The 72,089-nt window shown below is 35.0% G+C and overlaps 6 protein-coding genes across 12 annotated transcripts; 4 read left to right on the top strand and 2 right to left on the bottom strand.

Annotated features, from left to right (window-relative positions):
* Positions 1-47,057: 47,057 nt before the first annotated feature.
* On the top strand, positions 47,058-49,113 carry LOC139902050 (uncharacterized). Its single transcript, XM_071884708.1, has 4 exons — positions 47,058-47,177; positions 48,276-48,475; positions 48,562-48,745; positions 48,904-49,113. Exons 1-4 carry the CDS (start codon positions 47,058-47,060, stop codon positions 49,111-49,113), a joined length of 714 nt encoding a protein of 237 aa, XP_071740809.1.
* Positions 49,114-49,274: 161 nt separating this feature from the next.
* LOC139902049 (uncharacterized) lies at positions 49,275-50,669 on the top strand. Its single transcript, XM_071884707.1, has one exon. The coding sequence runs from the start codon at positions 49,275-49,277 to the stop codon at positions 50,667-50,669; it is 1,395 nt and encodes a 464-aa protein (XP_071740808.1).
* A 231-nt stretch (positions 50,670-50,900) lies between these two features.
* On the top strand, positions 50,901-51,686 carry LOC139902048 (inositol-tetrakisphosphate 1-kinase 1-like). Its single transcript, XM_071884706.1, has one exon. The coding sequence runs from the start codon at positions 50,901-50,903 to the stop codon at positions 51,684-51,686; it is 786 nt and encodes a 261-aa protein (XP_071740807.1).
* A 2,044-nt stretch (positions 51,687-53,730) lies between these two features.
* On the bottom strand, positions 53,731-56,331 carry LOC139898574 (uncharacterized). Its single transcript, XM_071881331.1, has 5 exons — positions 55,926-56,331; positions 55,387-55,525; positions 54,624-54,709; positions 54,365-54,511; positions 53,731-53,974 (listed from the first exon to the last, which is right to left on the bottom strand). The coding sequence occupies exons 1-4, from the start codon at positions 56,214-56,216 to the stop codon at positions 54,383-54,385; spliced, it is 645 nt and encodes a 214-aa protein (XP_071737432.1). The 5' UTR covers positions 56,217-56,331; the 3' UTR covers positions 53,731-53,974; positions 54,365-54,382.
* Positions 56,332-58,812: 2,481 nt separating this feature from the next.
* Positions 58,813-64,425, top strand: LOC139898573 (zinc finger CCCH domain-containing protein 56-like). 7 transcript variants are annotated; one of them, XM_071881325.1, is made up of 3 exons: positions 58,813-58,932; positions 59,768-61,022; positions 63,310-64,425. In XM_071881325.1, exons 2-3 carry the CDS (start codon positions 60,479-60,481, stop codon positions 63,528-63,530), a joined length of 765 nt encoding a protein of 254 aa, XP_071737426.1. In that variant the 5' UTR covers positions 58,813-58,932; positions 59,768-60,478; the 3' UTR covers positions 63,531-64,425. The 7 variants fall into 7 exon arrangements, 6 of the variants coding, with proteins under 6 accessions (XP_071737426.1, XP_071737427.1, XP_071737428.1 ...); XM_071881326.1 differs by having other exon boundaries at positions 58,828-58,932; positions 59,784-61,022; XR_011777061.1 differs by lacking the exons at positions 58,813-58,932; positions 63,310-64,425 and adding exons at positions 61,352-61,480; positions 61,621-61,784 and having other exon boundaries at positions 59,022-61,022.
* A 700-nt stretch (positions 64,426-65,125) lies between these two features.
* LOC139898572 (E3 ubiquitin-protein ligase Os04g0590900-like) lies at positions 65,126-66,137 on the bottom strand. The gene has a single exon (XM_071881324.1). The coding sequence runs from the start codon at positions 66,135-66,137 to the stop codon at positions 65,376-65,378; it is 762 nt and encodes a 253-aa protein (XP_071737425.1). The 3' UTR covers positions 65,126-65,375.
* Between the last annotated feature and the right edge of the window lie 5,952 nt (positions 66,138-72,089).

Raw genomic sequence — 72,089 nt, 5'->3', positions numbered from 1 at the left:
CCGGATAAAGCTAAGGAAATTATGGGTTATTGCCAAGGAGGTTATGGGTAATATTCATGGGTATTATTTGCAAGTCAAACCTAGTGTTATCATCTCCGTTACGTCTACGTACTTTCCTACAATATTAAATCTCAATATTGATACGTTGAAATCTACGGTTATTTGGTAATCCGTGTTTCGATCACATTTTGGTGAACGACTTTATATGCTGCTAAGGTGAGTTTCATAAGATCCCTTTTACTCTCTACATTTTTGGGCTGAGAATACATGCAAATGCTTTATTAACCGATATACAATATTTATATGTGTGAGTTTCATTACTCCCTTTTTAATTGCTTTTGCAATATATTTTTGGGCTGAGAATACATGCAATTTATTTTAAACGCAATGGATACAAGTACATACTTAATTCTACACTGAGTTTAAACCGAAAATCCCTTAGCTTTGGTAACTAGTAGCTGCCAGTACATAGGATATGGACTGGTGGGCGCGAATAACAGTATATGGATCCATAGGGCTTGACATCCCCGTCCGAGCTAGAGCGCTAGCCTTTTAACGGACGTGTGTTATTTGAGTTTAGGACACGTTGGTTTGCGTGTATTAAAACGAATGGGGTATTTATCATTATAACGTTAAAGCTTAGTTACCAGGGTGATCTGTTACGTAGAATCTATTGACAAACTTTAGATAAACGTTTCTGGATGAAACAACTGAAATCTTGTGATCCACTTTTATATACAGATTATGCGAAACACTAAAACTATGAACTCACCAACCTTTGTGTTGACACTTGTTAGCATGTTTATTCTCAGGTTTCCTAGAAGTCTTCCGCTGTTTACTTAGATGTTAGACAAGCTATGTGCATGAAGTCTTACATGACATATTTTTTCAAGGAGACGTTGCATTCACCAAATCATCACCATGTATCTTATTTTGACTGCATTGTCAACGGAAATACTGTTGTAAACTATTATTTATGGTGATTGTCTATATGTACAAATCATCAGATGTCGAAAACCTTTGATTTAAATATTCATTTATGGTGTGCCTTTTCAAAAGAATGCAATGTTTACAAAATGTATCATATAGAGGTCAAATACCTCGCAATGAAATCAATGAATGACGTGTTCATCCATATGGATTTGGAGCGATTGTCACATCTCAAAAGCAGATTCAATAATCAAAGAGAAATTTTACTTCCAGCTGCTATAGATCAATGGAGAACATTAAGGTTCCAAGACTTTAAGAAAGTAAATGAATACAGCTCAGCTCTGTATAATACAGTCTCACAACTTAAATTCTGTGGACATGAAATAAGTGATGCAGACATGTTGGAGAAAACTTTCTCCACAATGAATGCTGCCAACATTACAGTGCAAAGAAATTTGAGAATGCTAAAGTTCAACACATATCCTGAACTTAATTCATATCTCTTGGTTGCAGAGCAAAATGATGAGCTATTAATGAAAAATCAGCAATCTCGTCCTACTGGTACACTTGCAATCCCTGAAGCAAATACTGCAAATAATTATAAACAGGGACAAGGACGCGGGCAAGGTCGTGGTTATAATAACCATCGCCATCATCATGCCAAAAGCCATAACTATGGTAGAAACCATCCTTATGGTAATGGGAATGGGCGTGGACTGAAATGTCCCGTTCTTATTGATTAAAAACGTTCCATATTAATTGATTTCGTTGCGAGGTTTTGACCTCTATATGAGACGTTTTTCAAAGACTGCATTCATTTTTAAAACAAACCATAACCTTTATTTCATAAATAAAGGTTTAAAAAGCTTTACGTAGATTATCAAATAATGATAATCTAAAATATCCTGTTTACACACGACCATTACATAATGGTTTACAATACAAATATGTTACATCGAAATCAGTTTCTTGAATGCAGTTTTTACACAGTATCATACAAACATGGACTCCAAATCTTGTCCTTATTTTAGTATGCAACAGCGGAAGCTCTTAGTATTCACCTGAGAATAAACATGCTTTAAACGTCAACAAAAATGTTGGTGAGTTATAGGTTTAACCTATATATATCAAATCATAACAATAGACCACAAGATTTCATATTTCAATATACATCCCATACATAGAGATAAAAATTATTCATATGGTGAATACCTGGTAACCGACATTAACAAGATGCATATATAAGAATATCCCCATCATTCCGGGACACCCTTCGGATATGATATAAATTTCGAAGTACTAAAGCATCCGGTACTTTGGATGGGTTTGTTAGGCCCAATAGATCTATCTTTAGGATTCGCGTCTATTAGGGTGTCTGTTCCCTAATTCTTAGATTACCAGACTTAATAAAAAGGGGCATATTCGATTTCGATAATTCAACCATAGAATGTAGTTTCACGTACTTGTGTCTATTTTGTAAATCATTTATAAAACCTGCATGTATTCTCATCCCAAAAATATTAGATTTTAAAAGTGGGACTATAACTCACTTTCACAGATTTTTACTTCGTCGGGAAGTAAGACTTGGCCACTGGTTGATTCACGAACCTATAACAATATATACATATATATCAAAGTATGTTCAAAATATATTTACAACACTTTAATATATTTTGATGTTTTAAGTTTATTAAGTCAGCTGTCCTCGTTAGTAACCTACAACTAGTTGTCCACAGTTAGATGTACAGAAATAAATCGATAAATATTATCTTGAATCAATCCATGACCCAGTGTATACGTATCTTAGTATTGATCACAACTCAAACTATATATATTTTGGAATCAACCTCAACCTTGTATAGCTAACTCCAACATTCACATATAGAGTGTCTATGGTTGTTCCGAAATATATATAGATGTGTCGACATGATAGGTCGAAACATTGTATACGTGTCTATGGTATCTCAAGATTACATAATATACAATACAAGTTGATTAAGTTATGGTTGGAATAGATTAGTTATCAATTTTCACGTAGCTAAAATGAGAAAAATTATCCAATCTTGTTTTACCCATAACTTCTTCATTTTAAATCCGTTTTGAGTGAATAAAATTGCTATGGTTTCATATTGAACTCTATTTTATGAATCTAAACAGAAAAAGTATAGGTTTATAGTCGGAAAAATAAGTTACAAGTCGTTTTTGTAAAGGTAGTCATTTCAGTCGAAAGAACGACGTCTAGATGACCATTTTAGAAAACATACTTCCACTTTGAGTTTAACCATAATTTTTGGATATAGTTTCATGTTCATAATAAAAATAATTTTCTCAGAATAACAACTTTTAAATCAAAGTTTATCATAGTTTTTAATTAACTAACCCAAAACAGCCCGCGGTGTTACTACGACGGCGTAAATCCGGTTTTACGGTGTTTTTCGTGTTTCCAGGTTTTAAATCATTAAGTTAGCATATCATATAGATATAGAAAATGTGTTTAGTTGATTTTAAAAGTCGAGTTAGAAGGATTAACTTTTGTTTGCGAACAAGTTTAGAATTAACTAAACTATGTTCTAGTGATTACAAGTTTAAACCTTCGAGTAAGATAGCTTTATATGTATGAATCGAATGATGTTATGAACATCATTACTACCTTAAGTTCCTTGGATAAACCTACTGAAAAAGAGAAAAATGGATCTAGCTTCAACGGATCCTTGGATGGCTCGAAGTTCTTGAAGCAGAATCATGACACGAAAACAAGTTCAAGTAAGATCATCACTTGAAATAAGATTGTTATAGTTATAGAAATTGAACCAAAGTTTGAATATGATTATTACATTGTATTATAATGATAACCTACTGTAAGAAACAAAGATTTCTTGAGGTTGGATGATCACCTTACAAGATTGGAAGTGAGCTAGCAAACTTGAAAGTATTCTTGATTTTATGTAACTAGAACTTGTAGAATTTATGAAGAACACTTAGAAATTGAAGATAGAACTTGAGAGAGATCAATTAGATGAAGAAAATTGAAGAATGAAAGTGTTTGTAGGTGTTTTTGGTCGTTGCTGTATGGATTAGATATAAAGGATATGTAATTTTGTTTTCATGTAAATAAGTCATGAATGATTACTCATATTTTTGTAATTTTATGAGATATTTCATGCTAGTTGCCAAATGATGGTTCCCACATGTGTTAGGTGACTCACATGGGCTGATAAGAGCTGATCATTGGAGTGTATATACCAATAGTACATACATCTAAAAGCTGTGTATTGTACGAGTACGAATACGGGTGCATACGAGTAGAATTGTTGATGAAACTGAACGAGGATGTAATTGTAAGCATTTTTGTTAAGTAGAAGTATTTTGATAAGTGTATTGAAGTCTTTCAAAAGTGTATAAATACATATTAAAATACTACATGTATATACATTTTAACTGAGTCGTTAAGTCATCGTTAGTCGTTACATGTAAGTGTTGTTTTGAAACCTTTAGGTTAACGATCTTGTTAAATGTTGTTAACCCAATGTTTATAATATCAAATGAGATTTTAAATTATTATATTATCATGATATTATCATGTATGAATATCTCTTAATATGATATATATACATTAAATGTCTTTACAACGATAATCGTTACATATATGTCTCGTTTAAAAATCATTAAGTTAGTAGTCTTGTTTTTACATATGTAGTTCATTGTTAATATACTTAATTATATGTTTAATTATCATAGTATCATGTTAACTATATATATATATATATCCATATATATGTCATCATATAGTTTTTACAAGTTTTAACGTTCGTGAATCACCGGTCAACTTGGGTGGTCAATTGTCTATATGAAACATATTTCAATTAATCAAGTCTTAACAAGTTTGATTGCTTAACATGTTGGAAACATTTAATCATGTAAATATCAATCTCAATTAATATATATAAACATGGAAAAGTTCGGGTCACTACAGTACCTACCCGTTACATAAATTTCGTCCCGAAATTTTAAGCTGTTGAAGGTGTTGACGAATCTTCTGGAAATAGATGCGGGTATTTCTTCTTCATCTGATCTTCACGCTCCCAGGTGAACTCGGGTCCTCTACGAGCATTCCATCAAACCTTAACAATTGGTATCTTGTTTTGCTTAAGTCTTTTAACCTCACGATCCATTATTTCGACGGGTTCTTCGATGAATTGAAGCTTTTCGTTGATTTGGATTTCATCTAACGGAATAGTGAGATCTTCTTTAGCAAAACATTTTTTCAAATTCGAGACGTGGAAAGTGTTATGTACAGCCGCGAGTTGTTGAGGTAACTCAAGTCGGTAAGCTACTGGTCCGACACGATCAATAATCTTGAATGGTCCAATATACCTTGGATTTAATTTCCCTCGTTTACCAAATCGAACAACGCCTTTCCAAGGTGCAACTTTAAGCATGACCATCTCTCCAAATTTAAATTCTATATCTTTTCTTTTAATGTCAGCGTAGCTCTTTTGTCGACTTTGGGCGGTTTTCAACCGTTGTTGAATTTGGATGATCTTCTCGGTAGTTTCTTGTATAATCTCCGGACCCGTAATATGTCTATCCCCCACTTCACTCCAATAAATCGGAGACCTGCACTTTCTACCATAAAGTGCTTCAAACGGCGCCATCTCAATGCTTGAATGGTAGCTGTTGTTGTAGGAAAATTCTGCTAACGGTAGATGTCGATCCCAACTGTTTCCGAAATCAATAACACATGCTCGTAGCATGTCTTCAAGCGTTTGTATCGTCCTTTCGCTCTGCCCATCAGTTTGTGGATGATAGGCAGTAATCATGTCTAGACGATTTCCTAATGCTTGATGTAATGTCTGCCAGAATCTTGAAATAAATCTACCATCCCTATCAGAGATAATAGAGATTGGTATTCCATGTCTGGAGACGACTTCCTTCAAATACAGTCGTGCTAACTTCTCCATCTTGTCATCTTCTCTTATTGGCAGGAAGTGTGCTGATTTGGTGAGACGATCAACTATTACCCAAATAGTATCAAAACCACTTGCAGTCCTTGGCAATTTAGTGATGAAATCCATGGTAATGTTTTCCCATTTCCATTCCGGGATTTCGGGTTGTTGAAGTAGACCTGATGGTTTCGGATGCTCAGCTTTGACCTTAGAACACGTCAAACATTCTCCTACATATTTAGCAACATCGGCTTTCATACCCGGCCACCAAAAATGTTTCTTGAGATCCTTGTACATCTTCCCCGTTCCAGGATGTATTGAGTATCTGGTTTTATGAGCTTCTCTAAGTACCATTTCTCTCATATCTCCAAATTTTGGTACCCAAATCCTTTCAGCCCTATACCGGGTTCCGTCTTCCCGAATATTAAGATGCTTCTCCGATCCTTTGGGTATTTCATCCTTTAAATTTCCCTTTTTTTAAAACTCCTTGTTGCGCCTCCTTTATTTGAGTAGTAAGGTTATTATGAATCATTATATTCATAGATTTTACTCGAATGGGTTCTCTGTCCTTCCTGCTCAAGGCATCGGCTACCACATTTGCCTTCCCCGGGTGGTAACGAATCTCAAAGTCGTAATCATTCAATAATTCAATCCACCTACGCTGCCTCATATTCAGTTGTTTCTGATTAAATATGTGTTGAAGACTTTTGTGGTCGGTATATATAATACTTTTGACCCCATATAAGTAGTGCCTCCAAGTCTTTAATGTAAAAACAACCGCACCTAATTCCAAATCATGCGTCGTATAATTTTGTTCGTGAATCTTCAATTGTCTAGATGCATAAGCAATCACCTTCGTTCGTTGCATTAATACACAACCGAGACCTTGCTTTGATGCGTCACAATAAATCACAAAGTCATCATTCCCTTCAGGCAATGACAATATAGGTGCCGTAGTTAGCTTTTTCTTCAATAACTGAAACGCTTTCTCTTGTTCATCATTCCATTTAAATTTCTTCCCTTTATGCGTTAATGCAGTCAAGGGTTTTGCTATTCTGGAAAAGTCTTGGATGAACCTTCTGTAGTAACCAGCTAGTCCTAAAAACTGGCTTATGTGTTTCGGAGTTTTTGGGGTTTCCCACTTTTCAACAGTTTCTATCTTTGCCGGATCCACCTTAATACCTTCTTTGTTCACTAGGTGACCGAGGAATTGAACTTCTTCCAACCAAAATGCACACTTTGAAAACTTAGCGTACAATTCTTCCTTCCTCAATACTTCTAACACCTTTCTCAAATGTTCACCGTGTTCTTGGTCATTCTTTGAGTAAATAAGTATGTCATCAATGAAAACAATGACAAACTTGTCAAGGTATGGTCCACACACTCGGTTCATAAGGTCCATGAACACAGCTGGTGCATTAGTTAAACCAAACGGCATGACCATAAACTCGTAATGACCGTAACGTGTTCTGAAAGCAGTCTTTGGAATATCATCTTCTTTCACCCGCATTTGATGATACCCGGAACGTAAGTCAATCTTTGAATAAACAGACGAGCCTTGTAGTTGATCAAATAAGTCGTCGATTCTCGATAGTGGGTAGCAGTTCTTGATGGTAAGTTTGTTCAACTCTCGGTAGTAAATACACAACCTGAATGTACCATCTTTCTTCTTGACAAACAAAACAGGAGCTCCAGACGGTGATGTGCTTGGTCGAATGAAACCACGCTCTAAAAGTTCTTGTAATTGACTTTGCAGTTCTTTCATCTCGCTGGGTGCGAGTCTGTAAGGAGTACGAGCTATTGGTGCAGCTCCTGGTGCAAGATCTATTTGAAATTCAACGGATCGATGTGGGGGTAATCCCGATAATTCTTTCGGAAATACATCGGGAAATTCTTTTGCAATGGGAACATCATTGATGCTCTTTTCTTCATTTTGTACTTTCTTGACGTGTGCTAGAACAGCATAGCAACCTTTTCTTATTAGTTTTTGTGCCTTCAAATTACTAATAAGATGTAGCTTCGTGTTGCCCTTTTCTCCGTACACCATTAAGGGTTTTCCTTTTTCTCGTATAATGCGAATTGCATTTTTGTAACAAACGATCTCTGCTTTCACTTCTTTCAACCAGTCCATACCGATTATCACATCAAAACTCCCTAACTCTACTGGTATCAAATCAATCTTAAATGTTTTGCTAACCAGTTTAATTTCTCGATTCCGACATATATTATCTGCTGAAATTAATTTACCATTTGCTAATTCAAGTAAAAATTTACTATCCAAAGGTGTCAATGGACAACTTAATTTAGCACAAAAATCTCTACTCATATAGCTTCTATCCGCACCCGAATCAAATAAAACGTAAGCAGATTTATTGTCAATAAGAAACGTACCCGTAACAAGCTCCGGGTCTTCTTGTGCCTCTGCCGCATTAATATTGAAAACTCTTCCGCGGCCTTGTCCATTCGTGTTCTCCTGGTTCGGGCAATTTCTAATAATGTGGCCCAGTTTTCCACATTTTTAACAAACTACATTGGCATAACTTGCTCCGACACTACTTGCTCCGCCATTACTCGTTCCGACACCATTTATTCCTTTCGTTCTATTAACCCCTGGTCCGTAGACCTCACACTTCGTCGCGCTATGACCATTTCTTTTACACTTGTTGCAAAATTTGGTGCAGAACCCCGAGTGATACTTTTCACACCTTTGGCATAGCTGCTTCTGATTGTTGTTGTTATTGCGGTTATTATTGTTGTTGGGATGATTGTTGTAGTTGTTGTTGTTGTTGTTGTTGTTGTTGTTGTTGTTGTTGTTGTTGTTGTTGTTGTTGTTGTTGTTGTTGTTGTTGGGCCGTTTGTTGTAGTTGCGATTGATGTTGCGATTGTTGGGATAATTGTTGCGATTATTGTTGTAATTGCTGTTGTTGTTGTATTGGTGATTCTTATCACCGTTTTCCTCCCACTTTCTTTTGACTTGCTTCACATTGGCCTCTTCAGCAGTCTGTTCTTTAATTCTTTCTTCAATCTGGTTCACTTATTTGTGAGCCATTCTACATGCCTGTTGTATGGAGGCGGGCTCGTGTGAACTTATATCTTCTTGGATTCTTTCCGGTAATCCTTTCACAAACGCGTCGATCTTTTCTTCCTCATCTTCGAATGCTCCCGGACACAATAGGCACAATTCTGTGAATCGTCTTTCGTACGTGGTAATATCAAATCCTTGGGTTCGTAACCCTCTAAGTTCTGTCTTGAGCTTATTGACCTCGGTTCTGGGACGGTACTTCTCGTTCATCAAGTGCTTGAATTCTGACCACGGTAGTGCGTACGCATCGTCTTGTCCCACTTGCTCTAGATAGGTATTCCACCATGTTAATGCAGAACCTGTGAAGGTATGCGTAGCGTACTTCACTTTGTCCTCTTCAGTACACTTACTTATGGCAAACACCGATTCGACCTTCTCGGTCCACCGTTTCAATCCGATCAAATTTCAAAGGTTTGCAGGCAGTGAATTCTTTGTAGGTGCATCCTACACGATTTCCTGTACTGCTAGATCCAAGGTTATTGTTGGTATGTAGCGCAGCCTGTACTGCGGCTATGTTTGAAGCTAGAAAAGTACGGAATTCCTCTTCATTCATATTCACGGTGTGTCGAGTAGTAGGTGCCATTTCCTTCAAAATAGTCAAATGGAACAAGTTAATCATACAGAATATTAAGAGTAGTTAATAGTATTTCGTAGCATAATATGAACTCATTTATAAAAGCTTTTTCTTCATATTAGCATTTTATAAGTTTAAATTCGGGTAGTACCTACCCGTTAAGTTCATACTTAGTAGCTAAAATACAATTCAACTACTACAATTCTATATGAAAAACTGATTATAATAATATTTCGCGTTCAAACTTTTACACAATATTTTACAAACTTACAATACCGCTTATTTTACATATAGAATGAAATATAGCACACAATAAATTTGATACAAGATGGTTGTGAAGATAATTCTAGCTAGTACACAAGTCGTTCAGCAAAGGCAATAAAGACACGTAATTCATACGTCCAGAAACAAGTCATGCATTCTGGTTTTACTAGGATTACTTCCCATCCTTGGTCTTGTGGAACATAACCGTTATGGCCATTGATAAGACAGTGTGTTGTAACGTCGTCAAAGGGACGAGGGTTACGTAATGTCCAACAGTCCCGTAACAATCTAAAAACCTCATTTCTTACCCCAATTACGGACTCCGTCACTTGTGGGAACGTTTTGTTTAATAGTTGTAGCCCGATGTTCTTGTTCTCACTTTGGTGAGAAGCGAACATTACTAATCAGTAAGCATAACATGCTTCTTTATGTTGCATGTTAGCTACTTTTTCTAAATCATGAAGTCCAATATTCGGATATATTGAGTCAAAATAATTTCTTAACCCATTGCGTAAAATAGCATTTGGGTTCCCCGCAATATATGCGTCAAAGTAAACACATCGTAACTTATGGATTTCCCAATGTGATATCCCCCATCTTTCGAACGAAAGCCTTTTATAAACCAAGGCATTCTTGGAACGTTCTTCGAATGTCTTACAAACTGATCTCGCCTTAAATAGTTGTGCCGAAGAATTTTGACCGACTCTAGACAAGATTTCATCAATCATGTCTCCGGGTAGGTCTCTTAAAATATTGGGTTGTCTATCCATTTTGTGTTTTTATACTGTAAAATAGACAAGAGTTAGATTCATAAAAAAAATACTTATTAATACAAGCAATTTTTACATATATCATAAAGCATAAGCACACTATATTACATATATTACACCACACGAATACAACTATCTTATTCCGACTCGCTTGTTTCTTCTTCTTCGGTTTTGGTTCATTTTGCCAAGTTTCTAGGGATATATAATGTTCCCCTAATACGAGCCGTCGTTTTCCACATTGGTTTAGAAAAACCTGGTGGTTTAGAGGTTCCCGGGTCATTTTTACAACTTAAGGACTTCGGAGGTTGACGATACATATAAAGTTCATCGGGGTTGGAATTAGATTTCTCTATTTTTATGCCCTTTCCCTTATTATTTTCTTTTGCCTTTTTAAATTCAGTTGGGGTAATTTCTATAACATCATCGGAATTCTCGTCGGAATCCGATTCATCGGAGAATTGGTAATCCTCCCAATATTTTGCTTCCTTGGCGGAAACACCATTGACCATAATTAACCTTGGTCGGTTGGTTGAGGATTTTCTTTTACTTAACCGTTTTATTATTTCCCCCATCGGTTCTATTTCCTCCTCCGGTTCCTCCTCTTCCGGTTCTGATTCTTCTTCCGGTTCTGATTCTTCTTCCGGTTCTTCTTCGAGAACTTGTGAATCAGTCCAATATATATTCGACTCTTCGTTATTATTAGGTGAGTCAATGGGACTTGTTCTAGAGGTAGACATCTATCACATAATATCAAACGCGTTAAGAGATTAATATATCACATAATATTCACATGTTAAAAATATATAGTTTCCAACAAAATTTGTTAAGCAATCATTTTTCAAGTAAACACGGTCGAAGTCCAGACTCACTAATGCATCCTAACAAACTCGATAAGACACACTAATGCAAAATTCTGGTACTCTAAGACCAACGCTCGGATACCAACTGAAATACAGTTGGGGACAACCACCGTCCCACCCAGTGCCTTCCCAGCTAACCGCCTGGTGACCACTGAGTGTACCTCAGATACTGATTTTAGGGCCGGCCTCTCGGCAATTGCCAACCCTCGTAAGGGATCGCAAGGAGTAAGAGCCAATGCTTCGTCACAGGTAACACTGTGAGAACCTCCTTTACGACTAACCCGCCACACATGGACGGCGTTATACCAGCTCTGATACCAACTGAAATATCCCGTTCTTATTGATTAAAAATGTTCCATATTAATTGATTTCGTTGCGAGGTTTTGACCTCTATATGAGACGTTTTTCAAAGACTGCATTCATTTTTAAAACAAACCATAACCTTTATTTCATAAATAAAGGTTTAAAAAGCTTTACGTAGATTATCAAATAATGATAATCTAAAATATCATGTTTACACACGACCATTACATAATGGTTTACAATACAAATATGTTACATCGAAATCAGTTTCTTGAATGCAGTTTTTACACAGTATCATACAAACATGGACTCCAAATCTTGTCCTTATTTTAGTATGCAACAGCGGAAGCTCTTAGTATTCACCTGAGAATAAACATGCTTTAAACGTCAACAAAAATGTTGGTGAGTTATAGGTTTAACCTATATATATCAAATCATAACAATAGACCACAAGATTTTATATTTCAATATACATCCCATACATAGAGATAAAAATCATTCATATGGTGAACACCTGGTAACCGACATTAACAAGATGCATATATAAGAATATCCCCATCATTCCGGGACACCCTTCGGATATGATATAAATTTCGAAGTACTAAAGCATCTGGTACTTTGGATGGGGTTTGTTAGGCCCAATAGATCTATCTTTAGGATTCGCGTCAATTAGGGTGTCTGTTCCCTAATTCTTAGATTACCAGACTTAATAAAAAGGGGCATATTCGATTTCGATAATTCAACCATAGAATGTAGTTTCACGTACTTGTGTCTATTTTGTAAATCATTTATAAAACCTGCATGTATTCTCATCCCAAAAATATTAGATTTTAAAAGTGGGACTATAACTCACTTTCACAGATTTTTACTTCGTCGGGAAGTAAGACTTGGCCACTGGTTGATTCACGAACCTATAACAATATATACATATATATCAAAGTATGTTCAAAATATATTTACAACACTTTTAATATATTTTGATGTTTTAAGTTTATTAAGTCAGCTGTCCTCGTTAGTAACCTACAACTAGTTGTCCACAGTTAGATGTACAGAAATAAATCGATAAATATTATCTTGAATCAATCCATGACCCAGTGTATACGTATCTTAGTATTGATCACAACTCAAACTATATATATTTTGGAATCAACCTCAACCTTGTATAGCTAACTCCAACATTCACATATAGAGTGTCTATGGTTGTTCCGAAATATATATAGATGTGTCGACATGATAGGTCGAAATATTGTATACGTGTCTATGGTATCTCAAGATTACATAATATACAATACAAGTTGATTAAGTTATGGTTGGAAGAGATTTGTTACCAATTTTCACGTAGCTAAAATGAGAAAAATTATCCAATCTTGTTTTACCCATAACTTCTTCATTTTAAATCCGTTTTGAGTGAATCAAATTGCTATGGTTTCATATTGAACTCTATTTTATGAATCTAAACAGAAAAAGTATAGGTTTATAGTCGGAAAAATAAGTTACAAGACGTTTTTGTAAAGGTAGTCAATTCAGTCGAAAGAACGACGTCTAGATGACCATTTTAGAAAACATACTTCCACTTTGAGTTTAACCATAATTTTTGGATATAGTTTCATGTTCATAATAAAAATCATTTTCTCAGAATAACAACTTTTAAATCAAAGTTTATCATAGTTTTTAATTAACTAACCCAAAACAGCCCGCGGTGTTACTACGACGGCGTAAATCCGGTTTTACGGTGTTTTTCGTGTTTGTAGGTTTTAAATCATTAAGTTAGCATATCATATAGATATAGAACATGTGTTTAGTTGATTTTAAAAGTCAAGTTAGAAGGATTAACTTTTGTTTGCGAACAAGTTTAGAATTAACTAAACTATGTTCTAGTGATTACAAGTTTAAACCTTCGAATAAGATAGCTTTATATGTATGAATCGAATGATGTTATGAACATCATTACTACCTTAAGTTCCTTGGATAAACCTACTAAAAAAGAGAAAAATGGATCTAGCTTCAACGGATCCTTGGATGGCTCGAAGTTCTTGAAGCAGAATCATGACACGAAAACAAGTTCAAGTAAGATCATCACTTGAAATAAGATTGTTATAGTTATAGAAATTGAACCAAAGTTTGAATATGATTATTACCTTGTATTAGAATGATAACCTACTGTAAGAAACAAAGATTTCTTGAGGTTGGATGATCACCTTACAAGATTGGAAGTGAGCTAGCAAACTTGAAAGTATTCTTGATTTTATGTAACTAGAACTTGTAGAATTTATGAAGAACACTTAGAACTTGAAGATAGAACTTGAGAGAGATCAATTAGATGAAGAAAATTGAAGAATGAAAGTGTTTGTAGGTGTTTTTAGTCGTTAGTGTATGGATTAGATATAAAGGATATGTAATTTTGTTTTCATGTAAATAAGTCATGAATGATTACTCATATTTTTGTAATTTTATGAGATATTTCATGCTAGTTGCCAAATGATGGTTCCCACATGTGTTAGGTGACTCACACGGGCTACTAAGAGCTGATCATTGGAGTGTATATACCAATAGTACATACATCTAAAAGCTGTGTATTGTACGAGTACGAATACGGGTGCATACGAGTAGAATTGTTGATGAAACTGAACGAGGATGTAATTGTAAGCATTTTTGTTAAGTAGAATTATTTTGATAAGTGTATTGAAGTCTTTCAAAAGTGTATAAATACATATTAAAACACTACATGTATATACATTTTAACTGAGTCGTTAAGTCATCGTTAGTCGTTACATGTAAGTGTTGTTTTGAAACCTTTAGGTTAACGATCTTGTTAAATGTTGTTAACCCAATGTTTATAATATTAAATGAGATTTTAAATTATTATATTATCATGATATTATCATGTATGAATATCTCTTAATATGATATATATACATTAAATGTCTTTACAACGATAATCGTTACATATATGTCTCGTTTAAAAATCATTAAGTTAGTAGTCTTGTTTTTACATATGTAGTTCATTGTTAATATACTTAATTATATGTTTACTTATCATAGTATCATGTTAACTATATATATATATATATCCATATATATGTCATCATATAGTTTTTACAAGTTTTAACGTTCGTGAATCACCGGTCAACTTGGGTGGTCAATTGTCTATATGAAACATATTTCAATTAATCAAGTCTTAACAAGTTTGATTGCTTAACATGTTGGAAACATTTAATCATGTAAATATCAATCTCAATTAATATATATAAACATGGAAAAGTTCGGGTCACTACATGGACGTGGCCGTGGTCGTGGCCGTGGTGGTTAAAGAAATAATAATCCACGAAAATATATATATCAACCATAAAACAAGCCCACTAAACAAGATGTTGAAGAAAATTCTTCTAAAAATTCTGAAGAATCTTGTTACAGATGTGGTAGAATGGGCCACTGGGCTAATACTTGCCGAACATCTAAACATCTTGTTAAGATGTATCAGGATTCGCTGAAAGGTAAAGAAAAGGAAGTAAATTTTGTGGATAATATTGATCCAACAGTCACTGAGCAACCATCTGATTTATATGAAGATTTCTTGAATTAAATTAATATGTTTCTTTTATAAATAAAACGATTTAACCTTTGTCATCATGTTTTCTAAAATGTTTCAGTTCTATATGTTTTATCAAATGTTCCAGTTCTATGTTTGATGTTTCAATTCTATGTATGTCAAATGTTTCAGTTTTATCTATTTGTGTGTAATAAACATTTTGTGTAACATTTATATACTTACTGTTTGTTTCTTATATATGAAGTTTAATATGAATTCTGCTGGAACACAACATCAATCAAGTAGTGGAGATCTCTGTATAGCAGATAGTGGTACTACACACACTATACTTAAATCTGAAAAATATTTCATTGATTTGAAACCAACGGAAGGAACTATACATACAATATCAGGTGCTGCTAACTTGATAGAAGGGATAGGAAAGGCAAAATTCATATTACCAAACGGTACAACATTTTTAATTAATAATGCCTTATTCTCTCCTAAGTCAAGCAGAAATTTATTGAGTTTTTCTGACATATACCTTAATGGATATGATTATCAGTCAGTAACGGCAGAAAATGAGAAATATTTAAGTATCACTAACAAGAATCACGTGATTGAAAAACTGCCAAGACTTAATTCTGGATTACATTATACACATATAAATGTACCAGAAGCACATATGGTGATTAAAGAAAAGTATATTGATCCTGGTGTATTTAATTTATGGCATAACAGATTGGGCCATCCAGAATCAACAATGATGAAAAGAATTATTGAATGTACACATGGACATCCACTGAAGGATAGAAAAATCCTTCATGATACAATGGTTCCATGTATATCTTGCTCTCTTGGAAAATTGATAACTAGAACCTCACCACTTAAGGTTGAGAAAGAATCACCAATGTTTCTTGAAAGAATTCAAGGTGATATTTGTGGACCAATTCATCCACCATGTGGACCATTTAGATATTTCATGGTCCTAATAGACGCATCTAGTAGATGGTCTCATGTTTGTCTGTTATCAAGCCGTAATGTGGCATTTGCAAAATTTCTTGCCGAAATTATTAAATTGAGAGCACATTTTCCTGATTACATCATTAAAAAGGTGAGACTTGATAATGCTGGTGAGTTTACATCTCAAGCATTTAATGACTATTGCATGTCTATAGGAATTGTTGTTGAACATTCTGTTGCTCATGTGCATACACAAAATGGTTTAGCCGAGTCACTGATTAAACGTTTACAGTTAATCGCTAGACCATTGATAATGAGAACAAAACTCCCTGTATCTATATGGGGTCATGCAATTTTACATGCTGCTGCATTGATTCGCATCAGACCAAGTGCAAGTCATAAATATTCCCCCCTACAACTTGCTTTTGGTCAAGAGCCAAATATTTCCCACCTTAGAACATTTGGTTGTGCAGTATATGTTCCAATTGCGCCACCACAACGTACAAAAATGGGTCCTCAAAGGAGGTTGGGAATATATGTTGGATATGAAACATCTTCAATCATAAGGTATATTGAACCTATGACAGGTGATGTTTTTACAACACGTTTTGCTGATTGTCATTTTAATGAAACATTGTTTTCTAGATTAGGGGGAGAAATAAAAAATAAAGAAAATGATGTTTCATGGTGTGAACCTCAATTAAAGTATCTTGATCCTCGCACAAAAGAATGCGAGATAGAAGTTCAAAAGATAATGCATATACAGGAACTTGCAAATCAATTGTCTGATGCATTCACAGATACAAAAAGGGTGACTAAATCATATATACCAGCAGTTAATACTCCAGCTCGAGTTGAGATTCCAAATCGGAAAACTGATAATGTAGTCACTCAAGAATCTATGCCACGTCTGAAACGTGGGAGACCAGTTGGTTCCAAAGATAAAAATCCTCGAAAAAGAAAATCAGCTGATAATAAGGTAAAAGAAAGTGTTCAAGAAGAACCACAAATCAGTACTCCTACTGCAGAGGAGATTGATGATGTCAATACAGAAATTGCAATCAATTATGCACATTCAAAAATATTATGGAACCGAAATGAAATGAAAAATATTGATGAGAAATTTTCATTTAATGTTGCATATGACATCATGAATAATGATGATGATCCAGAACCAACATCTATGGTTGAATGTCAAAATAGACATGATTGGGCTCAATGGAAAGAAGCAATACGAGCTGAATTAGAATTACTCAATAAAAGAAAAGTTTTCAGATCCATCATTCTCACTCCTAAAGATGTGAAACCTGTAGGATACAGATGGATTTTTGTCCGAAAAAGAAATGAGAAAAATGAAGTTACAAGGTATAAAGCTAGACTTGTAGCTCAAGGTTTTTTTCAAAGACCGGGAATTGATTATGAAGAAACTTATTCCCCTGTTATGGATGCAATTACTTTTAGATACTTAATCAGCCTGGCAGTTTCTAAAAATTTAGAAATGCATCTCATGAATGTTGTGACTGCTTATCTATATGGATCACTTGATAGTGATATATATATGAAGATACCTGAAGGATTTAAGGTACCAGAAGCATCAAATGCAAAACCCAAAGAAATGTATTCGATTAAATTACAAAGATCTTTATATAGGTTAAAACAATCGGGACGTATGTGGTATAACCGATTAAGTGATTACTTGATAAGCAAAGGGTATACAAATAACCTTACTTGCCCTTGTGTTTTCATTAAGAAAACAACATCCGAATATGTGATCATAGCTGTTTATGTTAATGATCTTAACATCATAGGTACAAATAAAGAGATCCATGAAGCCATTCAACTTCTAAAGAAAGAATTTGAAATGAAAGATCTCGGAAAAACCAAGTATTGCCTTGATTTACAAATTGATCATATGCCTAATGGTTTACTTGTACATCAAACAACATATACTGAAAAGATTTTGAAATGTTTCAATATGGACAAGGTAAAACCATTAAGTACTCATATGGTTGTTAGATCACTCAATGTTGAAGCTGATCCATTTCGTCCATGTGAAGATCATGAAGATATTCTTGGACCAGAAGTACCATATCTTAGTGCAATTGGAGCTCTTATGTATCTTACAAATTGTACAAGACCTGATATTTCTTTTGCAGTTAATTTGTTGGCAAGGTTCAGCTCTGCTCCTACCAAAAGACACTGGAATGGGATCAAACACATATTTCGATACCTTCGAGGAACTACTGATTTAGGATTATTTTATTCTAACGAATCAAAACAAGATTTGGTTGGTTATGCTGATGCAGGTTATTTATCTGATCCATATAAAGCTAAATCTCAAACTGGATATGTATTCCTAAATGGATGTACTGCAATATCATGGCATTCTCAAAAACAAACACTTGTTGCTACATCATCAAATCATGCCGAAGTGATTGCATTACATGAAGCTACTCGGGAATGTTTTTGGTTGAGATCAATGACACAAATCATTACTGATTCTTGTGGACTAGAACGCGATAAAAGTCCAACAATTATCTATGAAAATAATGCAGCTTGCATAGCACAGATGAAAGAATGGTATATCAAAAGTGACCGAACCAAACACATACCTCCTAGATTCTTCTCATACACTCAAAATCTCATTAAGGACAACGAGATTGAAATGAGATATGTTCAATCCAGCAAAAACTCTGCTGATCTTTTCACGAAAGCACTTTCAACTGCTATTTTCAGAACACACGTTCATAACATTGGCATGAGACATGTTCAAAAGATGTAACAACCGAAGCGATGTCTACTTGAGGGGGAGTCAACTCCATGCTGCACTCTTTTTCCCTTAGCTAAAGTTTTTCCCACTGGGTTTTCTTTAGCAAGGTTTTTAACGAGGCAGTAACTTACAGTTGATCTTCAACAAACAAAATTGCTATCCAAGGGGGAGTGTTATAATATATAAATATATATATATAAATGGATAGTCAATTATTGATACACAAAAGTAATATTATTGTATTACCTAAACTTGTGATTTTTTTGCTATAAATAGCCATGAATGCAAGCATTAAACTTGCACCATTTTCTCACACTTACAAAGTGTTTCTTTCTTTCTCTCCATTATCATCTTTGTTCTTACACTTCATTATTAGCATTCTTAATCAAGAATCAAACCACTAAAGGTAGTTATAAGCCTACTGAATTATAACATCAAGAATCAAACCACTAAAGGTAGTTATAAGCCTACTGAATTATAACAGTTTCATGTATTATAGATAGATTTTTTTTATGGTCACAGCGCTAAAGGAGACACTAGAGCGAAAGTTGGATGAACGAAGATGAACTGATTTAGCTACAACCACAACTCCTATTATGGTATGTTTGGAAGAAATTAGCTGAAACTGAAGTTTATAGCTAGAGTTGAAGTTGTAGCTTATTTTTAAAATCGAAAGCTAGAGCTATTATTATTATTATTATTATACTCGTAACTATTTGATAAAGTAGGTGAAGCTAAAGCTTATTTTTATTTATTTACTTAAATGGACTCAAATATGAATGAAATAATAAAAGGCTCCAGGATCAACTCATCGTGGTTGCACCGCCGTGCACTTAGGGGTGCGCCCACTGGGTCATCCACATTGAGGCTATAGTATGGCTCTGATACCACTAATAGGATAGTATACCCCAAACACAATGTCCTGCAATATAAGCCAAAGAGTCCATCCTTATTCTAAAAATCAATTGGTGATAGAATGACTTCCCCTTAGACTTATAGACATGCATTTGTTTTGTCTCATGACTGATGTGTGACTTTAGTTTGCATCCTTCACAATTTGATTATCCATTGTTAGTTACAAATGTGGGTTGGCTTGGATCAGTTAGTGTTGCGCGTTTAGGAGCGTAGTTTGCTTTAGGATGCATAGCGACAAACAAGATTCAACAAAAGACAAGAGGACTAAAGTAAAGTAAGTAAGGCCTAAAAGACAAGATGTTCACGTAAATGTTAAACTTAGCTTTATAAGTAAACTTTTAAAAACGAACAGACAATCCCTTATTACACTACATATATACATCGAGTTAAAAATACTTTTGTGTGGTAAAAAGGAAAAACTCTTGTAAGTTTTATTTATTAATATTAACTTATATATTATCACTGAGGTATTGCCTGAGTGGTATAAGCTCTGGATTGGATCTGAGTCCTAGTTGGTGCATGTTCAAATCCAGGGGAGTATTTCTCAAGAATTCCGTTGTGGTGAATAAATGTGTATGCCCTAAGCCACTCTGTTCAATTCAAAGCACATTGGGTACCTAACGCGGCGATGGTATGTGAAGAATTTCCTCATAACGCGTTCACTTGATGACAAAAGAGAGCATTCAATGTCGAAATAGCCGTTCAAAAAAATTAACTTAAATATCAACACTCATAAATTTCATAAATATTCATTAGGAATATAATTTCTTTTGAGAAGCTTGTTATAGTAACGGAGTGCATAGCAATAGACTATGTACATACATATAACCACAAAGGAATCACATATACTCCTTACGTTGGCTCACCTTTATATATGCTAGCAATAACAGAAGAGAAAGGCATATGCTGTGGAAAGACTTGAAGGCTCAGTCTACAATTGTTGCAGGTCATTTTTGGGTGTTTAAGGTGACTTTAATGTCACTAGAAATATTAATGAATATAGTGCAGGCTGTTCACACAATACTGAAGAAATGAATGATTTCATTGAGGTCATTAATGATATAGAAGTTGTTGATGTAGGGAGCTCTGGTTTCTATTTTACCTGGACAAAATCACTTGAGAATCCTGAGTGCAGCACTCTAAAAAAGTTAGATAGGACGATGAGTAATGAAGATTTTTTGGCTATTTATCCTCAAGCTTATGGTACTTTTCTTCCATTCATGGTGTCAGATCATAGTCCAACTGTGTTAACCATCCCTAGAAGCCTATCTAAGATGAAGAGATCATTTCGGTTTATGAACCATGTAGCTGGTAATTGATAATGCTAAAAACGAACATATATTTCATAGCATTATTCCTCAAGAAAGACAAGCTTTTAGTTGCAATTGTTCTATTTACAAGTGATATTCGTTTAAATAATAAAAGGTGAAGACAAAAGACAGATTCGATGAATTGAAGACGCAAAGGTTCAAAAAGCTCAAAAGTACAAAGTACAATCAAAGAGGTTCCAAATATTGATGAGAAACGTCTCGAAATTACAAGAGTACAAGATTCAAAATGCAAAGTACAAGATATTAAATTGTACGCAAGGACGTTCGAAAATCCGGAACCGGGACCAGAGTCAACTCTCAACGCTCGATGCAACGGACTAAAAATTACAAGTTAACTATGCACATAAATAAAATATAATATTTAAATAATTTTTATAATTATTTATATATTATATTATTATTTATAAACGTCGGCAAGAAAGAAAACAAAGATATGTAACTTCTCCCAGCTGGCCATGCGATCGCATGGCCTGGAGGCACAAAATCTATGCGATCGCATGGCTCTGAAATCCAGCCCAGGTCCTATAAATTCAACGCGTTTTGGCCAAAATAAACACATCTTTTCTTCTCTTCATCATACGTAAAGTATTTATATTTATATTTTAATTTTAATTTTAATTTTAAATCCTAATAATAAGGGTGTGTTAGCGAATGTTGTAAGGGTGTAAGTCGAAATTCTGTCCGTGTAACGCTACGCTATTTTTAATCATTGTAAGTTATGTTCAACCTTTTTAATTTAATGTCTCGTAGCTAAGTTATTATTATGCATATTTAATCCGAAGTAATCATGATGTTGGGCTAATTACTAAAATTGGGTAATTGGGCTTTGTACCATAATTGGAGTTTGGACAAAAGAACGACACTTGTGGAAATTAGACTATGGGCTATTAATGGGCTTTATATTTGTTTAACTAAATGATAGTTTGTTAATGTTAATATAAAGATTTACAATTGGGCGTCCCTATAAATTACCATATACACTCGATCGGACACGATGGGCGGGGTATTTATATGTATGAATAATCGTTCATTTAACCGGACACGGGAATGGATTAATAGCCACTAGAATTATTAAAACAGGGGTAAAATTATGTACAAGGACACTTGGCATAATTGATAACAAAGTATTAAAACCTTGGGTTACACTCAGTCGACATCCTGGTGTAATTATTAAACAAAGTATTAAAATTCTGTTACAGTTTAAGTCCCCAATTAGTTGGAATATTTAACTTCGGGTATAAGGATAATTTGACGAGGACACTCGCACTTTATATTTATGACTGATGGACTGTTATGGACAAAAACCAGACGGACATATTAAATAATCCAGGACAAAGGACAATTAACCCATGAGCATAAAACTAAAATCAACACGTCAAACATCATGATTACGGAAGTTTAAATAAGCATAATTCTTTAATTTCATATTTAATTTCCTTTATTTTATATTTAATTGCACTTCTAATTATCGCATTTTATTTATTGTTATTGTATTGCACTTTAATTTTCGTACTTTTTAATTATCGCAAGATTATTTTATCGCACTTTTATTTATCGCAATTTCATTATCGATATTTACTTTACGCTTTAAATTAAGTCTTGTATTTATTTATTATTTTACATTTGGTTTTAACTGCGACTAAAGTTTTAAAATCGACAAACCGGTCATTAAACGGTAAAAACCCCCCTTTATAATAATAATATTACTTATATATATATTTGTATTTTTATAAAAGTAAACTAATATAGCGTTAAGCTTTGTTTAAAGATTTTCCCTGTGGAACGAACCGGACTTACTAAAAACTACACTATTGTACGATTAGGTACACTGCCTATAAGTGTTGTAGCAAGGTTTAAGTATATCCATTCTATAAATAAATAAAAATCTTGTGTAAAATTGTATCGTATTTAATAGTATTTCCTTGTAAAATTTAATAGTATTTTATACCCCTTAGCTTTGACATCAAGTATTTTTGGCGCCGCTGTCGGGGAACAATCTAGCTTAAAAGCCGGAAGCGCAACGCTAATATATATATATAAAAAAAAGATTTTTCTTTTTAGTTTACTTTTATAAAAAAAAATACGCTTTTGTAGAAATACGTTTTAAATATTCCAAAATAAAAAAAAACAAAAATATAAATATTTTTAAGAGTTTGGTAAATATTTAAGTTTTATAAAGTTTCTTTATTTCTATTTTTTTAGTTTGTAAAAATATAAGTTTTATTTAATTTATAAATATATTTTAAAAATATATTTGACAGCAAAAACAGGAAAAAAAAATTAATTAAAACTCGAATCCGGTACTGTAGCAGCCCACTCTGTGGCCCGAAACCCTAGCCCATGCGATCGCATGGCCGGATAGCTTAGGACTCATGCGATCGCATGAGCCCGTCTGACACTCCACAGTTGACTGCAGCCTGCATTAATTACGAATAATTATAATTATTATATTTAAACCCTAATTAGGGTTATATATTATATAATTTAATTTAGTGTTATTTATTTAATTTGTATTTTTAGTTTAATTAGTTTATTTAAATTGTAAAATTAATAGTTTTAATAAATAATTAATATAAAAATAATATTTTTATAAAATTTGTACTTTTTACAACTTTTTGTATATTTTTATATTTTGTCCCTTTTAAAACGTTTCAGCGTAAATTTTGTATTTTTCGCTTATATTTAATTTTAAGTTATAGTTTTTGCCATAGTTATTTTTATATCTAGAATTTTAGGCTTTGCCGTAAAATCCCTTAAGTGCTTTTTCTTTAGACTAAGATTTAGGTGCTTTAGAATTTTGCGACGACTTTTTAAGTTTTAGTTTCTTTTTAAGTTATTTCCATTTGGGATAGAGTTTTACTTGTAAGCTTTAATATTTTTAGACGTCTTTTACCTATGTATCAATTATCATTCCAATTAGTAATCTCAATTTGCGATTATAATTTTAAGTTAGTGATAGTAATAAGGTTGGGTTAGTCGAGTGTTTTTAAGTTCTATAAGTCATTTCTTTTTATTTCTTATTTTCCGACACCTTTTATTTTTCAACCCTTTTCTTTTTCTTTTTCGACGCGCTCTTTTTCTTTCTTATTTCTCGCTATTCTAGTTTTTAGGACATAGATTTTTATTCTACTTCTTATCTAAATTTCTTAAAATTACGAAAATTTATTTTAAGTGGTTAAATTGATAGACATCAAAATTTTCTGGTTCGTAGTAATAGTTGGATTTGTACGTGGACCGGGTTATTGGAGCCAAACAGTCCTCAATTATATTGAGACCAAACGAATCCTGCCCCTCTGCTGCATCTTTTGGCTATTCGAAACGTGGGCAAAATCAAAAAAGTCTATTGATTGGATAACTTATATAATTTTTCTTTCCTTTTTAAAAACTAATAGGATATTCAGTGAATGCACCGAGCAAGACGTTCACCACCTTTTGTACGTTCACCGCCTGTAACTAGATCAAGACATTTAGCAAATATTACCGCCGTTGATTTTTCTTTAGAATCGTCATCCAGTCGACCAAGTACTCCAGTTCAAATTTCTGATAATCTATTTTTTGAACCCGACCTCACAATTGAGAATCCGGAGAATATTCAGAGACGATTCATAGATCCTGAACCACTAAATTTTCCTCCGAAACCACCAATCATTCAAACAGAGATTGTTGAGGAACAAACCATTAAATCAGAATCCTCTAGTGATTCCGATTCAACAAATTCAATTATGGAGAATCTGGAACCTTTAAGTATGGAAGACCGAATGAGAGCTAAACGCACTGGCCAAGGTCACGCAATTACTCATCCTGACATTAATGCGCCAGATTATGAAATCAAAGGACAAATTCTACACATGGTGACTAATCAATGCCAATTTAGCGGTGCGCCGAAGGAAGGTCCAAATGAACATCTTCGTACCTTTAATAGGATCTGCACACTATTTAAAATAAGAGAAGTTGAGGATGAACAGATATATCTCATGTTATTTCCCTGGACTTTAAAGGGAGAAGCCAAAGATTGGTTGGAATCGTTACCTGAAGGGGCGATTGATACATGGGACGTTTTAGTTGAAAAATTTCTTAAACAATTCTTTCCTGCATCTAAAGCCGTAAGACTTCAAGGAGAAATTGTTACGTTTACACAGAAACCGAATGAAACTCTATATGAGGCGTGGACAAGATTTGGAAAGTTATTAAGAGGATGTCCGCAACATGGTTTAGATACCTGTCAAATAGTACAAATATTCTACCAAGGATGCGACATCACTACAAGGAAAGACATAGGTATAGCAGCTGGTGGTTCCATTATGAAGAAAACCGAAACTGATGCTTATAAAATTATTGATAACACTGCTTCCCACTCACATGAGTGGCACCAAGAAAAAGATATCGTTAGATCATCTAAAGCAGCTAGAGCTGATTCTAGCCATGACTTAGATTCCATTTCCGCAAAGATAGATGCTGTCGAGAGACGAATGGAAAAGATGACTAAGGATATTCACTCAATACGAATTAGTTGTGAGCAGTGTGGAGGACCACATTTGACAAAAGATTGTCTCAGTATTGAATTAACAATGGAACAAAGAGAGAATATTTCATACATAAACCAAAGGCCTGGAAATAATTATCAAAATAATTATCAACCGCCAAGACCGATTTACAATCAAAACCAGAACTATAACCGAAATATTCCATACAACAACCAATAAGGTCCTAGCAATCAACAAGTATCCAACAATACTTACAATCAGCAAAGACCTAATTTTCAAAACAAACCACCACAACAAACCGATGATAAAAAGCCGAATTTAGAAGATATGATGACGAAGCTAGTTGAAACTCAAACGCAGTTTTTCACATCTCAAAAACAAACTAATGAACAAAATGCTCAAGCATTTAGAAATCAACAAGCTTCTATTCAAAATCTGGAACAAGAAGTAAGTAACCTAGCAAGGTTAATAGGTGAAAGAAAACCGGGAAGTTTACCTAGTGATACAAATGCTAACCCCCGGAATGAAACAGCTAAAGCCATTACCACAAGAAGTGGTACAACACTTAAACCACCTGAAATACCTGTAACTTCTGATGAAGCTATTCCTACTCCACAAGAACCACAACCTGATCAAGATAAGGAAAAAGAACCGGTAGTTGAAAAGGTTAATGAAAATAACACAACTAAGGATAAACCTTATGTTAAACCATACCAACCACCACTTCCTTACCTGAGTAAAATGAAGAAAGAGAAACTTGAAGCCGAGCAATTCAAATTCTTGGATATGTTTAAACAGATAAATGTAAATCTTCCTTTCATTGATGTGATTTCAGGAATGCCTAGATATGCTAAATTCTTGAAAGATCTAATCTCGAATAGAAAGAAAATGGAAGAACTCTCGACCGTTACTATGAATGCTAATTGTTCAGTAGTGCTGTTGAATAAGATACCAGAAAAACTATCTGATCCAGGAAGTTTCACAATTCCATATTTTCTGGGTAGTCTTAGTTCAATAGAAGCATTGGCAGACTTAGGTGCTAGTATAAATTTAATGCCGTATTCACTATACGCTAAACTAGACCTTGGAGAATTGAAACCAACAAGAATAAGCATACAACTAGCCGATCGATCAATAAAATATCCTAGAGGGATAATGGAGAACATGCTAGTTAAAGTTGGTACTTTAGTATTTCCAGTAGATTTTGTTGTTCTAGACATGGAAGAAGATTCTCAAGTTCCTCTCATATTAGGAAGACCATTCTTAAACACGGCTAAAGCAATGATAGACGTGTTTGGTAAGAAATTGACCCTAAGTATAGAGGATGAGAGTGTTACCTTTTCAGTTGATAGAGCAATGCAACAACCACAATCTGCAGATGATACATGTTATTATATTCAAACTATAGATGCACATGCAGAATTATTAGAAGAATTTCCAGAATTACAAGGAACAGGAGAATGTTCTTTAGGAGAAGGAACTGAACCAATTGATGAAGTTGAAATGTTAGCTACACATATAGCTAATGGATATGAACCAACAATAGAAGAAATTCAAATGCTAAAAGAAGAAGACAGATATCGATATAAATCATCGATAGAAGAACCTCCGAAATTAGAGCTAAAGCCACTTCCAAACCATTTGGAATACGCTTATTTACATGGTGAATCTAAATTACCTGTAATAATATCATCTTCTCTTACTGAAAATGAGAAATCACAACTCATTTCTGTGTTGAAAGCTCATAAACCAGCCATTGCATGGAAGATTCATGATATTAAAGGAATAAGTCCTTCGTATTGCACACATAAAATCCTTATGGAAGAAGGTCATAAAACGTATGTGCAACGCCAATGAAGAATAAATCCGAATATGCAAGATGTAGTTAAGAAAGAGATTATTAAACTGCTAGATGCATGTTTAATATATCCAATTTCTGATAGTCCATGGGTAAGCCCAGTTCAATGCGTGCCTAAGAAGGGTGGCATGACTGTCATTACAAATGAAAAAAATGAGCTTATTCCTACTAGGACTGTAACAGGATGGCGTGTATGTATTGATTATAGAAAATTAAATGACGCCACCAGAAAAGATCACTTTCCCTTACCTTTCATTGATCAAATGTTGGAAAGATTAGCCGGAAACAGTTACTATTGTTTTCTTGATGGATTTTCCGGATATTTTCAAATTCCAATAGCACCCGAAGATCAAGAGAAAACTACGTTCACGTGCCCTTATGGTACTTTTGCTTACAAACGCATGCCATTTGGACTTTGCAACGCCCCTTCAACCTTTCAAAGGTGTATGATGGCAATTTTTCACGACATGATAGAAGAATGCATGGAAGTTTTCATGGATGACTTTTCAGTCTTCGGTGATACATTTGAAACATGTCTAGCTAATCTTGAACGAATGCTTATTAGATGCGAACAATCAAATCTAGTACTTAATTGGGAGAAATGCCATTTTATGGTTAAAGAAGGCATCGTTCTTGGTCATAAAATTTCAAAAGAAGGAATTGAAGTGGATAGAGCTAAAGTAGATGTAATTACTAAAATTCTACATCCCACCAATGTTAGAGGAGTTAGGAGTTTTCTAGGGCATGCCGGTTTTTACCGACATTTCATAAAAGATTTTTCTAAAATTGCCACTCCTATGAATAAACTCCTAGAAAAGGATGCTCCATTCATCTTTTCAGATGAATGTATCAAATCTTTTAATATTCTTAAAGAGAAACTTACTAATGCGCCGATCATGATAACACCAAATTGGAATGTACCATTTGAACTAATGTGCGATGCAAGTGATTTTGCAATGGGAGCCGTCTTAGGACAAAAGATTGAAAAATGATTTCAACCTATATATTATGCTAGTAAGACGTTACAAGGAGCACAAACAAATTACACAACTACTGAAAAAGAACTCCTTGCTATTGTCTTTGCTTTTGACAAATTTCGTTCATATCTCGTTCTAGCAAAAACGGTGGTCTATACCGACCATTCTGCTCTTAGATACCTATTTTCGAAACAAGATGCTAAACCAAGATTAATCCGCTGGATCTTACTCTTACAAGAATTCGATATTGAAATCCGAGATAAAAGAGGAGCAGAAAATCTCGCCGCTGATCATCTTTCTCGTCTTGAAAATCCCGAATTAGAAGTTCTAAATGAATCGGCCATACAAGACAACTTTCCTGATGAATATCTATTGAAGATAGATTATAATGAAATTCCATGGTTTACAGACTATGCAAATTATTTAGTATGTGGATTCCTTGAAAAAGGATTATCGTACCAAAAACGAAAGAAATTCTTCAGTGATATAAAACACTATTTTTGGGAAGATCCACATCTGTTTAAAAGTTGTCCAGATGGAATAATACGCCGATGTGTATTCGGAGATGAAGCTAGTAAAATTTTAAACCATTGTCACACAGGACCAACAGGAGGGCATTATGGGCCTCAACTAACAGCAAAAAAAGTTTATGAAGCTGGATTCTATTGGCCCACAATTTACAAAGACGCACACCTTCTTTGCAAATCCTGTGATGCATGTCAAAGGGCCGAAAAAATAAGTCAACGTGATGAAATGCCACAAAATGTCATTCAAGTATGCGAAGTATTTGACATTTGGGGTATTGACTTTATGGGTCCATTTCCAAAATCTCATAATAATCTCTACATTCTCGTTGCCATTGATTATGTATCTAAATGGGCGGAAGCACAAGCTCTCCCAACTAACGATGCACGAGTTGTAGTCAACTTTTTAAAACATCTTTTTGCAAGGTTTGGAACACCGAAAGCTTTAATAAGTGATCGGGGTACTCATTTCTGTAATAATCAACTTGAGAAAGTTCTTAAAAGATATGGAGTAACTCATAAAATCTCCACCGCATATCATCCACAAATAAGTGGACAAGTTGAAAATACCAACCGAGCTTTAAAATGTATTCTAGAGAAAACCGTAGGATCAAATCCGAAGGAATGGTCCATTAAATTGGAGGATGCACTCTGGGCTTTTAGAACAGCCTACAAAACTCCAATTGGAACCACACCTTTTAGACTTGTTTATGTAAAAGCATGTCATCTTCCAGTAGAAATTGAACACAAAGCATTTTGGGCTTTGAAGACATGTAATCTTGATATACATGAAGCTGGACGTCTACGATTAAGTCAACTAAACGAATTAGAAGAATTAAGACATGAAGCATACGAAAATTTGTTAATCTATAAAGAAAGAACGAAGAAATGGCATGATAAAAGAATCAGAAGTTCAAAAGAATTTAAAGAAGGAGACAGAGTTCTTCTTTTCAATTCGTGATTCAAGCTATTTCCTGGAAAATTAAAATCAAGATGGTCTGGACCATTCATAGTCAAAAGAGTTTTCCCATACGGAACGATAGAATTAATAAATTCAAATGGGATTGAATTTAAAGTTAATGGTCACAGAGTTAAACACTACATAGATAGTCCGATGGAATTCGACAATGAAGTTAATCACAATTTTGATACCACAGCTAACTAAGTGTGGGGAGAATCAAGTCTTTAAAGGATAATATGTATTTCTGTTAGAGTTAGATTGTCTGTTTTCGTGTAGTTCTCGAAAATGGAACCCGAACGGTCTTTCCCTAGCAGACCCTAAAGAACTAGTCTTCTCCCCCCATTCTGAATTTTTATTTTTTTTAGGTTTTTACGAAATGAAGACTGCCTGTGAACTAAACCATGGTCTAATGCTACACGCTTTGATCACTAAACGTAATAATGACACACTACCGAGTGAAATAGTATCAGTAATCAGAGAAACATTGGACAAAGTAAGAAAAGAATCCAGATGCGAAGATAATAAGTTACAATTTGGTAAAGGAAAATCAAAATCCGCAGCGAAAAGAAGAGCACGACACCTAGAAAGATGTCACAAATGCGGAAAATGGTCACATGGAGGTAAATGTTCAAATAATCAAACCTATTCAAATACCGAATTTGTTACTTTATGCAGAGACGGACCGTTCATATGTTTAGAAGAAAAAACACTGAATGCTCGAGGTTACGCCTATGTAGCCATGAAAAACCAATTAAACCGACTATCTTATGAATGGGATAGATCATATAACTAAGAATACTATCTCACAGGTATGTCTGTACAGTTTTTATTTATTTTTTATTTTTTTTATTTTTAACCTTTTGATAATAAACGCTAATTTGTTCGCTATAAAGTATTAAATTGGTATTAAATAAAATTAGGTTTGGCGACCGAAATTATTGATATCATACAAAAATTTATTACATCACTGCGAAATTTAACGTTTATTCTTAAGGTATAAATATCTTTAATCAATCAACCCAAAATATTTCAAAAATTCGTCATGAGTTAAATTAGGTCATGGAACCGAAATTACTTTACCGAAAAGAGGGGCGCATATTTTTGATAATATTTGATTAATTAAAGTGGGATAAAAAGTCAAAAAGATTTTTAATTTTATTTTTACCATGTTTTTAAAATTAATATATAAATCTTAAATTAATATTGTAAACTTTGTAAAAATAATATATTTAAAATTGTAAATATTTGAAAAATATAATATAAGTTTGGTGTGATTTTATAATATGAATTTTTAAATTAAGTTTGGTGTGAATTTTTAATTTTTAAAATAAGAATTTTTAATTTTATGCATTTCAAATTTTAAGTTTGGTGTGAATTTAAAAACAACAAAAATTTACTTTATCTCATTAAGTTAAAAATATGATTTATAAAATTCGTCGTAAGTTGAAGACTAGGTCTTTGAACCGAAATTGCTTTACCCGAGGGAGGGATGAGAACTTTTATTATCATTATTTTTAATCTTATTGAATTAAAGTATGCCAAAAACATTAAAAAACCCAAAAAAATCTTTACTTTTAAAAACCGCGCTTTGATTTGACAAATTTTAAAATTTTGTCGAGGGACAGACTAGGACAACGATCCGAAACGCCCTCGCTCCTAAAGGAAAACAAAATTTTTAAAATTTAATTAATTATAAGTTTTATAAAGTATAAGGTTTTATAAAAAAAAAAATAAAAAAAAAAAACTGAAATCACTGTAGCCGGCACCCCATGCGATCGCATGGGGTTTGCACTTGGAACCCATGCGATCGCATGGGGACCAAATGCAGGCCTGATACAAAACTCTCAGCTGTTCTGCCTCACACCAACACACACACAAAACATACGAAAATACTCCCAAATCACCTCTAAAATTCGCCATTTTTCACCGTAATTCGTCATTTTTCTTGCTCTAATCATGCCTAGATTCTCATTCTTCAGCAAAATGGTAAAAATTACACCCCTAAACTCTATAAATTCCTAGTTTTTGTGATAATTACCAATTTTTTACCTAATGCAATTTTGTTAATTTCTAGTGTAATTAGTGTTAAATTGTTAGTATTTTATGCATGTATAACCTAGATTGATGCTATTTAACATGATTTGAAGCCAAAAACTTCAAAATTTTTAGAAATCTAGGGTTTGTGTTCTTGAGCAATTTGGGGCTTTTTGATATAAACAGGTTATGGCTGATTTTTGTCATGAATTATTGCTAAATTGAGTAGTGTAACATGTTTAGATAGTTAAATGATCAAAACATTGATCCTAAACATGATTTTTGGAGATTAAAGTGGACTTTTTAAGTCCAAAATTCATGAACTTGATTAATTTGATGTAATTGCCATTTGAGACTTGTTTAATTATTAGTAATGACTATTTTAACATGTTATTTGAGTTAAATGCTTATGAACTTTGTATAAATTTTCATATGTGCTTATTTGAAAAGTGTAGAATTGTGAAAAATTGTGAAAATGTGTATAAGTTTAATTTTGATTTAACATGTTATAGTGATTGTTTTAAGTTGTTATTTTGCTAACACTAATGCATATTTGGATGCACAAATTTTGTGTTTAATGTGTTTTGCAGAAAGCCGATACTGGAGGTTCAGGAGCATCATCATCTAGACGACCAGCACCAGAACCAGAACCAGAAATGCAACACGAACAAGAACCACAACAAGAACCACAACAACAGCCTGATCAGCACATACCTTATTATGATCCGGTACAGTTTATTGATGAATTCATAGTATTCCCAATGAGGCCGCCAGTAGAATTCCCAACGATTCCTGAGCACACTCTGCATCCTAATCTGAGATTTGATAGGAGATGGAGAGATTACGAGACATATCAAAGGAACAAATTCAAATTGGTAACAAAAAATGTAGAGGTGCCAAGGGTAATCGATTGGGCCCCTTTGGAAACGGTCCATCTAGCTGACCGTGTTAGACATCTTTTAGTTCAAAGGTATGGCAGTTCTTCTTTTACAGATTGGGAACGTCTTTTCACCATTCGTAGACCTGTATATAAGGAATGGTGTGTTGAGTTGATGAGTACTGTATCACTTGATACAAATATTGTTAGAATAGATGATAGAAGATTTCTTAGGTTTATCCTTGGCGGTAGGATGTACAGAATGTCCATGCTGGACATGGCCAGGGCCTTACAGATATATACTCCTGGTGAGTTGCTATTACCCGATTGTACAAATTTGATTCATTATGGTGAAAGGGTAGATAGTAACTTTGACGCTGACGCCATTTGGAGGCGTATGTCACATTTTGATGTTTTTACACGAGCAGGAGGACACTCCTATACACATATTGACAGAGCCGAGCTTCGTATTATTCATAGATTTTTGGCTAATTCGATTAAACAGAGAGGTCATAATAAAGAAAAAATTACCTTACATGATTTATTCTACCTAAAGTGTATTCGGGATCCTAGAAGCTTTGTCAATATCCCATACTGTGTTGCTTTTTATTTATCTAAAATGGTAGAGGGAATGCAGGACGGGAGTATAATAGGAGGAGGTATTTTTGTTACTCTCATTGGAGAGTATTTAGGTGCTGATAGGAACCAAGGGGGTCCATTACAGCTTTGTAGAGAACAGGTTGAGCCCTTAGGATTGAAAGTTTATGTGGGTGCTAAGGTATTGAAAAGTAGACGTAACCAGGCAGTACCCTATGAGGGATCTCATCCTCAGGTAGAGAGAGGCTCAGACGAGGAAATGGAGGAGGCGGAAGACATTAGGGATGTCTTTCGAGATGCTATTCTTGACGTCCACGTTCGTATAGATGAGGAAGCAATGACGAACTCGGCCAGACATAGTATGTATGAGCAGTGGAACTCCGAGCGAGTATACGAGGATTATAGGCGACGCCAACACGATAGCTAGTTAGTTCATCAGCACCAAATCATGAGCCAGCTATCATATCAGGTACCAAATAATTACGTACCTACTCGACCTGCTCATTTTCCGCCACATAGCCCCGATATCCGACCACCCTTTAACCGGTATGACTATAACCAAGCCTATCAAAACACCTATAACCAATAATGGAACCCACCTGACGAGATGAACTGGAACCCATATCCAGACTGATTTAGTTCCATTTGGTTATTTATATGATTTTTATGTTTTTATCTTTTTGTTTATTCATGTTTAAACTTATGTTATTGAATATACTTATGTAATCTTTATCATTTTTATTATTATTGTGTACTAATATTTCACATTTAGGATTTGAAAGTGGGATATTAAGTCCCATTTCAAATTGCCATGCATGTTTATATTTGTATGTATGTATATTGTAAATTGTACAAAACAGGGTAAAACAGCGCATTTTCAAAGACTGGCATTAAGTTCAGCAAAAGCTACTAATTTTGACGACAAGATGACAAATAAATGTGATGTAACAATAGACGAAATGAACAAATGATATGCACATTTATCATTCAGCAACCAAACGCCAATATGTTTGGAAACTTTGGTAAAATTTAATCATTTTTACGCTAATCACCCTCAATAATTTAAATTGTTACTGATTTCTTGCAAATGAGGGCATTGCAAGATCTTAAGTGTGGGAAGGGGTTAAATTCTTTCGGATTTTTAAAATTTTTATCTTAAACACTTGGTTACCATTAAAAATATTAGTAACGTAGTAGTTGTATTAGAATCTAGTGCTCTCTGATGATAAAGAACAGCCCTAGTCTTATATACTGACTACCTAATTCTAGTAAAAATTTTCAAAATTTTCAATTAAATGAACTCAAAATCATGTTTATACATATTTATGAACGATAAAACTAGGTGTTAACACCGAAATTATTGTTACCTCAGAAAGGACATAAATTGAGAAACAAACCAAAATGTTAAAATTCATTTAAAATGGAATAGAGGACAATAAAAAGGAAAATAAAAGCCAAGTGTGGGAAAAATTACCAAGTTATCTTAAACATATGTCACATATTTCTGTAACAAATAACTGAAAATACTTTTGCTTTGGACTAAACTAAACTATTTTACCCGATGAAAGAAAAGAAGAGATGGATCTACACGATGAATCAATTCCATCATTAAAAGGAAGTAAAGTCTTCTGAAAAAGAAACGCGCTTCTTGATTTAGGTCATGAAGTTGTCGTCCAGACCAGCTGTAGGTTGACGAAAAACCTAGAAAAGTCATCACTAAAATCAGCAGGAAATCCACGGACCTCAGCATAAAACAGGGTCGCCAAGTGGTCAGATTTATCCTAACCATGAGAAGGATTTATCTCGTACAATGGGGGGGCACCGTGCAAATTAGCTTGATAAGACTAATAAATCAGATCCCCAGAAAGGATAATCTCCTTAAAAGATCAAAAATCAGCTTTTAAGCCTGATATTACTCAATCCTAGAGATTGACCTTAAAGATTGAGAATTCAAACTCATGGAATTCAATGATATATAAACTTGAGCTTGAACGAGAAAATATTTTGATCAAATTAAAAACCGATCTGTTTTCTGAAAACCCATTTTCAATGCGTTCATTACCATTGAACGTAAAATCCTAGGAATTCACCTGGAATTCATTAGGTCACCTGAACCAAATCGGGTGTCAACCGTAAGAACGGTGGTTGCATAGCATGGTTAAAGATAGGACCTTGTGCCAGACCGACAAATTATAAGGGTGAGCTTTACTATTGCTCCTACAAAGGATAGTAATTGCGTCCGACACGTTATAGACCATAATTAAAAGCATGTCAGGGGACATTGCCTTAACAGTTGCTTGTTCAACGCTTTCCTTTACAACCGGACGGTAGTTTACCGAAAGGTAATATACGGAACAAGTAAACTGGACGTGTTACTTTCCAAATACAAGGTTAGCAAGTGGGTGACACAAAACCATAAGTTTTGAGCTAAAATTTTCAAATCTGAAACCCACAAAAATATTTTGCAAATACCGGTGAAGGGTTATTCCGGAAAACTTATCTAGGGTAAAAACTAGATTTAATTTTCAAAAGATCAAATGTTTTCATAAAGATCCAATTTCCTTAATGGATCTAAATTTGTAACAACCCAAACCGTAACCGACCAAACACGACGAAATTTCAAACAAAAAAAAAAATTTCTGGTGCAGGCCATCTGCGCGGCGCGCCAGGTGGCCGCGCGGCGCGCCAAACCACCTGGACAGCCCGCTGTCCCCGGAAGTCAATTTAATGAAAATGTTTGACTAGTTCCCGACACATTTAGCTAAAACGCTTTTAACCATGACTTCATATATGAAAAACTAGCACGTTTAATTAATAAAATCAAATTTACGAAGCGGGTCCCACATCGACCCAAATTACCCCTTGAGTACCAAAGTGCAATATTTGACCATAAGACTTTTAATACAAAACGAAGCCGAGCATGGCGATTGGGGATACGCTACCCAATCCTAAACAATCCAAAAGCAAGTCTCTAAAGCAAACTATGCAAGTCTTCTAGTCCTCGCGCTTACCCGAGCCACCAATCCGCATGCAATCTATAAAAAGAGTCAACAACGAGAGGGTAAGCTAATGCTTAGTGAGTAGAATAAATATATACATGCATATACAACTTACCTACTCGCATCCACGACATCACATAAATACACATAAATCACTTACCTCATCGTACCAAACGCTAGTATCATCAAATCGTATAACTAGCAACCTCATAAGCAATCAATAGCTAGTAACGTCAAACCGTACAACTAGCAACATCGTTAGCATAAATAAATATAAATAATAAATCAAATTAAATGCTAGCATCAACAATTACAATTCATGGTTAACCAATCTCTTCGCTAGGGGAACGACTTCGCGAATCAAGTCATCGATGTTCATAACATTCGTTAGCTTCCAAAAACGGCTATGGCATGCTAACCCCCCGAGGTGTTCCAAAAACGGCTATGGCATCACCCCTCAAGTGTTCCAAAAACGGCTATGGCATCACTTGCTCAATGTGAGTAGAACACGGCTATTACTCACGCTTTCGTACACCAACACGGCTATGTGTACGGGTAACTCAAATAACAACGTGGGAGTAAAACACGGCTATTACTTGCCACTAAATGCACAAACACGGCTATTACTTGCCACTAAATGCACAAACACGGCTATGTGCCTTAGTACAAAACATGGACTAATACGGCTAAGTCCCACAACCTTGGTCACAAAACGGCTATGTGACACCATCAACACGGTACATAAATCATATACATACATATATACATATTCCACTCACAATAATCATTATGGACAAGAACGGCTATGTCCCACCACTACGGTCACAAAAACGGCTATGTGACATCATTACTACGGGCAACTATCAATGTGGACAAAACGTCTATATCTCACAACTATGGTCACCAAACGGCTATATCCCACAACTATGGTCACCAAACGGCTATGTGACACCATTTCCACGGGCACATAAATCATATACATACATATATAGATATTCCACTCACCTTGAAGTCTTGAAGAATGCTTCCAAGTAATCCGCAACTCGCCAATGGAAAGTACCTATTCCATTACCACAATTACAATAATACACTTAGAGTGGATTTACAAATCAACCCAATTCGTCACTAAGTGCAATTTCGACCCAAATGCACTTCCAAGCACAAACCGTGCTCAAACTAACCAATAGTCACTAACACAAGTGAGAATGGTCCTAATATGCCAATTAAACCCGAACTCAAGTGTTAAACACGTGTCATACCCATTTTGACACTTAAACCCTAATTTTGACCCATAAAGGTCAAAATCTCATTCTTTGCAAGTTTTGACACCAAAACACATTTAACTCGGTTTTATACTTCAACTTAATCCATTTTAAGTTTATAAACTTCATTAAATCGCCAATTGGGTCATAATCACCACGAAACCCTAATTTGACCCAAAGTCAAAGTTAGTCAACCAAATAACCCTAAATGGGTTCCAATACTTCCATAATCACTAACTTAAGTGATTAAACTAAATTTCAAGTTCTAAACATGGCCAAATAGTTCACCAACCCGAAATCCACCAACAATTAACAACAAACCCGATTACTAGCATCACTAAACCCATTTCATCACCTAAAAGGGTTTCACAACAAATTTACTCAAACCCTAACTTGAATATCAAATCAAATAATTGAAACTCGGAGTTTGAGCTTACCAATACTATCACCGCGTAGCCAAGAACGAAAGGAACAACTTTAGAACCCGAGCTTTGGTGAGAAATCGACTCCTTCTTCCCCAAATCAAGCCCTCTCTCTCTAAACCCTTACTCTCTCTCTAAAAATGGTTGAGAGTGTTTTGGTTGGTGAGAATTTGATCCAAACTGATCAAAGGATCAGTTTTGATGACCCTAAACCGACCCCAAGTGAAAAGACCAAAGTACCCTTCATTTAAAGCCTTTAAAAAGGCTGAAAATTGCTTCTGACCCATTCGGCGCGCCGCGCCACAATGTGGAGCGCCGCTCCACTCTGCAGGTCAGATTTCAGAAACTTGTTTTGGCCATAACTTTTTGTCCGTAGCTCCGTTTTCGATGAATCAAATATCGTTGGAAACGTAATAAGATTTTCTTTCCAATGGTAAGGCTTTGAAACATCAACACAAACTTTATTTGGGGTTGAAAAGGTACGTACACACCTTGTACCTCAAACAACGTCCAGTTTTCCTTCGACGGTCGAGCAAGCAACACCTACATGTTGTGCACACTCCATACACACATAGTATACCTTAAATACATTATGTACAATAAATATTTGGGTCTTACAACTCTCCCCCACTTAGAATCGATCACGTCCTCGTGATCCTCGTCACTTAACCAAACGGACCACACTCCACGGTCCTCAACATAAGTCCCAATCCGACTTTCCTAAGCAATTCTTCCCGACGAATCGCCTTCCACAACTAAATCGTCATCCACGATTTTTCTCAAATCCACAATCCGAGCACTAAAACCATACTCATTCCCTCGCATCGGGAAAGTCATCCCATCTCTAACCGAGATATCACTCCTCTAGCGTACCATTACCAAGTACCGTGCTAAAGCAACCAAGTCTCAACCTAAGGTCAACAACCCGAAACGATGAAGACCGAACCAAACGAATCCTTACGGATAACACCAATCACTAAACATCCCTTGTAGCGCATAATACAACCAATACGCAACTACCGTAACATCATAAGCGAACGACTAGAACCGCTAGCGTCCAATCGACTATAACAACTTAAAACCCTAGGCGTACAAAATCGACCATTGTCACGCCCGTAACGACATGTGAGCGAAATACGGCTATCGCATCAGTAATCACACAATACGGTCCTCACGATCCCACCATAGGAGTATAAAACAACTGATAGATCACTCAACACCGGATGAAGTCAGCGGACCCGAAAGTCATGCTTCACCGATATAACAATACCTCATGATGAAGTCAGCGGACCCCGAAAGTCATGCTTCACCACTATAACAATACCTCACACAACGAGTAGTGCAACATCGCGCTCCGCTACACTATAGTGAACCCTAACGGATACCGCTAACCGTCCACACTATCGAGCAAGAACCACCTATATCAAACATAGGCACAAAACAATATTTCTCTAGAAGAGAATCCGATACGCACATCCCTTAACCGAGGGATTTCACCTTGCTCGCCAAAACACGTCCATTATCTCTCGACGAGATTCACCAAACTTACCACCTCGGTGGTAATTTACAAATCCAATATCATAAGTACCAATGAGCCAAAAAATTGTACTCTACCACCAATTGACCAAAACTAGGTCTCGACCAAATTTCCGGATCTAACAAAAGCATCATCCGAAATCTCACACTAAAACCTCCTCGTGCGGGAGTGCCACTCCCTCACTTGGAACTACGTTCCATATCCACAACTCGTACAACCGTACAATGCTACCAAAGGTAGACTTTACAAACAATTGGGTTCAAACGACCCGTTACCATACCTTGCTCCAAACCTTGAGCACACGAAGGACTTGACCAATCCTTAAACACTTCGAACGAAAAGTGTACCACAAATACCCAAACTATACCCTCGCAATCATCCAATTTCATTAGTTTGTCAAATTCCACCTAGTCACTCATGTATCTAAGGGTTTTACTCCGGTACCCTAAGTACAATGCAACCACAACCATAACCTAGTCGGAGTCGAACACCACGCTAGTAGGTATAAAAGAGGCACCTAATGTCGCGTCATAATGACTCCATTACCGACATACATCGAGATTTCAAACACTCGATCTCAAGGGTTCCAATCACCCGGCGAACCTCATGGTTCATCACTTCAACATAAAAGCGAACACGCGCTTAACAATCGGACACCAAAACCATTTCCGTGACTTGGTAGAAACATTTCCCAAACAATAAGGAATGCTTGGTTGCACCAAGTCTTACGCCCTTCACCAATCAATTAAAACGTCACCATAGGGTACTTCCATTAGGAACGTCACCCATAATAACAATATGCACAAACCAAGGCATTTAACAACTCACTTCCAAACGGCACTCGATAAACAATCAAAAGACATATTTATTAAAATGAAACGTGCCTTAACGTCTCCTCGCCGCACCCGTCCCCGCTAACTTGGGACGTTCCGACTTACGATGTCCTTCTTTTTGGCAACTAATGCACACCATACTACCACCCTTTGGTACCGAACATTCCCAATATTTGTGACCCCTCACGCCACAATTGTAACACCTAGGCGCACTAGAATCCGATATACCCGTCCGTGTACCACCCGTGCTCACGCTCGGACCCTTAGTCCTCTTACTCGGAGCACCATAAGAAACAACCCTTATCTCCCATGAAGGTTCACCCTTCTTCGATCGTGTATGCGACTCGAAACCCCTAGCCAAGTCGAATAATTCCGAAAACGATTTCGCTTGACCACGACTAATTTTACTTTTCAAGTCGTCATTCAAAGTCCAATAGAAATCCCCCATTAACAAACGATCACTTCCCAAATACTCCGGACAAAAACGAGCCTTCGCCATAAAGGTCGTCTTGAGAGTACTCAAATCCATAGATCCTTGTCGCAAGTTTCGCAACTCATTACGCAATTCCCACAAATCGGCCGAAGTCCGGAACTCCTCGAAGAATTCCTCCTTAAACTCGTCCCACGATAAGACCATAAACGTTTCACCACCAACAAGATCAATCTTACCATCCAACCAATCCCTTGCCCTACCCCGCAACAAACTAGTTGCGAGCCTCGTCTTCTTCTCGGGAGGGCATTCAATCGTGCGAAAACGCCCTTCGACATCCGAAATCCAAGTTGTGCTTACCAATGGATCCGGTTTCCCGTCGTACATCGGTGGTTTAGTCCTCATGAAGCTCTTAAGATAACGCTTCATTTTGCCACTACTTTGAAGTTTGAAATACTTCCTATCCATTTCTTCTCGAAACGCTCTCATTTGCTCCGCAACGGCGGCCGCAACTCTAGCGTTAAACTCCACGTTATTCGCCTCGATCTCGTTTCGCGTCGTCAATCTCAAAATGCAAAACGATTAGATCACGAACGTATAAAATCGCACGCACAACTCCGTCCCATCTTGCTAAACACTCGTCGTACATCACTCGTTAGACGCGATTTGCACCCGTAATAAGGTTTGCAAGTTCTTATTACGCACGCACGCCGCATCGACTTGTTAGTACAACGACCGTCTCGCTCGATCACATAAACAAACACGTCAAGATTCTACGCGATACAAACATACGCGAGAATTATTTTCACAACACAAATAACATATTAATAATATCCGCATTACTAATACAAACGTTAGTCAACCTATAACAAGGCACTAACTAAACCTATTCCTGACCCGTAATCCTACAAGTCCCGCAACAAAGTAAGCACACACAAAGTCTAAGTCTAGGCACCTATCTCAAGTCACCTAAATCCCTTAGACCATGCTCTGATACCACTTGTAACAACCCAAACCGTAACCGACCAAACACGACGAAATTTCAAACAAAAAAAAAAATTTCTGGTGCAGGCCATCTGCGCGGCGCGCCAGGTGGCCGCGCGGCGCGCCAAACCACCTGGACAGCCCGCTGTCCCCGGAAGTCAATTTAATGAAAATGTTTGACTAGTTCCCGACACATTTAGCTAAAACGCTTTTAACCATGACTTCATATATGAAAAACTAGCACGTTTAATTAATAAAATCAAATTTACGAAGCGGGTCCCACATCGACCCAAATTACCCCTTGAGTACCAAAGTGCAATATTTGACCATAAGACTTTTAATACAAAACGAAGCCGAGCATGGCGATTGGGGATACGCTACCCAATCCTAAACAATCCAAAAGCAAGTCTCTAAAGCAAACTATGCAAGTCTTCTAGTCCTCGCGCTTACCCGAGCCACCAATCCGCATGCAATCTATAAAAAGAGTCAACAACGAGAGGGTAAGCTAATGCTTAGTGAGTAGAATAAATATATACATGCATATACAACTTACCTACTCGCATCCACGACATCACATAAATACACATAAATCACTTACCTCATCGTACCAAACGCTAGTATCATCAAATCGTATAACTAGCAACCTCATAAGCAATCAATAGCTAGTAACGTCAAACCGTACAACTAGCAACATCGTTAGCATAAATAAATATAAATAATAAATCAAATTAAATGCTAGCATCAACAATTACAATTCATGGTTAACCAATCTCTTCGCTAGGGGAACGACTTCGCGAATCAAGTCATCGATGTTCATAACATTCGTTAGCTTCCAAAAACGGCTATGGCATGCTAACCCCCCGAGGTGTTCCAAAAACGGCTATGGCATCACCCCTCAAGTGTTCCAAAAACGGCTATGGCATCACTTGCTCAATGTGAGTAGAACACGGCTATTACTCACGCTTTCGTACACCAACACGGCTATGTGTACGGGTAACTCAAATAACAACGTGGGAGTAAAACACGGCTATTACTTGCCACTAAATGCACAAACACGGCTATTACTTGCCACTAAATGCACAAACACGGCTATGTGCCTTAGTACAAAACATGGACTAATACGGCTAAGTCCCACAACCTTGGTCACAAAACGGCTATGTGACACCATCAACACGGTACATAAATCATATACATACATATATACATATTCCACTCACAATAATCATTATGGACAAGAACGGCTATGTCCCACCACTACGGTCACAAAAACGGCTATGTGACATCATTACTACGGGCAACTATCAATGTGGACAAAACGTCTATATCTCACAACTATGGTCACCAAACGGCTATATCCCACAACTATGGTCACCAAACGGCTATGTGACACCATTTCCACGGGCACATAAATCATATACATACATATATAGATATTCCACTCACCTTGAAGTCTTGAAGAATGCTTCCAAGTAATCCGCAACTCGCCAATGGAAAGTACCTATTCCATTACCACAATTACAATAATACACTTAGAGTGGATTTACAAATCAACCCAATTCGTCACTAAGTGCAATTTCGACCCAAATGCACTTCCAAGCACAAACCGTGCTCAAACTAACCAATAGTCACTAACACAAGTGAGAATGGTCCTAATATGCCAATTAAACCCGAACTCAAGTGTTAAACACGTGTCATACCCATTTTGACACTTAAACCCTAATTTTGACCCATAAAGGTCAAAATCTCATTCTTTGCAAGTTTTGACACCAAAACACATTTAACTCGGTTTTATACTTCAACTTAATCCATTTTAAGTTTATAAACTTCATTAAATCGCCAATTGGGTCATAATCACCACGAAACCCTAATTTGACCCAAAGTCAAAGTTAGTCAACCAAATAACCCTAAATGGGTTCCAATACTTCCATAATCACTAACTTAAGTGATTAAACTAAATTTCAAGTTCTAAACATGGCCAAATAGTTCACCAACCCGAAATCCACCAACAATTAACAACAAACCCGATTACTAGCATCACTAAACCCATTTCATCACCTAAAAGGGTTTCACAACAAATTTACTCAAACCCTAACTTGAATATCAAATCAAATAATTGAAACTCGGAGTTTGAGCTTACCAATACTATCACCGCGTAGCCAAGAACGAAAGGAACAACTTTAGAACCCGAGCTTTGGTGAGAAATCGACTCCTTCTTCCCCAAATCAAGCCCTCTCTCTCTAAACCCTTACTCTCTCTCTAAAAATGGTTGAGAGTGTTTTGGTTGGTGAGAATTTGATCCAAACTGATCAAAGGATCAGTTTTGATGACCCTAAACCGACCCCAAGTGAAAAGACCAAAGTACCCTTCATTTAAAGCCTTTAAAAAGGCTGAAAATTGCTTCTGACCCATTCGGCGCGCCGCGCCACAATGTGGAGCGCTGCTCCACTCTGCAGGTCAGATTTCAGAAACTTGTTTTGGCCATAACTTTTTGTCCGTAGCTCCGTTTTCGATGAATCAAATATCGTTGGAAACGTAATAAGATTTTCTTTCCAATGGTAAGGCTTTGAAACATCAACACAAACTTTATTTGGGGTTGAAAAGTTACGTACACACCTTGTACCTCAAACAACGTCCAGTTTTCCTTCGACGGTCGAGCAAGCAACACCTACATGTTGTGCACACTCCATACACACATAGTATACCTTAAATACATTATGTACAATAAATATTTGGGTCTTACAAAATTTTTATAGTCATGTGGGACTGTAAACCATATCGTTACTACCATTGTTTATACCGCCGTAAAGAAATCACTGATGTACAAAGTGTGAAGAATAAAGAAGTGATTCTAGTATTTCAAGACTATATTGCTTGAGGACAAGCAACGCTCAAGTGTGGGAATATTTGATAATGCTAAAAACGAACATATATTTCATAGCATTATTCCTCAAGAAAGACAAGCTTTTAGTTGCAATTGTTCTATTTACAAGTGATATTCGTTTAAATAATAAAAGGTGAAGACAAAAGACAGATTCGATGAATTGAAGACGCAAAGGTCCAAAAAGCTCAAAAGTACAAAGTACAATCAAAGAGGTTCCAAATATTGATGGGAAACGTCTCGAAATTACAAGAGTACAAGATTCAAAACGCAAAGTACAAGATATTAAATTGTACGCAAGGACGTTCGAAAATCCGGAACCGGGACCAGAGTCAACTCTCAACGCTCGACGCAACGGACTAAAAATTACAAGTTAACTATGCACATAAATAAAATATAATATTTAAATAATTCTTATAATTATTTATATATTATATTATTATTTATAAACGTCGGCAATAAAGAAAACAAAGATATGTAACTTCTCCCAGCTGGCCATGCGATCGCATGGCCTGGAGGCACAAAATCCATGCGATCGCATGGCTCTGAAATCCAGCCCAGGTCCTATAAATTCAACGCGTTTTGGCCAAAATAAACACATCTTTTCTTCTCTTCATCATACGTAAAGTATTTATATTTATATTTTAATTTTAATTTTAATTTTAAATCCTAATAATAAGGGTGTGTTAGCGAATGTTGTAATGGTGTAAGTCGAAATTCTGTCCGTGTAACGCTACGCTATTTTTAATCATTGTAAGTTATGTTCAACCTTTTTAATTTAATGTCTCGTAGCTAAGTTATTATTATGCTTATTTAATCCGAAGTAATCATGATGTTGGGCTAATTACTAAAATTGGGTAATTGGACTTTGTACCATAATTGGAGTTTGGACAAAAGAACGACACTTGTGGAAATTAGACTATGGGCTATTAATGGGCTTTATATTTGTTTAACTAAATGATAGTTTGTTAATGTTAATATAAAGATTTACAATTGGGCGTCCCTATAAATTACCATATACACTCGATCGGACACGATGGGCGGGGTATTTATATGTACGAATAATCGTTCATTTAACCGGACACGGGAATGGATTAATAGCCACTAGAATTATTAAAACAGGGGTGAAATTATGTACAAGGACACTTGGCATAATTGATAACAAAGTATTAAAACCTTGGGTTACACTCAGTCGACATCCTGGTGTAATTATTAAACAAAGTATTAAAATTCTATTACAGTTTAAGTCCCCAATTAGTTGGAATATTTAACTTCGGGTATAAGGATAATTTGACGAGGACACTCGCACTTTATATTTATGACTGATGGACTGTTATGGACAAAAACCAGACGGACATATTAAATAATCCAGGACAAAGGACAATTAACCCATGAGCATAAAACTAAAATCAACACGTCAAACATCATGATTACGGAAGTTTAAATAAACATAATTCTTTTATTTCATATTTAATTTCCTTTATTTTATATTTAATTGCACTTCTAATTATCGCATTTTATTTATTGTTATTGTATTGCACTTTAATTTTCGTACTTTTTAATTATCGCAAGATTATTTTATCGCACTTTTATTTATCGCAATTTCATTATCGATATTTACTTTACGCTTTAAATTAAGTCTTGTATTTATTTATTATTTTACATTTGGTTTTAACTGCGACTAAAGTTTTAAAATCGACAAACCGGTCATTAAACGGTAAAAACCCCCCTTTATAATAATAATATTACTTATATATATATTTGTATTTTTATAAAAGTAAACTAATATAGCATTAAGCTTTGTTTAAAGATTTTCCCTGTGGAACGAACCGGACTTACTAAAAACTACACTACTGTACGATTAGGTACACTGCCTATAAGTGTTGTAGCAAGGTTTAAGTATATCCATTCTATAAATAAATAAATATCTTGTGTAAAATTGTATCGTATTTAATAGTATTTCCTTGTAAAATTTAATAGTATTTTATACCCCTTAGCTTTGACATCAGTAATGATAACTTTCTTAGTACTGTGGAGAAGGGGTGGAATATACAAGTTAGTAGATATAAAATGTTTCAGGTAGTTAAAAAGTTAAAAATGCTTAAGAAGGATTTAAACAAGCTAAATTGAGAGAATGGTAATGTTTTCACAAAAGTTAAAGATATGAGAGAAAAGGTGAAAAGACATCAAGCTCAGGTGGAACAGAATCCTCATGATGGCCAAATGAAAAATGAAGCTGTTAGATCTCTTATAGAATATGAAAAAGCAAAAAAGGAGGAACTTGTACTTCAATAGAAAGCTAAGATCCATTGGCTTGATGCAGGTGATAAAAACTTAAAATTCTTCCACAGTATTTGTTGGTCTCTTGATTAACAACAGGAGTATTGGGGGGTGAATACAATTCTTTTTGATTATCTTAACAGATATAACAGTTTAGTATTCAAGCAAGTAATTTAAGTAAGAGTCAAAGGTAATTTTCAACGGTTATTCTTTATTGATATGAATCACAAAGAATTACAACTGTTCTTGGCGGAATAGCAGTTGGTTGATACAGATTATACCTAAGTTATAGCTATCGAGGATATCTTAAGCTATTACACGTTTGGACTCTAAATAAATAAACCCACAGCACTAGTTATTACAATAGTGGATACTTCTATTTATAGTAGTCCTAATATCCATGTAATTGATCTATTGTCCATTGGTACATTGAATGTCTGTACTTGTGGGGACAACTGCATCAGAGAATGTGCTCTCTTCTTTCCTCTTTGGTAGCTATTTGCAGGAACACTCCAATTCGGTTTGGCACCACTATTTGAATAAACAAATAGAATGTTGGGTTCCCTAGGCGTTGACAAAGTATTACACATGTCTGCACATGCGTTAAACTTCTGCATTCCCGCGTGGTCTTGTAAGGTCACTTGTCAGCCGCCGACGTGTGTCCTTTTCTGTTCAACTTTGTCTTTGACTTCTGTTGAATAGTACAATTGATGTAGACCACTCGGGAAATCACTATGCTTATAATGGAGCATAGCTGTCTTCGTGTAGTATGCTGCTTACCAGCTATGCTGGTTCTTCTATGCTGAGTCACTTGACCTTCATGATTTGATGGGCACTCATCATGTGCTTATTGAAGAATACTGTCTACTTTGTGCTGGTAGACCAGGCAGCATACTAAAACACTCGATACAGCAACATTTGCTGTCTATACATAAATAAACCTATGCTGGTTGTACATAACATTTTAGTGTACATAATTGATGTTTTGTCATAATTAAATCCTTAATTATTTTGGGAACTCAACATTTAAAAGGTAGAAAACAGAAAAGTAGAGTTGAATCCATTTGTGATGAAAATGGCATTAGATACAATGGTGAGCAGGTTGAAGACCAGTTTGTCAATCATTTTCAAAAATTCTTGGGCAACAGCAATACTTGTAGACCTTTGACTGATATTGGTGACATCTTTTCAAATAACCTAAGTAATGTTGATGCTGATGCCATGGTGATTCCTGTAACTGATATTGAGATTAAAGAAGCCATTTTTGACATTGATGATTACAAAGCTTCTGGGCCTGATGGGTATTCTTCTTTAATTTTTTTTAAAAAAAGCTTGGGATGTGGTGGGTAAACACATTTGCGATGCTGTAAGGGAGTTTTGTCAGTAGTGGGAGGCTATTGAGGGAAGTCAATGCTACTTTGATTGCTCTCATTCCTAAACTTGAAACCTCAAATAAAGTGTCTGATTTTAGACCCACTGCTTGCTGTAATGTGTTGTATAAGTGCAATAGTAAGGTCCTCACAAACAGAATTAAAACTGGCCTGAATAAGCTTGTTGATGGCAATCAGAGAGTGCTTTCATTCATGGCAGATCCATCCATGATAATATTCTAGTGGCTCAAGAGGTTTTGAAAGGTTATAATAGAGCTCAAGGTGCTAAGAGATGTGCTTTAAAAATAGACATTCAAAAAGCATATGACACTAACCCCAAGGGGTTGGCTTGGTGGTAGGATGCTTGGAAAGTTCCAAAGGGACCCAAGTTCAATCCTCACTTGCTACACTTTGGGGGGCTTGCCTTTCAAAAAAAAAAAAAAAAAAAAGCATATGACACTGTAGATTGGAAGTTCATGGTTGCTTTGCTGAAAGGGCTTGGTTTCCATGAGAAAATGATCAATTGGATTTGGCCTGCATCACTTCATCATCATTTTCTATCTGTGTAAATGGGGAGATTAAAGGGTATTTTCAAGGTGGCAGGGGCCTTAGACAAGGAGATCCAATTTCTCCTTATCTTTTCACCTTGGTTATGGAAGTATTTACTTTAATTTTGAAGAAGAATATCAGTGCAGATCCTGGGTTCAAATATCATTACAAATGTAAGAAAATGACTCTATCCCACATATGCTTTGCTGATGATATCCTTGTTTTATGTCATGGTGATGAAAAGTCTGTTATAGTGGTCAAGAAAAGCCTAGATGAATTCAGCCAAGTGTCTGGTTTATTTCCCAATTTGAACAAGAGTACAATTTTCTTTGGAAGTGTTCCTGCTCATATTCAAGGTAAAATTATAAACATTCTTCCTTTTACAATTGGTAATTTACCTATGAAGTATCTTGGTGTCCCTCTTCTTGCAAAGAGATTGAGTATTAGTGACTGTAAGTGTCTTATTGATAAAATTAAGGCTAAGGTGTATAATTGGAAGAATAGGAAATTATCATATGCTGGTAGGTTGCAGTTGGTTGCATCTGTTCTGTCCTCTATGCAAATTTACTGGATGTCAGTTTATATTCTTCCTAGTGGAGTCATTGAGGAAATTGAAAGATGTTTAAAATGTTTTCTATGGAGTCAAAGTGATAATTGCAGAGGGAAAGCAAAGGTTGCATGGAAGGATGTTTGTATTCCCAAAAATCAAGGTGGCCTTGGCTTGAAATCATTAAAAGAATGGAATGTTGTCCTTGTTATTAAGAATTTATGGAGAATTCTTACCCAAAAGGATTCTCTTTGGGGCAAATGGGTCAATGTTGTCAAACTTAATGGAGAGAGTATCTGGGATACTGTTGGAGATTATAAAGACAGCTGGGGTTGGAGGCATTTGATGAATCTCAGACAAAAAGTTTATCCTCATGTTGATGTTGCTATGGTTAATGGTGAGGAAGTGATCAAGTGGATTGCCAATGATGGTAATAAAGTTGAATTTTCTACTAAACAAGTGTGGAATGATCTTAGAAGTAATAGAAATGTGGTCAATTGGTATCATGTAATTTGTTTTAAGTCTTTTGACCCAAAGCATGCTTTTGTGCTATGGTTGGCTATGTTAAATCGCCTAAATACTCAGGATAGAGTCCAAAAATGGTTGCCTAATCAAGTGCTAAAATGCCCTTTCTGCAGTCAAGAGCCTGATTCAATTAGCCATTTGTTCTTCTTGTGCAAATACAGTGCTGAGATATGGAAAAGTATGAAGTCAAAGTTGATCTTCAAAGGGTTGACTGGTAAACTCCAGGAAATTGTTCAAAGGTTGGCTATGTATCCATTTACATGTAAAATCTGGAATATTGTTAACAGATTAGTTCTTGCTGCTAGTGTGTATTACTTGTGGCAAGAAAGGAATTTTAGGATTTTTAAGCACAAAAAGAGGTCTGTGGAAGAATTAATTGAGGTGATTAACAGCTTTATTCGGTTAAAGTTGCTGCTTGTTAGGGTGAAATGTTCAGATGCAGTTCTTAAAGTGGCGAGCTTATGGGGATTAATATGGATCAACAACAGATATAGTTTGAATTAGTTTTTTGTATTGTGTTGTATTGGCTCCTTTGGTGTGCCTTGTGTTGTTTTGTTTCGGGCTTTGGGTATATCCAGCTTGTATGTTTGTTTTGATTAATATATTTTTCCTTTTTGCCGTAAAAAAAGATACCTATACACCTCTGTGTCTCCATACATTCCCAAAAATCCATAAACCCTAGTTTTCGTATGTTATAAGTGATTCAATTGCATTTGTGATTAAAATTGTTCAATAATGACGGAAATGAGTACGAAGCGATTCAGTATAGGTTACGCGTTGTTATTGAAGAAACGACAAAGTTTTATTCAGGAATCATTGGTGAATTTAGCGAAACAACGTGGAATTGATCTAATGCAGATCGATACTGATAAACCGTTAGTGGATCAAGGACCGTTTGATTGTGTGATTCATAAATTGTACGGTGACGATTGGCGTAAACAGATTTGTGGGTACCTGATTTATAACCCTAGTAGTATTGTAATTGACTTGCCTGATGCAATTGAGCGGTTGCATAATCGTATTTCGATGCTTGATGTTGTGTCTGAAATTGATAAGATGAAAAACGATGCAACGGCGTCGTTTGGGATACCTAAACAGGTTGTGATTTACGAGTCGAGTGGCTCGCTGTCATTTTCGCAGGTATCGAATTTAACTTCTGTTGAAAGGAATGATGATATGTATTATAAGATGACGGATTTGGAAGATGCTGATATGCCACCAATGAGTTTGATTACTAACATTGCTTGTGGTTTGCGTAAGGCGATGAGACGGCATTTGTTTAATTTTGACGTGATTAGGGATACCAAGGCTGGGAATAGATATCTTGTTATTGATATTAACTATTTCCCTGGGTACGCAAAGATGCCTGGTTATGAATCTGTGCTTGCTGATTTCTTTTGTGATGTTTTGAACAAGAAAGAATCTTTGTGTTTCGACAGTGAGAAAGAATTGATGGTGTTAGTGGATGACAATGGTAGGTGCGGTGATGACACAAGGTCTCGAACTGTTTCTGCTGCTTAGAATGAAAGGAGAACCGGAAAAGATCTGATGAGGTACATGGAGATTGAAGATCGGAGGCGGTTTTGCTCAAGTAAAAGGCGGTTCTTGATCTTTGGGGCTGTTGATCGATGGGAGCTTTTGCTCTGGGCGTTTTTCATCTAGATAGTTGTTAGTGCAGGGGTCCTGAATAGGAATCTTTACTTTTGATTTCGCCTGCATACGGCAATTTGCTTGATGTTCCTTGTTGATCGTGTACATTTCAATCGTTTGCTTGGGGACAGGTACTCTTTATAGTCTTGTGAAGTTTGTAGGAAGGTTATGTTTCTTTACATGGCATATTTTGGGAATATCAAATTTTGTGCCTTTACAACTTTTATTAGTTAATCTTGCCTTTTGAATGATGATGCTAGAGCTAGAATGTTAGTATTTCCTTTTAACTGTAGATATCCTTACTTTGGTAATGTTTCTAGCTTCAATCGTTAGCTCAATGTGGTGAATGTGTAGTATGTGGCACTGAGCTAAAATAAGTAGGGATATATGCAGTGTGGTCAGTGGCAGATCTAGGATTGTTAGTCACTGATGTCACCGGTTAAAATTCCAAAAAAAATCTACTAGATGTTTTATTTCAATTGTCACTCAAAAAAGTGTACACTATCCAGTGGTGTCACTAGTTAAAAACCCAAAAAAATTCACTACATCGTGTATTTCAGTGGTGTCCCGTGCAACCACTGGGCCTACTGTAGATCCGCCAATGGCAGCAGTGGTATACAAACAGATGCGGTTACTGAACTACTTTCAAGATTTCAAAAATTGGTTATATTTTCAACCCCTTAGCTCATTGTGCACATTTTCTCATGGGGAAAAGAGGATTCTTTATGTGGCACCACACGATATCTGGTACTGGTACCGTATATTATGCATCTAAGGAGACATGATACTAGCTGTAACTTTCTTTGATCAACTGCAGGTTCAATTCTTTTATGCTCAATTTGATTGTTAGACAATAATCTCTTTTTAAGCTCAATAAACATTAACATTAAAAACATCAAGTAAGCTAAAATAACATTATGAAGTCCTTTGACTATCGTGACTGACTCGTTTGTGACTCTATTTTACCTGATTGGAGTGTGATGCTCTCGTGGAATGGATACATCTATGTCCTGTGACCCACTGACCTCTTAAAATTAAGGATGGTGTCCCTTAAAGCATGCTGAATGACTTGCCTCTCAACAAAACAGCATTGTTCCACACACGATAGTACACATTATGAAGCAAACAGTACTAAGATCAGTTTGCACTTGCAGATTCCATGCCTTCGAGGTTACACCTGTTTGTAATTTTAAGCCCTGAAAATCTATTTTTGCAACCCATTTTGATCAAGAAGATGAGATTTCTCAGTTGAACTGTAGTATTGTTTATGTGAATATTATCTGTAATATGATCAGGGTAAAGCTCATTATCAATTCACTGTTTACCTTGTCCATGAATGTCCCTTTACTGTAGATTTTGTGTTAATCTTACACAGTAGTGATGGATGGTTAACTTTTAGTCCTTCGGGTTGAAAATTTTATGGTGCCAGGAGAAATTAACAGTCGAAGTTGCTAAATGTAAGTTACATGAGATATGTCCAAGAAGATAACAAGCTTACCTGTATTTATATATACTTCAGGTATTTTCAATTAAAAAAACAAAATAAAAAACAAGAAAGAAAAAGAGAAACATGAAGCAAAAGTCTACACTAGTATTTGTGCAAAAGACTGGTTGGCTTCCACGATGTGTGTTTGACGATAGGAATTAAAAATCCGATACGTAATGTCTATGTTGATACTATTTTAACAATTGTTACAAATCAAGCAAACATCCAAAGTAAATGTTTAAACAACTAAAAACGGGAAAAAGACTGAAGATCTGGAAGGTAGATGTATGTGCATAAAGATACAAATCTCATGCAATAAAGATATTGATCGTCTATGGCGTCTTGACACAGTAGCATGCTTTTATCAATTCAAACATAGTCATAAAACAAGTATAGTTTGGTTCTAATTGTTAGTTTTACTTTACTCCAAACTTATAGTTCCATAATCCATCAGTGTGGTTCTAATTTACAGTAGATTTTAACCAAAATATTTAATCAAATAAAATAGACCAAGAAAACAATGGCAAAAAGATATAACAAATAGTACTCCCATACATAGTCATTCCATATTATATCTTCTCCGTCTGTTGTCCTTCAGGAAGGCGGAGTATCGTCATGCATAATGCTTCATGATCTCCGAATAAAATTGTTGGGTGAGATCTCTTCTCATTTCCTGCAATTAAATTTGTCTTGTAATTCTCAATCTTAACAAAATTATCTACTTACATACAACAAGTTTTACAAGGAAAAAAAAACTATAACTAAAAAGATAGTATAATGTGTTATTTTTTGTCAAACTAAGCATTCAAAGATGAAGTTGGCCAGTTTTTGTTATAACAATTGACATCCTAACAAAGAGTATACTAAGTCTAACTATGTAATAATGATCGCACAAAGATTCCTAGAGCATGCCATGCATGGACGTATCAAAGAGAAATTACAGTCCATTTATTTTCAATTTATTTCAAAATGTACACATCCATACAGACGCCATGTTTGTATGCTAGCTCCTAGTTGCTAAATGCTATGGTTGAACATGAAAGAAAAATTGAATAATATTTACCTTTATAGAGATGATAATCTATTGATTCTTCTTTAACTTAGAAGCAGTGAATGTGGTCTTACGATCTTGGCTGTTAGTTCTTATTATAAACAGGACCGTTTCTAAAAGCATGCCCAAAACCAATCCAAGGATGCCTCCAGCAGCATGCTGAAAAACAGTGAAGACAAAATAATGTTTGATTATAATCGTACATTGTGTTTATCAGTTTATGTTGAAAAGTGTTCAACAGATAAGAAAGTTTTGAGTTTTAAATTAGTACCATTACTGGACTATGGCCGAACAATGCTCTGAAGGTGTAATATCCAACCAAATAGCATGTGAACATCGTAAGCGCGACATGTAAACCTGGAAAAAATTCAAGACCAACGTTAGATGCAAAAAAAAAAAAAAAAAAAAAAAAAAAAATAGGGCGGGTCAGGAGCATTGGGTAACGGGTCAAAATGAATAGTTATTTTAGTGTGAATCAAAACTGGTTGGGTCAGCCCAAAAGCACTTTTTCGCCCCCTTTTTTGAATATTGTGAATAATAAGTGTGTTAAAATAACTACAAATTTTTTTTTGCATAAATGTATATTTTACAATAATAATCATAATCTATAGTTTTCTAATAAATAAATACATTTAGAAGGTTTCATGCGTATTGAATACTATCTGGGTGACTTTTAGCCTGTTTACCAGTTTCCATCTTAGCTAAAAGAGTAAGGTAACTACAATTTAGTCCATTCAACCTGTCACCCTCTAGGCAAGAAGTGTAAACCAATGCAACCCATTTACTCATAGATGAGCTGAGTTGCCACTTCTAATCAACAAGAACTATGAAATTACCACCCAAATCATGTTTTCAAAGATTGAATCTTGGGTATCAAAACATTCAAAGATACATATTTCTCTATACCACCAAAAGATCCAACTACAAATTCACTTCGAAGGACTTTAAATATACCAATTAATTAATCAAGAGACGTATTATCTTCAAAGCAACGAAAAGAAACAAGGAAATAGGCACAGAAAGAACTCACTCACCAAATCCTATTTGATCCTTGTACGAAGAAAAAGGCTCACTTTCGTCCCTTTTTGGTGTAATGTCCTTCACTAGCTCCTTATACGCTTTCCGCTCAGCCGCTTCCTCGTACTTCTTAAGCCGCGCTTTCAGTTCCTCACTCTACCCACCCATACATATACACGATAACAATTAATCACATTGCAAATCATCAATAATGATAAATCACAATCAAATAGCCCTAATTCACCAGTGTTTGGATATGCAAATTCAGCACAATTATTATATTTCAAATCAAGATATAATTTCACATTTATTTAAAAAATCACTTTTTTACAATTCACAGCTACTGCTTCTCCATTTATGATCAATTTAACCATAAATTTTAAATCAAGATCAGATTTTTAACAATTACTTAAACAACTCAAATTACAACAAAACACCTCCACATTCAATACATTAAAAATTTATATTTATAATATACTCTATTTATATCAACTGCTAAGTATTTAAATTTCAATCATTTCAATATAATAAAAAAAAGAGGATGAAAATTGATTACCTTTTCACGAGGTTGGGGGCTGTTAAGAACGAAGTTTGAGCCGGCTAACAATGATGATAAATCGGGTCGGGTTGATGGGTCGGAGGCGACCCAAATGGAGCGGAGAGATGTGTAGGGTATAGAAGATGGATGGAGAGATAGTGATGATGCGATTTGGTTGAGGTGTGGGGAAAGGTTAGGGTTTATGGCGGATGCAGTGAGAAACGATTGTAAGGTTTGTGTTTTGGATAGGATGAGTCCGGCGGTGGTGGTGGTGGTACGTGGGTCTGAAGGAAGGTTGTGTTGGTTCATGATGATTGTTTGGGATCTGGGTTTTGGTTATGGAGATGGTGGTGATGGATTTGGATTTAGGAACAAAGAAAGTGCGAAGGTGATCTAGCTTGGGTTTAAACAACGTTTTCTATGTTTTAGATTTTTATGGTGTGTTTAGGATAGGAGCCAGCTTAAGTTGATTTTTTATATAAATATTTTGTTGGTCTTGTATTTTTTTTTTTTTTTTTTAAATGTGATATTGAAATTGAATGCTCTCATTTGTCATTCATACACGCGTGTTAAGAGGAAATCCAATTTACGGTGATGTTGACAGTAACATCGAAGGTTGGGAAACCTCATTAAAGACATTTCCAAACCACATTGATGTTGGCTTATTGAGGATTGAACCTGAGTTGTTAGTACCCTAAGTTGAATCTTAGCACATACCACTCAAGCTAAGCTTCGGTGGTTGTTGGTCTTGTAATTTACATATACAAATACAAAATGGCTTTAGTTCTTTTATATTTAATTTATGTAGATGGTACTTTATTTAATAAATGTGATCCTTATTAATCATTTATATTAACGATGGTTAACTTTTCCGTTATATTTTATATATTTATGAGTCATTTTCAATATTACTTTACCTCTTATTTGGTCCTTAACCATTTATCCTTTTAACCCCTTATAACGCATTTAATTTAATCAATATTTTAAAGTTTTAAACGAAATAAATATAACTATAACTGATAAATAAATATACTTCAAAGTATTGTTACGAATCCAATACAACTCGATAAATGTAAGAGGAATTTTGACTTTTTACGCTGATTAGAGTTTATATCAACAAATTAAACACATACAGTATATTTGGTTAAAATTGTACGCATTATCGTCGTTTGAATCTGGTAGATTTCATTCACCATGGTTGATTCAAGTGTACAAATTTTATTTGAAGAACTGAGGCTTTTTTTTTTATCATATTAAAGTAGATTGGGAAGAGTTTTAGAGTGTTTTTAGTCGTTCTTGTGGTTTGGAATGACATGATGGATGAGATAAAATATTTGATAAAGGAGGATGAAAGCTTAAATGACTCTTATGATTGGCATGTGATATGATTTATCGAGAAAAAATTGATGATTGTCAGTTGGAGCTATCTACGTTAAAATTTGAATATCATGGAGACTACTAGGGAACAAATTAGCAATTTTCAGGTAAACCATATGGACAATGCCATTAAATCGTGTCTGATTTATTTTTAAATGTGCCCAATATCGATTTAAACTTATTTAAAATCAGATCTGATTTTGCCTTCTTACACAAAACCTCACAAGCGTTATCTAAACACATGTAGTTTTTTGAAAACCCATAACATCGTCAGACACAAATGGACACTCAATATTGCATGTAACCGAAGCATCATCAACCTCTTTAAAATCATAAACATGAGCATTGACAGGATCAACAAGATCAGCAACGACCACATACACAAGAGGCACAAAACTATTCTCCACGAGCCACGACCCAAATTTGATTTATAAGTTGACACACCTTGATGGCTCTAGTTTCAAGGGTGTTCGTGCGGCTGCTAAGGTAATCGATGAAGGTGTGTCGTCTTGTAAATCGGATTTGGTGTATTTGTTCGTGGAATATAGTTTTGTGCCTCATGTGTATGGTGATCGATGCTGATCTTGTTGATCCTATTAATGCTCTTGTTTTTTATTTGAAAGAGGTTGATGATGCTTCGGCTACCGGCAATATTGAGTGCCATTTGTGTCTGACGATGTTAAGTATGTTTAAAAAAATTGCACGTGTTAAGACAAGGCTTGTGAGATTTTGTGTAAGAAGGCAAACTAAAATTTGGTTCAAATAAGTATGAATCGGTATTCAACAATTTTAAAAAGAATGCAAAGACGATTAAATCGGGCGGGGTTGATTCTTTTGTTTGCGTGACGATGTTGTTGATTCTAAATTAAGGGAAGCCTCAGTTTATTGTTCGCGATTTTTCTTGAATCGGTGCTCGGACCGTCTACGACTGTGGGCAAGCTTGCGTGATCCTCCTCTTTCGGCACGCCTAAATCTTATGCGTTCTTGTCTCTATCTGGTAAATCGATGAATCTTTCTAAGGTCGATGAAAAGGTAGTAAAACTGGGCCCGATAGGGAAGAAAGTTTCTCTTGCCGATAAGAAACTCGGATGCCCGTGATATGTTTTTGTTCGTTCGTGCTATGGTGTGGTTTGTAGATTGTGATCTTGTTTTGTGTCGTTGGTTCTTGTTGGCGTAGGAGTAATGTCCTTTGGTTAGCATGTTGTTTTGTGTTGATTGTTTCTCTTTAAGTTTTTTATTATGATTCGGCTCGACTCGCTTTTAGTTAGCTTTTTGACTATGTTGTGTTAGGTTAGCACTCTAGTTGCGAGGTTTGTCGGGGACCCCTTTGTATTTGATATGTTATTTCATCTATTGACGAAAGATCGATGGTTATATATGATTTTAGTTTTTTTTAGCAAAAATATAAATATAAATAATTAAATATAAGAATAATAAGTAAAAAAAATAAAATAAAAACTAATACTCCATACTAAACTAAACTAAACTAAACTAAACTAAATTACATAGTATTATAGTATTGTTTCTGGAAAATAGTACACCGTAGACGGTCAAGCACCGTCGAAGATGAAGCGAATGGACAGATCTTTTCTCCAGATCCCAAATATTATGACGCTCATTCAATCTACTACTCTTCTTCCTTGTGTAGGTATGTATTTATACGTATTTTGGGAAAACATTATTTTGTTCCCCCCCCCCTCTTTTTTTTCTGATACGGATCAGTACTTGATTGAATTGATTCAGCTCTAATTATCAAACACTGATTTTTTTTTTTTTTTTCTGCTACCACTAAACCTACTGGTGATTATCGCATCATTTGTATATATTTTCTCTAATTGGGGGATAAAAAGGAAGTAACCACTTATATATTTATACTGTTTCCGTCTGTGTTTGTTTTTATATGTATGTGCTATGTGTTATGTTTTATTAGGGTGATTATGCATCATAAATTTATGATACAGAAATTCAACCAAGTCTACTGTTAGGCGTTCATAAGTGAAGTGCTTATGTGCTTGAAATAAACTGGAAATGGGTAAACGATTAAGGTTTTCCCTTATTCAGGGGATCCAAAATTAGTCAATGTATTCGGCCAAACCGGGTTAACACGTGACCATTTTCAACCCTTTTCGCTGGCCAAGATTTGCTGCTAGTGAGGTTTGAACCAGTATATCAGGACCCCAACCATTAGGCTATCCTGGGATGGTTATGTGCTTGAAATAAGCAGCATTTTATTGGTCTAAAAGAGTGTTTTTTTTTTCTTAAATAAGCTAAACGCAGCATTTTTTGGTTTAAAATAGCACAATAAGCTATAAGCACTTGAAATATCCACTTATACACACCCTCGTTATCAGCTAGTGTTGTGTTACTTTGGAAACGACTTTAAGCGTTATGCTCCTCATCTTTCAAATCATACGTGTATCATATTGCTTGATTATTTTGTATGCTGAAAGTGATTCGTGAAATGCTCTGTAAATTTGGTTCAGTTGAATCTATTGGTAGGGCTGGTTCTAGGCTCTTCAATTGTATATATCTCTTAGAATGGCATAATGATCGTATCAGCGATTTGGATTCGGAAAATTTGTTCATTTGGGTCACATTTTCTATCACGAACAAAACAAATACATTTTCAGGGATCTAAGCAAACGGAATTTGGCCTTCATGGTCCCAACTGGTATCAATACTCTTATTACAGTTGAAATATATTGTTTAAATGATTACTGCACTTTTTCTTTCTCAGTTGTTATATGTGCAGGATGCAGACAAAACTCCCCTGATACAGGTGATATATGTTCATTTGAGGATAATTGTTTTCTTGAATTATTTTCTTTTTATAGTATCACAATTGTCTATAATTATTGAAGTTGATATGGTATCTTTACGATTCTGCTGTGTGGATTTGTTCCATTTACAAAGATTGTATTGTTCTTAAGACATCACTTTTTCATCTGTTTGAACTGTGATTGTAGGATTTGAATGTATGATTATACGGTTCAATGATTTATAATGTATTTACGCCTATATTTTGGCTATAGTGGGATCTTATCCTCTTTAGTTTCAGTAAGAAACATTTAATTAGTTTACGACGTCGTTTTTGGAGTTGTACTACCTATATATACATCCTAGGGTTTCCTACTTTTTTTAGTATTAACTTCTTTAAGATTTCCCGATTGTTGCCGTCACCGCCAAATATCAAAATGGATTCTGGTTTTAATGGTGAAAATGTCATTCATCTAATTGGTGGAGATGAATCGAGCAACCAGGTGAATAAACCTCTTTCACTTGAAGAATTTGAGCATCCCAATACATCTTTTGATGCTAATCCTGATCTAACTGATGAAGGGGATGCATTCACAATGGAGATCGATAGATCTCGCAAAACGAGACTCTGCAAGACATTTCTTGCTAAAGGAAGCTGTCCTTTTGGTGATGAATGTGTGTTTATTCACGATGATGTAAGCAGAAACCGGGAAAATACGGCTATACTTTTGGTTGATGCAAGGTATCGGAGTGTAGGACCAGCACCTGTAGCACCACCTTTAGCACCGCTTCCATCAAGGCCACCGGTTCTGTTGCCGCCAGCTATGCCGCCAGCAAAGCCACCAGCAGTGCCAATTGAACAAGAAGGATCGAATGATACCGTGAAGCCGATAAATTGGCGTACGAGGATCTGCAGGAGGTGGGAGCAAGCTGGTTACTGTCAATATGGGAGCAAGTGTTTATTTGCTCATGGGGTAGCAGGTATTGTTCATTTAATTTTAATTGTGTTATTATATATGTATATATGTATATGTATTGTTTTATGTTGGATATCATAGTTAATTGCTTGTACTTGTCATCCATGAATGGTTTGAGTTTCTATCTTGAGCTATTTTTAGTATCTAAATGCAAATATTGCAACTTCATATGCAATTGGCAATTAGATTAATGTTTTTGTAACAGATACATTTATTTTTGTACCCTGCTATAATCATTAGATTAGAATTAGATCTCAATGTGGAAAATGGATCTAGAAAATTTTACTAGAGAGGTGAAGTTGATATATTGACGGTAAATCTTGTTATGAGTAGGTAAAATTGCTAGGCAGGGCAGGTTGGATAATGGTGAAAGTGTGTTCAGTTTGAAGGGTCACTTCTGGTACTAGTTGAAACGGGCGGGGAGAGTTGGGTTGACCCGCAAACACATCTTCGTTCAATTATGTATGTATATATACACTGTTTTAGTTATAATTACAAACGCAACAGATTTGAAATGACAATCTAGATGTTTCATTAAAGTTGATATTGGAGGTTATATGCACTATAATAGACTTTGGATGACATTCTACTTGTTTGACCAGTTTTAGATATGTCACATCCCAAATCGACTCGTGTAGCAGATTGGTCGAAATTGTCACCGTTATTTAATGAAACACAAGACTCTCAAGGAATCGTTGAATATCTATGCAAGCAACATTTATACACTCTACTACACATGCAATGAAGAAAGCATTTGAATGCAACCCTAGGAGGCTATGATGATTACTTGAGTTCCTATATGCAATCAAGAATTAGATGCTGAAGTGCATTTGTGGCATTCGTTAAGCAACTTTTAGATATCTTGACCTTATACCAAGTGAAATGGTGTCTTACCAAATACTCGCTAGTGTTTTCTATTATTTCTTGCTTTTATGTTAAGAAATAAGTTGGCAGTTTTTGTGATAAAAGAGTTTATGAAGAATGGAAGGGTATGTAAAGTCTTAAATGTGGAGATAGTTATAGGATTGAAGTACTTTAGGTGAAGAAATGTTACAAAAAAAGATAAAACTTTGTAATTAGCGCACAGGTTGTGGTGATGCGTCAAATTCGGTGTTTAGTGTTTTTTCGGAATTCTCGAAGGTAAAAAGGAGTGGTTCAATGTTGTTACGTGGACCAATATAAAAAGAATAAAAACAAATAATAATAAAAATTACCAAACTCAACGTCAATAGGACTTGGGACTTGGGAGTGGAACTTCGGAGGAACTTATGAAGTAACTTCGGAGGGGAGCGGTGGAACTTCGGGTTTGTCGAAGTTCCACAAGTGGAACTTTGGGTGGAACTCACCACAAGTGGAACTTTGGAGGTAATAATTTTTGTAACCGCTTGATTAATTGATCTTTTTCTTATGATAAAAGGATATTTGATGTAGTTCAATCTAAATTCATATCATCTTATCCTATGAACATGTTCTTGTATTGACCGGAGTTCTATGTTTATGTAAGTAATGGTTGTTATATAATTTTATTTGTATGACAACTAGTTGCATTGCACGTGCCTAAAATCTTTATGGAAAATAGATACCTATATCAGTAGGTACTAGACATATCATGAATAGTAAAAAACCCCTGATCTTCGACTACTTTTTTTTTAGAACACACTGATCCGATTTTTTAAAATCCGTTTAATTAATCAGCCATTGCCGGTTAATGGGTCAAAATCGGATTTGTTGGTCAAAGTCAATGTTGGTCATCATTTGAATATGATTTAAAATTAGAATCTTAGAGTTTTTGAACAAACGAACGATTTTGTTTATGTTTTTAGACAATTATGTTAATGTTATGGTTTTCTTCTATATTTACAAATATAATTTCATTTAAATGTATAAAAGGTCCAGTCCGATAAATCCCCGTTTAATCCCTGAGTTGCCGATTACTCCTTCCAAAGTCCCGACCCGTTGCTCTCCGAGTAGTGAGATTTGCAACCTTGCATAGCCATTATCAGTTTAGCTACCACAAGTTTGACCCTTAAACAAATATCATAAACGTAATTTAATCCAAATAGCTTCATTATTTTGACTGTCAGATGACCAAAATTGCAAATTCAAAGCTTATATGCACATTTACTTTTGTATTAAGCTCATAACAACATCCACAAGTACGATAAGCAGTACAGGACTGATAAGAAACACGATTCTATAGCAAATTATCGTTTTAACTAATGCAAGTTTGTCAACTAATTAGTTTCTCTGACGTCGTTTTATATATTTGAACTAATGCTTATTAATGGCAGAACTTCAAAAATTTGGTGGACCAGCGGCTAACCCCAACAACCAAGGGGCTACATTTCCAAATGTGGTTGCAGCCACTCGTTCATTGGTAGGAGCCTCTGGCTCATCAGCTGATGGTGCAGCTGGTTCTACGCAGCTGCCAGGTCGAGTGCAGAAACGCATCTCTAAGTGGCCTGTTAAGATCAACGGCATATATGGTGATTGGATTGATGATATCGAGTAACTTATTTTTATGGAAAAGCTTGAAACTACCTTGGCGTAATTTAATACTTGGACTATTATGACTATTGTTGACTTGACATGGTGAAAATTTGACTTGATGGGAATTTGATGGTTTTAACTTGCAACTACTTTTATGGATTTTGTTGAAAGTTTTTGGATTTAAGAGATTTTTCTCTAGTTTGGTGCTTGTTGAATTTGCAATTTGTTTACATTTGGGTTGTGATGTGTGGAAATGTAGTAGTTTATTGTCTTAGCAATATACCCTGTTTCAATATGTTCAATTACTTGGGTCACATGGAAGACCATTAGAGGGTATTGGAAGTGATACGAGCACGTTGGTTAGAAACAAGCTATTCTTGCGCCAAACAGATGTCCAAAGTGGAAAGCTGAAACTAGCTAACAATTTTTTTGAGGTTAAGTTGAAAACTTACAATGGAAATATTACCACTCCTTGCTATGAACTAAAGCTGAAAGGTGGATGAGTGTGTCAGGTTAGTGTAGAGTTGAAATGGGTTCACAAATGTATTTATCAACCAACAAGGAAAAAGAAAAGATTTTTTGGCGTTCATAGGGAGACACCGGGGAGGAACACAGATAGGAACACTACAACAGAGTGGGTAACGTTGCCCGATGAGAAACGCCGATGAAGATCTCTTTTAATCGACATGCTCTTAGAAAAATTTGTGAAGCTCAAAAATGGAAACTGAAACCAGTTGCAACTTTAATGGTTGAAAGCTGAGTTTATAAAACTTAGCTGGTCAATTTCACACAAGGGTAGATTTCATGACTGTATCCATTAGGTAAGATGTATTTTATAATGAACTTTGATATTATCAAGAAGGATGGAGTTTTATCGGGGCCATGGAGGGGTTGTGGCCCCTTAATAAAAATGAAAATTGTAGCACTTTTAGTTACGAGCATTTAATTTAAGTTTTTAAATAATTAAATCAAAGTCCGATGAAGAAGATATGATCAAAACTGTGGCAACTTGTAATGTCAATCAAAAGTTCACAATTTATTCATTGTATATTTGTATACTTTTTAGAAAAACTTAATCGTAGCATACAATATTGTGTTCTCAACAATCAACCTAGAAATCAATCTAGATCACTATAGTATAGTGATCTTGGCCCCTCAACAATTTCAAGCTCTATTACCAGTGTCGGAACTTTAACCCAAATATAGATGGAGCAAGTGCAAAATTTTAATAAATTTTTCATCGTCAGCAGAGGTACGTGAACATTAATAAAAATCTTAGTATTTTTTATTAAAAAAAATTAGTGTAATTTAAAAAAAATAAAAATAAAATAAGATGGGGTGGATGCCCCTACCTGCCATCGCTATATTCCGCCACGGTCACTATTATCAAGAAGTCATGTACTATCTGGTTCTTCTAGTAAGGTAGTGTGAGGAGTGACATGAGAATTTATATGCATTTTTACATCACGTTTCTGCTTTGAGATGATTCACTCTGTTCTGTATACCAGTGTACATTACTTAGTTCCTTGGACAAAGCATAACTGTGACATTAAAACATAGCCCTTGTTACAAATTACATGAATCACTTCAAGTAATGTCTAGAAACATACTATCCATTACATAATGTACACTTCAAAACAAAATCCTAGACCCAAATGTATCTACCTTCTCCTGAAACATTTGAATATGATGTTTTCCATTACAAAAATGATTTACATGAACAACGTTTAAACCCTAGCTATAGTTTTCGAAGATCATGCATCATCTTTAAATCAAACTTTTTCTTGTGCAATTTGCTTGGCTTCATTAAAGAACAAAACTTGGCCTCTAGAAACTTTGGATAAATATCCCTCAGATTGTGATCATTTCATCCCCTTCCACGCTCTTCAACCATATCAATGGTCCCACCTCTTTCTCCTAACTCACTAGCCGTCGCTGACATCAATGGCAGTGGCGGAGGCGGTGGTGGTGTTGGAGGTGGTGTTGGTGGTGATGATGAGATGACTGGTGAAGATTCTACATCACAGCATACATTTGCTCTACATAATGGACAATTCGAATGAGTTCTAAGCCAAGTATCAATACAACGAACATGAAAAGCATGACTACATTTTGGTAAAAGCCTAACACTCTCACCTTCTTGAAACTCTACTAAACAAACCAAACAATCTGTACATGAAACCAAACCATCTCCTTTTTCATACTTGCACAACGTAATTGACTTGATCATCGCCTCGTCCAAACCCTTACCTAAAACTAGCCAAGGTACATAACTCGAATGATCATGTTCTTGGTCATGACCTTCCACTCCCAATTCCGTATCACGACTTTCTTGATTCACAACCCCTCTTGTTAACAACACGGACATTGCAGTATTCCTTAAACAATATCGCGAGATTATAAAGTAGTAAGCAATCAAGAGACAAAAGCTTCCAATAAGAGCAATGATCATGATGACGACCGGTGAGAGAGTGGCGCCACTCAAATCATCTTTAACTAATGGTGGTGGTGGTGAAGAGAGGATGACATATTTACACCATTTTGTGCAATATATGTTGCAAACGTTTTGGGAACAATCTTTAGGGTTTATATGTGGAATCCATGTTTTTGGATCCTTTAAAGACCCCATATTAGCAAAAGTTGTACACTAAAAACCTTATAACTAAAATATACATTAAAACAGAGGTTTTAGCAAAGCTCATAAGAGTTGATACATTAAAACAGAGGTTTTAAGACACCTCTAGCTAGTGTATCAATGACAACTTGACTCTTGCAAATACATTGTATTTTAAAGTAAAGGAGAAAACTTGAAGAGATGAATAAAAGGTTAATAGCAAAGCATGTATGAAGGGAGAAATGTAGCTTTCATCACTTTTTCTTGTTCTATCTAATTATTATTATAATTTATTTTTGTTCATTGTTATTTCTTCACCTTTCAATTTTTATATTTATGATGATATTAGATAAGTGATGGTTAGGAAGTCATGAAAGTAATCAATGTGCTTATCTTATTTAAAATAATAGAAGGTAAGTAGTAGTTGGAAATTATATATAATATTCTTTATTTTCTATAAGAAGAAGATGATCATAATATCATATACACGTGTGAGATACATTATAATTGTGCGATGGCTTCAATTATTATTAACATCAAAAATCAAATAGAAAAATTATGGGGCGACACTTCACTAATTTTATAATGAATCTATTATTAAAATTGTGCACTAATATAAGTTGTATTGCTTTATATTTGTGTTGAATTTATAAAATATATGTTGTATAACGAGTAATAATTAGTAAAATATACACGTTTATTTGGATTCAGGGGTGTTTCAGATCAGATGCGTAACTATAAACGTAAACGTTATTTATTAAAAAATAGCTATATATCTAACATAAGCAAATCAACATTTTTTAGAATACTATTCGAATTTACTATTTACCGTTACTAATTTGGTTTAAGAAAAAGTAAATTAGTAAACTGTGTTAGCCATATCCGTCAGTGGCTAACGATATCTCTTATAACCAGAGACGAAGCGAGAATTCACTGATAGATGATGCATTTTACATAAATTAAATAACATCATAAAATTTTTATATATACATCACAACTATGAGATACAGTAATACTTCACTAGTTCCTTATACTAATAAGTTTTTCAAAAGAATATGAGATATAGTAATACTTCACTAATAAGATTTTCAAAACGAATCTTCAAAAAGATAATTAATTCCTACAACGTCGATCCGTAGTCTCATTGAGTAACCTATCAGTAGTAATAATTTGGTTAAAACAATTGCATAAGTTAAATAATTATAAAACATACACAAAAAAGTAAGCCAATTTTAAAATTACCTTAGGCATTTGAAGTCGGACACGTCTAGGTTTCTTGAAAGCAAAATCATCTATTATCACATCGGTAGAAGTTCTTTCTACAATATCTCTTTCAATGTAAAGAATCAAATTTTTTTTAGAAAATAGTTACTCATGCCGCTACGAAGTCTTGTTTTAACAAATTTCATTGATGAGAAAGCTCTTTCACTTGTTGTGGTTGAAACTGAAAGAGTTAGTACAAGACGAATCAATCTATCAAGCAAAGGGTACAAATCCGACCGCTCAGTTTCTTGTAGGCCTCTACATAACTTAGCAACCATTTGAATCTTTTTCATTTCAAGATGATCAAGCACATCTAGCTCATAATATATTAATGTCGTAACTCAAGTTTTAGCTGCATAGTTTCCTGCTCTGTAAAGTCTGAAGGATAGGACATTTTTACTAATTTACAAATATCATTTTTTAAACGATTTTTTCGGGTCCAAAGCAACACTGAGTTGAAGAAGTTTTGTCATGGACTCACTGAATCTAGAGTTCAACTAATGCAGCTGACTATCAATAGCAACAATGAACACATCAACTCGATAAGGATGTTCAACAATCACATTGTCTTTTTTTGAACGAGATCAAACTATATCTTTGTAAGTTTGTGTCATTGTAGGAACTTTAATGTTATTTGACTCAAAAACCAACAACTTTATCCAAAAATAACTGCCAACTTTCTTCCCTTAGATTTTGAATCAACATCTTTGTTGTGAAAACCAAACTCAAAGCGTTAACTATATCTTGAGACTTATGTTAATTATATTTCAGGGTTGTTTGTGTTTATTAGTTGGGGATATTGGCAAGTAATATACATTTTTTAAACACACTATTATTCGCTTATTTGAAGAGTTGGAGGATGCAAGCATCCACATGCATCCCCCTGTCTCTGCCTCTGCTTATAACTTCATTCATCCTAATGATCTTCAGAAGAAGATAATTATTATAAGCAGAGGCGAAGCCAAGATTCATGGATAGGGGATGCATTTTACAAAAATTAAATATCAACATAAATTTTTTATATACACACCACAACTATGAGATATAGTAATACTTCATTAGTTCCTTACACTAATAAGTTTTTCAAAAGAATATGAGATATAGTAATACTTCACTAATAAATTTTTTCAAAACAAATCTTCAAAAAGATATATTAATTCCTGCAACGTCGATCCGTAGTCTCATTGAGTAACCTATCAATAGTAATAATTTGGTTAAAACAATTGCATAAGTTAAATAATTATAAAACATACACAAAAAAGTAAGCCAATTTAGAAAATATCCTAGGCATTTGAAGTCGGGCACGTATAGGTTTCTTTAAAGCAAAATCATCTATCATCACATCAGTAGAAGTTCTTTCTACAATATACCTTTCAATGTAAAGAATCAGACAATTTTTTAGAAAAGCGTCACTCATGCCGCTACGAAGTCTTGTTTTAATAATTTTCATTGATGAGAAAGCTCTTTCACTTGTTGAGGTTGAAACTGGAAGAGTTAGTACAAGACGAATCAATCTATCAAGCAAAGGGTACAAATCCGACCTCTCAGTTTCTTGTAAGCCTCTACATAACTTAGCAACCGTTTGAATCTTATTCATTTCAAGATGATTAGACACATCTAGCTCATAATGTCGCAACTCAAGTTTTAGCTGAATAATTTTATGCTCTGTAAAGTCTGAAGGATAGAAAGTTTTTGCTAATTTACAAAGATCATTTTTAATGATCTTTTCAGGTCCAAAGCAACATTGAGTTAAAGAAGTTTTGTCATGGACTCACTGAATCTAGAGTTCAACTAATGCAGTTAACCTCAATAGCAGCAATGAACACATCAACTTGATAAGGATGTTCAACAATCACATTGTCTTTTTTTTTGAACGAGATCTAATTATATCGTTTGTGTCATTTTTGGATCCTCAATGTTATTTGACTCACAAAAACAACAACTTTATCCAAAAGTGACTGTCAAGTTTCTTCCCTTAGATTTTGAATCAACATCTTTTGTTGTGAAAACCAAACTCAAAGTGTTAACTATATCTTGAGACTTATGTTAATTATTTAAGGGATGCTTGTATTTATTATTTGGGATATTGGCAAGTAATATACAGTTTTTAAACACACTATTATTCACTTATTTGAAGAGTTGGAGGATGCAAAGAATTCACATGCATACCCATGTCTCCGCCTCTAATTATAAGATGATAACAACGTTTCTAGAGACCGTCTTTAAAGATATTACGTGTATTTCACTAAGCATCAATTTAACAAAACTTCAAACCTTATGTAATTACACATATTCTTTTCTTTTTTTGGAAAGGGAAAGTCCCAAAGTATAGCTAGTCATCATGAGAATTAAAAATGAGTTCAAGTTCGTCTCGTTAAAATTACGGGCCATGTTCAGCAAATATACGAATTAAGCCTTTTGCATAATAAATTTTTTAATATATATATATATATATATATACATATATATATATATATATATATATATATATATATATATATATATATATATATATATATATATATATATAATAATAATAATAATAATAATAATAAATTCAATAATACAAATATGATCATGAGATTTCATTGGATCACTATATATAATATATGTTTGGTTTTCTTGAGCCCATTTGAATTATGAGCCCTGTGCGATAGCACACTTAGCACAAGATCAAATCCGTCCCTAAATGAGTCTCTTTTAAAGATTTTAAGCATTCAACTACCATGACACTCCTTTGGGTTGACATTAAAAAGTGTAATAGGTAGCTAAGCTTTAACTTATGATCTGTTGTTTGGTTATTTAGATGTCATGGTTGTACGTTAATTTGTTGAATTTTCACCCTCCTTTTGAGTTTAACGTTGTCATTATTGTAAATGAAAATTTGGTTTTCGTTGAGATTACTGGCTGCAGGATCTTTTGACCCCTTGTAATATTTTTATGGACAAAATTACTCACGTCGTCCTTGAATTTGTATCTAAATCACTAGCGTCGTCCTTAAAGTTTTTTTTTTGCTGAGGTCATCCCTTTACTTTCAAAAAGTAACGTTCGACGTCCTTCCGTCTACTTTCCTTCCATTTTTCCGTTAAGCTGAAGCATGTGCTAGACATGTGAGGGTATTTTTGTCTTTTTCTTGTTTTTTTTACTCTTTTTAATATCTTTTCTTCCCCACCTAATTTTGATCATTAAATTAAAATCCAAAATACAACATCATCTTATCCATCACCTACAATCAAACAACAACATATTCAATATCGATCATCTCTCTCATCGTTAATCATCAACATCATTCAAACTTCTTCAAATCTTACAAAATCTTAATAAACTGCATCAGATTTATAAACAAAAATGGAACCATCATCATCACCTTCGTTCTTCATCTTCAAGCTCTAAATTAGGCATCTCCTATTTTGAAGATCAAAGTTAAATCTGAGATCAGATCCGTTTTCGTTATCACTTGTTCGATCTATTTGATCGTTCAACCGAATAAAAAAGAAGCAAAAAATTCCCAGATCTGAAGTTGTTCGCTCAGAAACGAAGATCCAGTCGTCCAAAATCATAAACCACCACAACCAGATCCGCCTAGCAAATTCTAGACTCGTTATTTGTAATTCTAACTTCCGTTGCGCTTTCCATCACTGTTTTAGTCATCGATTTAGATCCAGCTAACGCGTTTGTCGTCACTCTGTCACGGAAGTTGCAGTCGGATGAACTCCCTATATTCTTTTGTTTCAGGGAAATACTGTAACGACCCGGAAATTTCCGACCAAATTTAAACCTTAATCTTTATAGGTTTCCGACACGATAAGCAAAATATGTAATGTTGAGTCTAGAAAGTTTGAAATCTATATTTGGTTAATCAGTTACCCTTTGACCATTTCCGACGATTCACGAACAACTAATTGTAAATAGATGAGTAGATAGTAATTAGTGAAGTTTAAGTGTGAATTGAAAATAAGGTATGGATATAGATATATTCAAGTAGCAGACATACTAGATTGACCATTAATTAGAGATGTAGTGGAATTGCTAATTAATTTAGTTATGTGTTGGGGTAAATTATAACTAGTACACGAATCTTGAAATATCATCCATATCTAAATTAAAATACCAATTAATCTAATCTAAATGATAAAAAAAAAAAACAACAAACTTATGGAAGTCAAACATTCAAGAAACGTACATAATAAGTTACACAAGTATTGGCTTAAGAAAATTTAAATGTTAGATTAGCTCAAGCTTTGATCCACTCATTGTCTATTGTCCTTCTACTCCGTATTATTTATTTGTTCACTTTTGTAGACCCATGCTCACTTGTCCTCACACAAATTGTGAAACCCATTAATTCTTTTATTACCTGATTGATTCACGTTTATTTTTTTCAATGTAATATTATATTATATTTCTATGCTATAAGCATATGCATAGTCACACACCACATTCATTGAATCAATCTATATTAGTGATTGAATTATTATATATAAAATTGAATTAGGATACTGTGTTTGATTGTCAACTAATACATGCATATCCAACTCATCCCACTATCATTTGCTAACCAAAAGTATAATTGATTCTTTCATCTAAATTCATATGATATTATATATAAGACCACCACTCTTTATTTATATCAACATATACATACATACAACAAATTATCTCTCTCTTCCCTTCTTCCTTCCTTGTGAACCCCAAACCATCGAG

This window comes from Rutidosis leptorrhynchoides, chromosome 3, assembly GCF_046630445.1.
Source record: "Rutidosis leptorrhynchoides isolate AG116_Rl617_1_P2 chromosome 3, CSIRO_AGI_Rlap_v1, whole genome shotgun sequence".
NCBI classification, from domain to species: Eukaryota; Viridiplantae; Streptophyta; class Magnoliopsida; order Asterales; family Asteraceae; genus Rutidosis; species Rutidosis leptorrhynchoides.
This window is presented reverse-complemented; position numbering and strand designations above follow the sequence as displayed.

Excerpts from the sequence above, each read along its gene's own strand:
- LOC139898573 (XM_071881325.1), top strand. The coding sequence starts at position 60,479 with ATGGATTCTGGTTTTAATGGTGAAAATGTCATTCATCTAATTGGTGGA. Across the intron at positions 61,023-63,309 it reads ATTTGCTCATGGGGTAGCAG|AACTTCAAAAATTTGGTGGA; the intron begins GTATTGTTCATT and ends TATTAATGGCAG.
- LOC139898572 (XM_071881324.1), bottom strand. The coding sequence starts at position 66,137 with ATGGGGTCTTTAAAGGATCCAAAAACATGGATTCCACATATAAACCCT.
- LOC139902049 (XM_071884707.1), top strand. The coding sequence starts at position 49,275 with ATGACTCTATCCCACATATGCTTTGCTGATGATATCCTTGTTTTATGT.
- LOC139902050 (XM_071884708.1), top strand. The coding sequence starts at position 47,058 with ATGAGAGAAAAGGTGAAAAGACATCAAGCTCAGGTGGAACAGAATCCT. Across the intron at positions 47,178-48,275 it reads AAGCAAAAAAGGAGGAACTT|GTTGAAGACCAGTTTGTCAA; the intron begins GTACTTCAATAG and ends AATGGTGAGCAG. Across the intron at positions 48,476-48,561 it reads AAAGCTTCTGGGCCTGATGG|TGGGAGGCTATTGAGGGAAG; the intron begins GTATTCTTCTTT and ends TTTTGTCAGTAG.
- LOC139902048 (XM_071884706.1), top strand. The coding sequence starts at position 50,901 with ATGACGGAAATGAGTACGAAGCGATTCAGTATAGGTTACGCGTTGTTA.
- LOC139898574 (XM_071881331.1), bottom strand. The coding sequence starts at position 56,216 with ATGAACCAACACAACCTTCCTTCAGACCCACGTACCACCACCACCACC. Across the intron at positions 54,710-55,386 it reads CAAGGATCAAATAGGATTTG|GTTTACATGTCGCGCTTACG; the intron begins GTGAGTGAGTTC and ends AATTTTTTCCAG. Across the intron at positions 54,512-54,623 it reads TCGGCCATAGTCCAGTAATG|CATGCTGCTGGAGGCATCCT; the intron begins GTACTAATTTAA and ends ACTGTTTTTCAG.